This window comes from Carcharhinus amblyrhynchos, chromosome 1, assembly GCF_965287045.1.
Source record: "Carcharhinus amblyrhynchos chromosome 1, sCarAmb.v2.hapA, whole genome shotgun sequence".
NCBI classification, from domain to species: domain Eukaryota; kingdom Metazoa; phylum Chordata; class Chondrichthyes; order Carcharhiniformes; family Carcharhinidae; genus Carcharhinus; species Carcharhinus amblyrhynchos.
In genome coordinates this window covers 32,182,813-32,254,901 of record NC_137324.1, presented here as the reverse complement: position 1 = coordinate 32,254,901, position 72,089 = coordinate 32,182,813, and positions in this window count along the sequence as shown.

The window sequence follows — 72,089 nt, the reverse complement described above, 5'->3', positions numbered from 1 at the left end:
TGCTCTTGCCCTCCCTCACCATAGTCTTTATAATCCCATTGATTCTTGACGCTTGGAATTCAACATTTTGAAGCGAGAGTGTAGAAGAAATTTACTGGTACCAACGACTTTCCATTTCCTGATGGTAACTTGACAGGAATTTTCAAGATATTAAAGGGAATAGATGGGGTAGTTAGAGAGAAATTATTTCCCCTGGATTGGGGAGCCTAGGACTAGGGGAGGGATTAGTCTAAAAATTGAAGCCAGAGCTTTCAGAAATAAAATTAGAAAGTAATTCTACACAGGAAGGAGAAATTTTTAGTAAATTTCATTTACACTCCCTCTGAAACTGTAACCCCGATCTTCCAGAATGGCAAGGGCCACATGATTCAATTTAGGTCGCTGTTGCACCTTGGAAACCTGCGGAAGTCCTGACAAGTGCAACTGCACTGAAAGTTTAAACTTCCAATTGCCAGTTTTACCCTGCCCAGTTTGCTGCACCATTTCCTATGACACTGGCATCAGATGGTAGGGTTGCCAACTGGACATTTCATCATATGACTTGCTCCAACGTTCCATCCATTAGTTGGCCAACACATCCATCCTAGTTTTGCGCTGCCTTCCTATGTCAACTGGAAAGCAAAAAGGCTCATTACCCAACAAGAAAATAGTTGAGGCAGGGACGTTGACGACATTTGGACAGATACATAGATCAGAAAGGGTTATAGGGGTATGGGCCAAATGCAGCCAAACAGGGTTAGCTTAGACGGGCTATTTGGTCAGCATGGACCAGTTTGGGCCAAAGGGCCTGTCTCCATGCCTTAGATTCCATGATTCTATGCTCTATGAACTAGACGATACTTGACTGAGAACCAAAGAGAATTTATTTCCCATTTTCAATATCTTTCTGGTAAAGAAAAATACTGTAGCTGGTCAGAACTATTAGTTCCTTCTAGATCAGCTCTACCAACTCAATCTAATCATTTTAATTGACTTGAGTCTTACAATTAATGTTTTATTGAACCCAGATCCTTACACAACTGTGTGGATATTTGAACTGAGTGGGTTACCCTTGCAGACTGCAAAACACAATGGACTGAATGAGATCCTTCTGTGTTGTAGCCATTCTATGACTGTATGATGTTATGATCAATATTCCTCAAATGCTGCCCCATTGAAACATTTTCTGCTTAGAACAAAGAAAGGTAGAAAAGTACAGCTTAGGAACAGGCCCCTCGGCCCTCTAAGCCTACCCCACTTTATTCTGCAGCACTAGGCTTATTGGGTTGGAAACACATTGATCAAGAAAATTCTCATGTACACATTTCAGGAATTCTTCCCTTGCATTTTTCCTTTATGTTTTACTACTACCCCAGTAAATATCAGGATAATTGAAAACCCCCATTTCCACTGCTTGATAGTTTTTTTTTCTCTTTACTGTAATTTGCTCCTCTGTGGTTTGGTGGTCTGTAATATGCACCTGATAACATAATAGCTCCACTATTGTTCCTTAATTCTAACTAAATAGAATCCGTCTTTAGCCCCCTCAGCTACTTATCTCTCACCAGTGCTATAACAGTTTTGTTGGGCTATGTTGTCAAACGCTCCACCCCAAACCCCCATCTAGTTGGGTGGATTAGTAAATTTGCTGATGACACCAAAGTCGGAGGTGTGGTAGATTGTGAGGAAGGGTGTCATAGTCTGCAGGGAGACTTAGATAGGTTGCAGAGCTGGGCCGAGAGGTGGCGGATGGAATTTAATGCGGAGAAGTGTGAGGTAATTCACTTTGGTAGGAGCAACAGATGTGTCGAGTATAGGGCTAACGGGAGGACTTTGAATAGTGTGGATGAACAGAGGGATCTAGGTGTATGTGTACATAGATCCCTGAAAGTTGGGAATCTAGTAGATAAGGTTGTTAAGAAGGCATACGGTGTCTTGGCGTTTATTGGTAGGGGGATTGAATTTAGGAGTCGCAGCGTCATGTTGCAACTGTACACTACTCTGGTGCGGCCGCACTTGGAGTACTGTGTGCAGTTCTGGTCCCCACATTACAAGAAGGATGTGGAGGCTTTGGAGAGGGTGCAGAGGAGGTTTACTAGGATGTTGCCTGGTATGGTGGGGAGGTCCTATGAGGAGAGACTGAGGGATTTAGGGTTGTTTTCGTTGGAAAGAAGGCGGCTAAGAGGGGATCTTATTGAAACATATAAGATGATTAGAGGTTTAGATAGGGTGGATAGTGATAGCCTTTTTCCTCGGATGGAGAAAGCTAGCACGAGGGGGCATGGCTTTAAATTAAGGGGGGGGTAGCTACAGGACGGATGTCAGGGGTAGGTTCTTTACCCAGCGGGTGGTGAGGGATTGGAATGCCCTGCCTGCTGCAGTTGTAAATGCGCCTAGTTTGGGGGCGTTTAAGAGATCTGTGGATAGGTTTATGGACGAAAAGGGATTGGTATAGGCTAATGGGTCATTGTTTTTGTAACTGGTCGGCGCAACATCGTGGGCCGAAGGGCCTGTTCTGCGCTGTAATGTTCTATGTTCTATGTTCTATTTAAGACAGAGATAGATAGCTTTTTGACTGGTAAATGGATCAAAGGTTTCGGCAAAAAGTCAGGAGAGTGGGTTTGAGAAACTTAACAGCCATAAGTACACTCTGTATGCTGTTTTCAAACTTATAAATAAAAGGATTTTGGTGAAGGGACTTCTGCCCACGAGACTTATTATATCTTCTGTACCATAGCTAATGAATATTGAGTCAGCATACGAACAGCAACAGTATGATCTCACACTTGCTTACATTCATGAAGGGCAGGTCATGTTTGACTAATTTGCTGGAATTCTTTGAGAACATTACATGTGCAGTGGACCATGGGAAACCTGTGGATGTGTTGTATCTGGATTTCCAGAAGGCATGTGGCAAGGTGGTACACGGTGTTACAGCTAATGTATTAGCATGGATAGAGGATTAGTTAACTAACAGAAAGCAAAGAGTGGGGGTAAATGGGTGTTTTTTTGGTTGGTGATCAATGCTAGTGCTATGCCTCGGGGTTCAGTGCTGGACTGCAATTGTTTATGATGTACATGGATGATTTGGAATTGGGGATCAAGAGTAGTGTGTCAAAATTTGCAGAAGACACCAAGATGAGTGGCAAAGCAAAGTGTGCAGAAGATGCTGAAAGTCTGCAAAAGGATATAAATAATCTAAATGAGTGGCCAAAGGTCTACAGATGGAGTACAATGATGGTAAATGTGAGGTCATCCATTTTGGTAGGAATAACAGCAAAATGGACTATTATTTAAATGGTAAAAAAATGCAACATGCTGCAGTGCAGAGGGACCTGGGTGTCCTTGTTCAAGAACCTCAAGGAGTTGCTTGCAGGTACAGCAGGTAATTAAGAAGGCAAATGGAATTTTGTCCTTCATTGCTAGAGGGATGGAGTTTAAAAACGGGGAGGTTATGTTGTAGCTATATAAGGTGCTGGTGAGGTCCCACCTGGAGTACTGTGTACAGTTTTGGTCTCCTTACTTGAGAAGGGATACATTGGCACAGAGGGGGTGCAGAGGAGATTCGCGAGATTGATTCTGGAGTTGAGAGGGTTGGCTTATGAGTAGACTGGGGCTATACTCATTGGAATTCAGAGGAATGAGGCGAGATCTTATCAAAACATGTAAGATTATGAAAGGAATAGATGAGATAGAAGCAGGGGAGTTGTTTCCACTGGCGAGTGAAAATAGAACTAGGGGGCATGGCCTCAAAATAAGGGGGAGCAGATTTAGGACTGAGTTGAGGAGGAACTTCTTCATACAAAGGGATGTTAATCTGTGGAATTCCCTGTCCAGTAAAGCAGTTGAGGCTACCTCATTAAATGTTTTTAAGGCAAGGATAGATAAATTTTTGAGCAGTAAAGGAATTAAGGGTTAATGTGCGCGGGCGGGTAAGTGGTGCTGAGTCCACGAAAAGATCAGCCATGATCTTATTGAATGGCAGAGCAGGCTCGAGGGGCCAGATGGATTACTCCTGTTCTTATGTTCTTATTTAAACTCTATTTGCCAAATTTTTGCCCAGCCATCTAATCTAACCTTTGACACCTTCGTTAGTCACGAATCAATCTACCTCCACCTTAAAAATATTCATTGAACCTACCTCCACTGTTTTCTGGGGAAAAAAGTTCCAAAGTTTCACAATCCACTGAGAGAAAGAAATCCTTCTCATCACAAGCTTAAATGGGAGGCCCCTTATTTTTAAACTGGATCCCTATTGTTAAACCAACCCTCAGTTCCGCTGTCTGCTGCTAGGTCTCAGGACCCTCATTTAGTCGCAGTAATGGCATCCACAGCATGCCAGTAAAATTCCTTGACTGCTGGGTTTTCTCCTGCAGGCTAGTAGTCCCAAATAACTTTGAGCAGTTTCCGATGAAGTCAAGGGTAAATTTTCTGTCTGGAAAAACTGATGTCTGAAATAGTCTGGTGGTTTTTATGGTTCTGAAGAAATTGTGACATGTTTGCACCCATGAGATGTCGTGGGTATCTGTGTGTGTGTGCTGGGCATACTTTCTGGCACAATGCTGCAATTACTGAAAACTATTTCCCACATAGTAGAAATATTTTGACTCGTTCTTTGACAGGAGAACTAAACTGATGGATAGAATTGAAGTAAAAGAAAGGTATTTAAGATAGAAAAGTGGAGGGGAATAAGGCTACTAATAAGGTGGATCATGATGGGTTAAATGGCCTCATTCTGTGAGTTAGATCTTAATTAAAGCCAGAATTTGTGAAGTTTGTGAGAAGCTGGCTGCAAGGCTTGTAGAGGATACAGTCCCTGGTTCAATTGGAGAAGTTGGAAAAGATATCACTCATTTATATAAATGTTAACTAGAAAAGAGAGTGGTGCAGAGGACTGGTGGGCAACTAACATGATTCTTATATTTTAAAATGAAATTAGAACAAGCCCAAGGAACTAATGACTATTTGGCTATATGCCTGTGTTAGTAATAATAGATTGTTGAATATTCAAATCCTTCCTCAAAAGGTATAACAGAAAAAAGAATCTAGAAATTGAAATCACGATAAAGTGTAATCAGCACAGATGGTGATTATTTAATTCATTGAAGAAAAACAGGAAGAATCGAACAGGTGGCCTTGCATATGTGGACTTTCAAAAAACCTTAGATCATTGCAGACTCATGACTTAAGGTCAGGACAAGTGAGGTTGGGGGAATGAATAACTAAATAGTTTGCCAAGCTGGCTACAAAGCAGAAAAAGGGAGCGCAGATTATCGGTAGTTGCTCAGACTAGCAAAAGGTGGGACCAATGCTGTTCACTATTTACCTAACAAATTTGGAGATGGAAATCAGAAGTACAATGTCAAACTTTATACATCAAGCTAATCAAGTTAATACAGAAGAAGACAATTACGACAAAATTCAGGGATAAATTAATAAATGTGACGAATGGATGTGCAATTAGCAAATGAATGTCAATGTAGATAAGAGTGAGGTGGTGCATTTTTGTTTGGAAAAATAAAGAGACCATTAATTAATTTTTCGTTAAGGGGATGTGAATGTTTATAGCCCATCCCTAATTTCTCTAGGTCATAAGAATAGAACATAGAACATAGAACATAGAACATTACAGCGCAGAATTCCTTCCATAAAGTACATGAGTAAACTAGTTGGGGGTTTTACAACAATTGACAATGTATTTTTTTTTGTCAAGAGACCTTTAATTCCAGATTTTATTGAGTTCAAATTTCACCATCTGCTATGCTGGGATTCAAACCCTCGGACCCATAGAGTTGCCCTGAGTCTCTGGATTACTAGCTCAGTGACAATACTACTGCCCCCCTGCCTCCCCCATGTACTTTGTGAAAAACATATAATTAAGTAGAATAGAGGAGCAGAGTGTTCTGTGACTACAGATATACAAATCACTAAAAGTAGCCTTGCATATTAATACTTAACTTTTTCAAAAAGCAAGTAGAGCACTAGAATTCATGTCCAAAGGGACAGAATTGAAAAGCAATTTAATTGTGTAGAGCCTATACAGACAACACTTGGGGTACCAAAAGGACTTTAGATCTTAATGGGGCAGCAGGGTGGCACAGTGGTTAGCACTGCTGTCTCACAGCACCAGGGACTGGGTTCAATTCCCAGTTTGGGTCACTGTCTGTATGGAGTTTGCACATTCTCCCCATGACTGTGTGGGTTTCCCCCGGGTGCTCTGGTTTCCCCCCATACTCCAAAGGTGTGTGGGTTAGGTCATTCTAAATTGTCCTGTAGTGTCAGGGGATTAGTAGGATAAATAAATAGGGTTATGGGGATAGGGCTTGGATGGGATTGTGATTGGCGAGAGATATTTCCCAATTAATAGCATTCTTAAATAAAGAAATTGTCAACAAGGCCTGCTATCTCACAGCATTGCCTATAGGGGATGCTGTTGTCATTTCCTTCAGTTCCAAGTGTCTAGCTTTCCTACCAACGCTGGCTGTCACCCTGGCGAATTATTAAACGTAATTCTCCCCTCCTCTCCTGAAGGCAGGGCTATAGTTCCACCACAGCTTGTGGAGCTTGCAACTGCTGTCGAGCAGGGTGGTCAGGCTGAGGCTGGGGGGTGGGGGTGGGGGTGGGGGGGGGATCTTTCAGGTAAGGCTGAGGCTGGGTTACAGACAAGGTGGATGACAATGGCTGATATAGGAGCAGGAATAGGCCATTCAATGAAGTTATGGTTGATCTGTTGTCTAACTCCATATCCTTGCATTTGGCCCATATACCTTAGCTCAATAAAAGGTTACCTATCTCAGATTTAAAGTTAGCAACTGACCTAGCATTTGATCTAGCCATTTGTGGAAGAGAGTTCCAAACACCTACCGTCCTGCATAGAAGTGCTTCCTACCATCTCTCCTAATGGTCTGGCCCTAATATTTAGACTCTGCCCTCTACTTCTAGCATCTCCAACCAATAGAAATAATTTATCTTTATCTACCCTGTCTTTTCCAGTCAGTATCTTGAAGACTTGATTCAGATCACCCCATAACCTTCCAAATTCTACAGAATTTGTAGTCTCTCCTTATAACTTAACCCCTGAAGTCCAGGTATCATTCTTGCAAACATTGTACTCCCTGCAAGGCTAATATATTCTTCATAAGGTGTGGTACCCAGATCTGCTGCTCACAGTGACTCTAAGTGGGGTCTAACCAGTGTTTTGTACAGCTGCAGCATAACGCATGGTGACACAGTGGTTAGCACGACTGCCTCACAGCACCAGAGACCCAGGTTTGGACCTCTGTCGCTGTGGAGTTTGCACCTTCTCCCTGTGTCTGCGTAGGTTTCCTCCGAGTGCTCCAGTTTCCTCCTACAGTCTGAAAGACGTGTTGGAAAGGTGCATTGACCCGAATGTGGTGACTAGGGGAATTTTACAGTCACTTCATTGCAGTGTTAATGTAAGCCTCATTGGTGACTAATAAGTAAATAAATTTTCTGCATCTTTTCACCCCAATCCGGTAGATATAAAGGCCAGCATTCATTAGCCTTCTGGATAATTTTCTGCACATGTATGTTGCATTTTAAAGATCTATGCACCTGAAGCCCCAAGTCTCTTTGGACATCCACTGTATTCAACCTCATACCATCTAAAAAGTACTCTGATCTATCCTTTCTCAGCCCAAAATGGATAACATCACAATTGCTCATGTTGAAATCCATCCGCCACAGCTTTGCCCATTCACCTGTTCTATCATATGCTATCATCCAGACTGTCTGCAACGTCGCTTAATTTGTGTCATCAGAAAATTTGGATATATGATATATTTGTATATATATATCATTTTTATGCCATTATCCAAGTTGTTAACAAATACCGTGAGTAATTGAATCCCTAACACAGATCCTTGTGGGAAGTGGCCGTACAGCCATGTTCTACATTGATTGTCATTGTGTACGCACTTCTGACAGGTTCACTTGCTATTTGGTGACCTGTTTGCTGAGCCACCCCTCCGCCCCAGTGAATCGGAAATGCTTTGATGCCCGGTAGCAATCCCGATTTAGCCTCAAGTCCCTATTCAGCGGGACATCAGGAGGCATCTTGAAGGGAATTGCTTGATAGAGCAGACGCAGCAAGGTTTCATTAAAGGGAAGTCGTGTCTGACAAATTTACTGGAGTTCTATGAGGATGTGTCTAGGGCGGTGGATAGAGGAGAGCCGGTGGATGTGGTCTTTCTTGATTTTCAGAAGGTGTTTGACAAGGTGCCTCACAAGAGGTTATTGCAGAAGGTCAGGGGACATGGAGTTGGGGGTAGGGTGTTAGCGTGGATAGAGGATTGGTTGTCAAATAGGAGGCAGAGTGGGGGTCAACGGGTGCTATTCGGATTGGCGGATGGTGACTAGTGGAGTGCCCCAGGGGTCGGTGCTGGGGCCTCAGCTTTTTACCATTTATATAGATGATCTGGAGGAGGGAACCGAGTGTATGGTGTCGAAATTTGCTGATGACACCAAGATTGGGGGAACGGCAAATTGTGCGGAGGGTGTGGAGAGTCTGCAGAAGGATCTAGATAGGCTGGGTGAATGGGCCAGGAAATGGCAAATGGAATTTAATGTTGGCAAGTGTGAGGTGGTCCACTTTGGTAGGAAGAATGGTAGGAAGGACTATTACTTACGGGGTGAAAAACTGCAGCAGGCGACGGTGCAGAGGGACCTTGGGGTCCTTGTGCATGAGTCGCAAAAACCCAGCTTGCAGGTGCAGCAGGTGGTCAGGAAGGCGAATGGGATGCTGGCCTTCATAGCGAGGGGGATTGAATATAAAAGTAGGGAGGTCTTGCTGCAGCTGTATAGGGCATTGGTGAGGCCGCAGCTAGAGTACTGTGTGCAGTTTTGGGCGCCGCACCTGCGCAAAGATATTTTGGCCTTGGAGGGAGTGCAGAGGAGGTTTACTAGGCTGATACCGGAGCTGAGGGGGTTGAGCTATGAGGAGAGGTTGAATAAACTGGGCTTGTACTCGTTAGAGTTTAGAAGAATGAGGGGAGATCTCATTGAGACGTATAAGATAATGAATGGGATGGATAGGATAGAGGTGGAAAGACTCTTCCCGCTCAAAAAAGACAGTAGGACTAGGGGGCACAGCCTCAAGATAAAAGGGGGGCGGTTTAGAACGGAGTTGAGGAGGAACTTCTTCACTCAAAGGGTGGTGAATCTCTGGAATTCTCTGCCCGTTGAAGTGGTGGAGGCTACCTCGCTAAATATTTTTAAGAAGCGGGTTGATAGGTTCTTGATAAGAGAGGGGATTAAGGGTTATGGGGAGAGGGCGGGAAAGTGGAACTGAGCCACGACAGATCAGCCATGATCTTATTGAATGGCGGGGCAGGCTCGAAGGGCTAGATGGCCTACTCCTGCTCCTATTTCTTATGTTCTTATGTTCTTATGTTATGATTCCCGCTAGTGACATGCCCCAAGACCGGAAATTTCCACCGAGGTCAGCAGTGCGTCAAATTTTCTGTCCCTGTCCCGCAGCGGACAGGGTTGGAAAATTTACACCGAGTGTAGTGCTGATTGAACATTTAACTGCACACGTAGATGCTAGAAGTTGGTGTTGCTTTTACACAAAAATTACAGCTTCATCGTCATCACCACTGCAAATTCCTTGTTCTTCTGCTTGCTCTTTTTAATTGTTTTCTTTCGTTTCTTTTCCGATCATTTGTTCTCCATCTCTGAATGTACTCTGCGGATGGGATTCTCTGATCGTGGTGAGACCTAATTTTAGTTTTTACAGTGCAGAAGGCAGCCATTTGGCCCATCAAGTCTGCACCAACCACAATCCCACCAAAGCTCTATCATCATAACCTCATGCATTTACCCTAGCTAGTCCTCCTGACACTAAGGGACAATTCAGCATGGCCAATCCATCTAACCCACACATCTTTGCACTGTGGGAGGAAACCACGGCACCCGGAGGAAGCCCACACCGACACAGGAAGAACTGTGCTGACTCTGCACAGACAGTGAGCCAAGCCGGGAATCGAACCTGGGATCCTGGCTCTGTGAGGCAGCAATGCTAACCACTGTGCCACCGTGCTAACCTGACACGAATGAAAATGAAAATTTGGCCAAATTCCAGCCAAAGCTCCGTTCACTTTCAGTAGCACCAGACAATCCCAGCTGTAAGCAAGGACGGAAGATTTTGGCCTGGATCTTTCCGTCTCCCTTATTCTACTTTCTCTCTCTTTTTCAGTTGACTTTAATTGACTGTCTATTTCCCTGACCTTCATTGGCGCTGCTTTTGCATGCTTTTCTTTCATTAGTAGGGGAGATGAAACATTGTGTACAACATACATAAAGCCCAAGATGCATAATTGACATTGGTTATCCAATCGAGGTTCCAGCAAACTGCAGTGCAAATATAATGTAATTTCAAAGCTTAAAAGATCAATTAACATCATTCACCAACAACCCTATCATTGCAGCAACCTCTACCTCAATTATATAGTTTTTGCTGCCTCATGAAAATGTTGCTGGATAATTGAGGAGGTTTATAATTGGAGTGCAGAAAATGCTGAAATAATGATATGTTTAGCATGTGTGAATTAAGTGGTCTGTATGTGTGCTTGTTTATTATATTCACATTCATAATTGTACTTGTAGAAGGTAGCAGTGTATTTGTAATGCCTGAGAGAGTTAAGCAGGGATTATTAAATGGTTCATTTAAAAAGACATGTTCAAATGACCACTGCCGAATTTCTCAATAAACCTAACAGTAAAATATTAGTTTCTCACCAAAATCCTAACCCAGGAGAAATATTATTCTTGTCAGTCCCCATGTGTACATTGGCTGACTTTCACCAGCTCTCAGCAGTGTTCTTGAAAAGACAGAATCCCGTAAATGCAGCTAGACCAGAGGAGTAATTATTCTCTCTTGTAAAACTGCAGCCCACTGGATAATACTTCCTAATGAGTACTGGAGGTTTGTGAGGAATGCTTCCCTTTGTGGTTTTGAATACTTTTACTCAGTCTGCTCTCTGTAATGAAGAAAGCCTCTAATCTCTTTATGATTATTCCTAATTCCTGATGTTCTTTTCCATGTTCATTTATCTCCTTTTTCCATTTTCCCACCACTAGACCCGTGGTCTAACCAAGGCTCAGTACAAGCTTAACACAACCTGTCTGCTTTTTCCCTACCCCTCTACAACCCCAGTGTTCTGTTTGCACCTTATATAGCTATGTTAACCCGTGGTGCTACTTTTAACACAAAGGCTGATGAAAGGTCATTGGCCTGAAAGATTATCTGTGTTTTCTCACTCCACATACGCTGCCTGATCTTCTGAGTACTTCCAAAATTCCTGTTTTTATTATTGCTACTTCAAAAAATTTGTGAGTTTGTACACCTGGATACCTTGGTGCCTCTGCCCCATTTAGAATCTTATTTCCCAAGAGGTAGGTTTTCTTATTCCCCCTTCCAAAAGGACTAGACTATTTGAGCAGTTGAGCCTGTTCCACCATTCAGTCAGATCGCACTTTATCTGATTGCGACCTCAGGTCCACTTTCCTGCCTGTCCTCTCATAACCCTTGACTATCCTGTCAATCAAAAATCTGTCTAACACAGCCTTGACTATATTTAATGACCCAGCCCCCACTGCCCTATAGGGTAAATTCTATAGGTTAACAAGAGAGAAGAACTCATTCCTCATTTTCACCTCAATGGGAGACTTATTCTGAAACTGTGCCCCAATTTTAGATTCCCACATGAGGGGGAACAGCCTCGCAGCATCTACCCTGGGTAGACAGTGGTGCGGAGGTAATATCACTGCAGTGGTAATTCAGAGGTCCACACTAATGCACTGGAGATACTTGGTGGAAGTTGAATTAAGTTAATAAATTTGAAATTAAAAGTTAGTCTCAATAATGGTAACTATAAAATCATTGTCAATTGTCATAAAACACCTTATCTGGTCATTTAGGGAAGGAAATCTGCCATTCTTATCTGGTCTGGCCTACATGTTAATCCACAGCAATGTGGTTGACTCTTAAGTGTCCTCTGAAATGGCCTAGCAAGCCTCTCAGTTGTATTGAACTACAACAACGTTTAAAAGGAGTGAAACCAGTTGGCATTATCTAGGCACTAGAAAGGACAATGGCAAACCCAGCCTGTTAACCCAGCAATGTCCTCTTTACTAGCATCTGAGGGCTTGTGCCAAAATTGGGAGAGCTGTCTCACAGACTAGTTAAATTACAACCTGACACAGGGATACTCAACACATCATACTTTAGACACTGTCCCAAACACCATTATCACTGGGTATGTCTTGCCTCACTGGTAGGAAAGACCCAGGAGAAGTGGCAACACAGTGATATATTGGCAGGAGGGAGTTGCCCTGGGAATCCTCAATATTGACTTCGGGCCCTGTGAAGTTTCACGACATTGAGTCAAATATGTACAAGACATCTCTTGCTGATTACTGATAAATCAGTACTCCTCCACATTGAACACCACTTAGAGGAAACATTGAAGGTGGCAAGGGCACAGAATGTAGTCTGGGTGGGCATCAAAAATGGTTTGGTAGCATCCCTACCCACTAAGCCCTAAAGGCTATATTTGCTAGACTGGGTCTGCGGCAGGTGACGAGGGAACCGACAAGAGGAAAAAAACTTACTTGGCTTCATCCTCACCATTCTACTTGCCACAGCTCTATCTGTCCATAAAATATTGGTAGGAGAGTGCAGGAGGGCATGCCAGGAACAGCACCAGACTAAAAATGAGGTGTCAATCTGGTGAGACCACAACAGCAAAAGCAGTTTGTGATAGACAGAGCTAAGTGATTCCACAATCATTGGATCAGATCTAACTCTATAGTTCTGTCACATCTAGTCGTGAATGGTAGTGGACAATTAAACAACTCCTTGGAGGAGGCAGCTCCACAAATATTCCCATTCTCAATAATGAGAAGCCCAGTACATTGGAAGTATCTGTAGCCACATTCAGCCAGGGCCACTCAGATTCTGACTTCATTACAGTCTTGGTTCTTCATGGCAATATCCTAGGCCCAACCATCTTCAGCTGCTTCATGAATAACCTTCCTTCTGTCATAATGTCGTAAGCAGGAATATCCACTGAAGACTTCACAATATTCAGCACGTTCATAACTCCTCAGATGCTGAAATAGTGCATGTCATTACGCCTCTAGACCAGGATAGCATTCAGACTTAGGCTAATAAGTGGCAAGAAAAATTTGTATCAGATATGCGTCAAGCAATGACGATCTGCAACAGTCCACTTCCCCTTACTATTCAGTGGCATTACTATCACTGAATTCCCCACCATCAACAATTGGGTGGTTACCATTGACCAGAAACTGAACTGGACTAGCCATATAAATACAATGACTACAACAGCAGATCAGCAGCTGGGAATTGAACACTCACCTCCTCTCTCCCCGAAGCCTGTCCACCTTCTACAAGGTACAAATCATGAGTGTGATGGAATACTCTCCACTTGCCTGGATAAGTGCAGTTCTTAAGAGGCTTGACATCTTCCAGGATAAAGCAGACCATTTGATTGGCATTCCATCCACCACCTTCAACATTCTCCCTCTCCACCCAGGCACACAGTAACTGCAATGTATACAATATACAACTAATCAAGGTTCCTTCGACAGCACTTTCCAAGCCCACAGCCCCTACTATCTAGAAGAACAAAGGCAGCAGATACATGGGAACAGCACCACCCAGAGGTTCCCCTACAAGCCACTCACCATCCTGACTTGGAAATATATCATCATTCCTTCAATATCGCTGGGTCAAAATTCTGGAATCCCTTCTGAACAGCATTGTGGTGTTTGCACACGACTTGGACTGCAGCAACTGAAGCAGGAAGGTTGCCACCATCACCTTCTCAAGGGCAACAAGGGATTGGCAGTAAATGCGGGCCTAACCAGCGATGCACACAACCCATGAATGAATAAATGAAAAATAAATGCCAAAGTAACATCTAATGCTTTGTTCTGTTTAGATGTTACCCAAGCTGTTGCTGTAAGCCTTTCTTGCCTGCAGGAAATCTTTACTTCTGGAGATATGGGATGCCATAATGTAGAGAGCAGTCTTCAAAATATCAATCTTATTTGAAAGTGTCAAGGTTTTTGTGATTAGGTGAACATACGTGAAAAGCAGCACAACTCGAGTAGAATACCAAAATTGTGACCTTGTGAGGATAGTTTACATATTCTTGAAACAAAACAACTTCTGAACTCAGTATTTTATTTAGATTATGTGTCTCAGTCTGAAAGAGCGAGCAGTACCATGGGGGCGGTGTGGTGGCAGAGTGGTTAGCACTGCTGCTTCACAGCATCAGAGACCTGGCTTCAATTCCCGGCTTGGGTCACTGTCTACGCATGTTCTCCCCATGTCTGCATGGGTTTCCTCTGGGTGCTTTGGTTTCCTCCCACAGTCTGAAAGATGTGCTGTTAGGTGCATTGGCCATGCTAAATTCTTTCTCAGTGTGGTGACTAGAAGATTTTCACAGTAACTTCATTGCAATGTTAATGAAAGCCTACTTGTGACACTAATAATTTTTTTAAAAAATGTGCTTGTATGGTTAGGAGTTGGGGTTTTACACAGAAAGTTCCCTGATTTGAATTCTGTCAGCCACAGAAAGATTTGTTTCTAGTAATCCACTAAGTTTAGCTGCAGATCAATGTCTTGGTTCTCCAGAAATATTTCATTCTTTTCAAAATATTGCACCACAATTAAAACACCAATGTGTTACAGTAAAAATTATTTAAAATAAGTGAAGCAGAACTAACTTCACTCGTGAATTAGATCATCTGCTAAATTTTCCACCTTTATAGTAATGAAGGCATTTTCTTGCGGTCAAAAAGCTTGTGTTAATACTACACCTCCGTGATTCTCACATCCCCAAAACATTAACCACACACAGTTGTTAGTATTGGACAGTGAAATATTTTTCTAATGTGCTTGGGGTATGCAACGTCATTATTGAAATGAGAAACCGAGTGTATGGTGTCGAAATTTGCTGATGACACCAAGATTGGTGGAACGGCAAATTTTGCGGAGGGTGTGGAGAGTCTGCAGAAGGATCTAGATAGGCTGGGCGAATGGGACAGGAACTAGCAAATGGAATTTAATGTTGGCAAATGTGAGGTTGTCCACTTTGGTAGGAATAATGGTAGGAAGGACTATTACTTACATGGCGAAAAACTGCAGCATGCGACGGTGCAGAGGGACCTGGGGGTCCTTGTGCATGAGTCGCAAAAACCCAGCCTGCAGGTGCAGCAGGTAGTCAGGAAGGCAAATGGGATGCTGGCCTTCATAGCGAGGGGGATTGAATATAAAAGTAGGGAGGTCTTGCTGCAGTTGTATAGGGCACTGGTGAGGCCGCAGCTGGAGTACTGTGTGCAGTTTTGGTCGCCGCACTTACGCAAGGATATTTTGGCCTTGGAGGGAGTGCAGAGGAGGTTTACTAGGCTGATACCGGAGTTGAGGGGGTTGAGCTATGAGGAGAGCCTGGATAAACTAGGCTTGTACTCGTTAAGAGTTTAGAAGAATGAGGGGAGATTTCATTGAGACATATAAGATGATGAATGGGATGGATAGGACAGAGGTGGAGAGGCTCTTCCCGCTCAGAAAGGACAGTAGGACTCGAGGGCACAGCCTCTAGATAAAGGGGGGGCGGTTTAGAATGGAGTTGAGGAGGAACTTCTTCACTCAAAGGGTGGTGAATCTCTGGAATTCTCTGCCCGCTGAAGTGGTGGAAGCTGCCTCGCTAAATATATTTAAGACGCGGGTTGATGGGTTTTTGATAGGCGAGGGGATTAAGGGTTATGGGGAGAGGGCGGGAATGTGGAACTGAGACACGACAGATCAGCCATGATCTTATTGAATGGCGGGGCAGGCTCGAGGGGCTAGATGGCCTATTCCTGCTCCTAGTCCTTATGTTCTTATGTTCTTATTTTTACGTCGCACAGTTTGTCAGTGGAGAATTTGGGGCACAAAATGGAATACATGTTTTTAGGCCTTTTTTTAAGGCCTCTCCTAAAACAAGTTAAGCACCTTAAATAGGTAAATTAGGAGCCAAATGCCCAGAATCATAGGATCCCTACAGCGCAGAAGGAGGTCATTCGGCCTGTTGAGCCTACTGACAACATTCTCACCCAGGCCCTATCCCCATGACCCCATGTATTTACCCTGCTAGTCCCCCTGACACAAAGGGGCAATTTGACATGGCCAATCAACCTAACCTGCGCATCTTTGGACTGTGGAAGGAAACCAGTGCACCCAGAGGAAACCTACCCAGATACTGGGAGAACATGTAAACTGCACACAGAGAGTGACCCAAAGCAGGAATTGAACCCGGGTCCCTGGAGCTGTAAGGCAGCAGTGCTGACCACTGTGCCACTGTGCCACCCAGCTGTTGCAATTAAATTCAGTCAGTGGGAATGAAGCACTTCTCTACCTTTGTGGAAATTCTTAAACCAGAAGGATAGAAACATACGGAAACTATTTGGAGCAGTGGTAACTGAGTATAACATCCAAGTGCGTTCTGAGAACTCGACAGTCTCCATAATTACCTTCAACAATTTGCTGTGGTTATTTTTGTTTTAAAGATAACGTAATCCCTCGTCATTTATAATCAATATCATTCAGTTTTAATCTGTCAGTGAATTTATGAAATTGTTAAGTGGAGTATCACGGATAACATAACAAACTGCTAGAGTCCAAACCTAACAATGTTAAGTTCCATGTGGAAAAATAACTTGAGCTATGAAAAAGGAAGAGAGAATTTAAAATTGATGTTTTCCAAATGTCACCAATCATCAGGCAAACTTCCAGAACATCTATCATTTCTTAACACTTTTGTTTGCTTTCCCTTTATTTAGCCAGGTTATTTTTAGAGTAAATAGAACAGCTGCCAATGTTCTAATTAGTTTAATTATCTTGTGTATGTACATTTTAATTATGTTTTGTCTCTCTTCTCATGTGATACGTCCAAGTTTCAGCCAACAGTCAGGATCTGCGAGTCATGCTTTGGCTCCTTCTTATACCTGCTGTGTTATTTCGCAATCATCCATCAACGCCTACTTTACAAATACTTCCATTGGTGTTTAGCATCATGTGTGTGGATCTTTAGCAGGTGTAAAATATTTTTTTCTGTTTGCTTAAATGTTTCTTCCGCATGATTGCAGTCAGATTAAACAAACTGAAATACTGGCTCTTTCTCTGCACTCTCTACCACCTGTTTTATTCTGCCTATAAAAAGCAAAGGAAATGACAGCACAGGAACAGGCCCTTCAGCCCTCCAAGCCTGCACTGACCATGCTACCCAACTGAACTAAAACCCCCTACCCTTCCAGGGACCATATCCCAAAGAACAAAGAAAATTAGTTATTTCCAGAAACCCAGTTATATCTTTCCCAAAACTGGCAATGGCAGGAATTCACACCCTATTTCAGGAGTGGGCTCATTTTTCAACTCAACCAGTGAGCTGAGGGTGCCAAGTGGGCGTTCCAATGCAGCTAGCCAATTTTGAAAGGTCTACAACTGATTGCCTTCTAAACAGAGCTGGCCTGTTTAGTGCGACTGCAATCGCATGGCAGCAAAAACGGATGAAGAAGCCTTTAAGAAAACACAGGAATAAAATATTTCATACCTGCTAAGATTTTGCTAAAGTCCCATACATATGGCAAGGGGGAAAATGGACCAGCAGTGTGTCATTGTCATCTATGGGGGCTTGGAGGACCATTCTGGATTTATCTGAACAAATTTTCCAGTCTTATTTGGAGAATCCTTCAGTGATACCTTTAAGGAGGGCTGGTTAAGTTGCTTAATGCTTGGATGAAACATATACATAAGGTACAGACAGACACTCAATCGATTCATACTTGAAAATGGCAACCCAGTTTCAATAATTGACATAGAACCACAATTTGAATGCTTAACCAGCTGGAAAAGAACAGCACAGAATGAAGGCTTATTGAGTCTGTGTGGACTTTATTGAATAGAAATTCACTGGTCTCCACCCTTCTGCAATTTATTTGTCCTTCAGCTATATATTTAATTCCCTTTTGAAGCTTACAATACAACTCATATCCACCACCCACTCAAATAATGCAATTCAAATACTAACCAACCTGTGTGTTTAAAAAAAAGCCTTTTCATGCATCTGGTTCTTTTCACAACCACCTTAAATCTCTGTCCTCTGGTTAGCAACCCCTCGGCCATTCCACACATTTTGGGCAGACCTACCAGGTGCCCTTTTTATGACCTTCCTGAGGTGAGCTTTGGTCATCAAAATGGTGTCCAATGTGTTCACCCAATTTTCTTCAGTTTCTCAGATGAGACAAAGTCAAACTGCAGTTAAAATGTGACCTTGTGAAACTTGCATTTGTTAATGTAATCAAGATTCAAGGTCCAATGTCAAAGCTCAAGGATAACTTGCTTAACTATTAGAGCACCCTATTATTATTTGCCACATTAACAAATGGTGAGAGTTTGATCTATTATTTTGCCTATCTTTATTATCGCTCCCAATCCTTTCCATTTTGATTGCAGTGTGGACTTTGGCTTCTCACTCAAGTTTCTCAGTTAGGAACAAGGGGGAGACAGAATCAATGGAATAAATCCAATGTATTCTCGTACAGCTTGTAAAAGCTTATGAGGAGCATCATGAGTAAAAGTCACAGCAGAACAGGTCACCTGTCAAATCATTGGAATGATGTGTGGGGGCACAGGGAGACTGAGTGAAAGGAACAAATAGCCAATTATTGCCAATTAGCTCAATTTTTCAAAGTCCTCCATGGTGGGCTATGTGGAGTTTGCACATTCTCCCCATGTCTGCATGGGTTTCCTCCAGGTGCTCTGGTTTCCTGCATGAATGTCGTCTACATTTGATAAGGTCCCTCATGGCAGCCTGGTGCAAAAGGTTAAATCTCACAAGATCAAGGCTGAACTAGCCAGGTGGATTCAGAACAGCCTTGGTCATAGAAGACAGAGGGTAGCAGTGGAGGGGTCTTTTTTTGATTGGAGGTCTGTGACTAGTGGTGTTCCACAGGGTTCTGTACTGGGACCTCTGCTGTTTGTGGTACATATAAATGATTTGGAAGAAGATGTAGCTGGTATGATGAGTAAGTTTGCAGATGACACAAAGATTGCTGGAGTTGCGGATAATGATGAACATTGTCAGAGAATACAGCAGGATATAGATGGGCTGGAAAATTGGGCGGAGAAATGGCAGCTGGAATTTAATCCAAAAAAATGCGAAGTGATACATTTTGGTAGATCTAATGCAGGGGGAATCTATTCAATAAATTGCAGAACCATCAGAAGTATAGACACACAGAGGGATCTGGGTGTGCAAGTCCACAGATCCTTAAAGGTGGCAACACAGGTGGAAAAGCTGGTGAAGAAGGCATCTGGCATGCTTGCCTTTATTGGATGGGGCACAGAGTATAAAAGTTGGTATATGATGTTGCAGTTATATAGAATGTTGGTTAGGCCACATTTGGAATACTGCATACAGTTCACACAACCAGAAGTACATGGCTTTGGAGAGAGTGCAGAAAAGGTTTACCAGGATGTTGCCTGGTATGGAGGGTCTTAGCTATGAGGTGAGATTGAGTAAACTGGGGTTGTTCTCCCTGGAAAGACAGAGGTCAAGGGGTAACTAATAGAAGTTTATATAATTATGAAGAGCATAGATAAGGTGAACAGTTGGAAGCTTTTTCCCAGATCAAAAATGACAAACACAAAGGGTCACAAATTCAAGGTAAGGGGGGGGGTGGGGGGCGAGGTTCAAGACAGATATGTGGGGGATGTATTTTACACAGAGGGTGGTGGGGGCCTGGAATGAACTACCAAGCAAGGTGGTTGAGGCAGACATACTAGGATCACTTAATATTTATCTAGATAGCCACATGAACAGACTGGGAATAAAGGGATACAAACGGATGTTCTAGTTAGGAACATATGATTGGTGCAGGCTTGCAGGGCCGAAGGGTTCCTCTGCTGTATTGTTCTTTGTCCTTTGTTTTATGTCTGCATGGGCTTCCACTGGGTGCTCCAGTTTCCTCCACAGTCCAAAGATGTGGGGGTTAGGTGCACTGGCCATGCTAAATTGTCCCTTAGTATCCCAGGACGTGTAGCTTAGAGGGATTAGCAGGATAAATGTGGTGTTATGGAGATAAGGCTTAGGTGGGATTGTTGTCCGTGTGGGCTCGATGGGCCAAATGGCCTCCTTCTGCACCCCAGGGATTCTATGATCCATTAAGCCTAAAATGTTATAAAGGGATTGAAAAACAAAATGAACGTATGTAAGCTTTGATTAACAACAGTGTCCCTCTCCCTTTGGTGGTGTGCAAAGTTTAAGGAAGATGTGAGGATAAGAGCATGCTTGAGTTTCCCTTTGGGGAGGCGGTAATGTGGAGATGATAATACCCCCGGGGAAGCTCATCAAGGGTTGTGGATGCCAAGGGGATTGTGTCCAAGCAAGGACCAGTTTCAGAACAGGAGAGTCCAAAGGAATGTAAGAAAGAGAAAAACATTTACTTCATAATTTCTTATTCCAAAACAACCCAGTGTTGAAATCATTGGCAACATTTCATTTCAGCTGCGCTCATGGAAAAGAAAGAGCTTCAAGTAAACAATCACTTAATAAAAAGGCCGGCATCTTGGATATTCATTGAGTGTTTCAAGGGTAGAAGCAGACACTGTTGTGGCAGTAAACATTTTGGGCTAAATGTTCTTTTTTTGTGGGTACAGCGGTTGCAATACATGGCCCTCACTCCCCATTATGTGGAGATACCGGCGTTGGACTGGAGTAAGCACAATAAAAAGTCTCACAACACTAGGTTAAAGTCCAACAGGTTTATTTGGTAGCAAAATCCACTAGCTTTCGGAGAGCTGCCTGTTCATCAGGGGAGTGGGAATTCTGTTCTCTTCACAACCACCTTAAATCTCTATCCTCGGGTTAGCAACCCCTCGGCCATTCCACACATTTTGGGCAGACCTACCAAGTGCCCTTTTTTTATGACTTTCCTGAGGTGAGCTTTGGTCATCAAAACGGTGTCCAATGTATTCACCCAATTTCCCTCAGTTTCTCAGGCGAGACAAAGTCAAACTGCAGTTGAAATTTGCCCTTGTGAAACTTGCATTTGTTAATGTAATCAAGATTCAAACTCAAGTCAAAGCTCAAGGATAACTTGCTTAACGATTAGAGCACCCTATTATTGTTTGCCACATTAGCAAATAGTGAGAGTTCAATCTATTATTTTGTCTATCTTTATTATCGCTCCCAATCCTTTCCATCTTGATTGCAATGTGGACTTTGGCTTCTCACTCAAGTTTCTCAGTTAGGAACAAGGGGCAGACAGAATCAATGGAATGAATCCAATCTATTCTCATACAGCTTGTAAAAGCTGATGAGGAGTATCATGAGCAAAAGTCACAGCAGAACAGGTCACCTGTCAATCACTGGATTGGTGTGTGGGGCACAGGGGGACTGAGTGAAAGGAACTAATAGCCAAAGAAAATGGATGGTACAATTTGTAAGTTGCAAGTGACATGTTCATTTAGCCATTTAAAGAAATTACCTCATTCTTTATTTACAGCTACAAGAACATAAGAACATAAGAAATAGGAGCAGGAGTAGGCCATCTAGCCCTTCGAGCCTGCCCCGCCATTCAATAAGATCATGGCTGATCTGAAGTGGATCAGTTCCACTTTCCCGCTCTCTCCCCATTACCCTTAATCCCCCTGTCCATCAAAAACCTATCTACCTTGACTTAAATATATTTAGCGAGGTAGCCTCCACCACTTCAATGGACAGAGAATTCCAGAGATTCACCACGCTTTGAGTGAAGAAGTTCCACCTCAACTCTGATCTAAACTGCACCCCCCCCCCCTTATCTTGAGGCTGTGCCCTCTAGTCCTGCTATCCTTTCTAAGTGGGAAGAATCTCTCTACCTCTACCCTATCCATCCCCTTCATTATCTTATATGTCTCTATAAAATCCCCCCTCATCCTTCTAAACTCCAACGAGTACAGACCCAGTCTATTTAGTCTCTCTTCATAGTCCAACCCCCTCATCTCCGGCACCAGCCTAGTGAACCTTCTCTGCACTCCCTCCAAGGCCAAAATATCCTTCCACAAGTGCGGCGACCAAAACTGCACACAGTACTCCAGCTGTGGCCGCACCAGTACCCTGTACAGTTGCAGTAAGACCTCCCTACTTTTATATTCGGATATTTCCATCTATTTGGATTTCAGCTTTTTTTAAAACTTCATCTGCAGGATTTGGGTGTCACAGGTTGAGCCAGCATTTATTGCACATCCCTAATTACCCTTGAATTGAGTGACTTGCTAGGCCATTTCAGACAGCCGTTAAGAATCAACTGCATTGTTGTGGGTCCAGAGTCACATGTAGGGCAGACCAAGTATGGACAACAGAAAGAACATTCCTTCCCTAAGGAACAATAGCAAACCAGATGGGTTCTTCCCCTGACATCATTAGACCATTAAGTTTTATTGAAGTCAAATTTCACTAGCTGCCACAGTAGGATTCAAACCCATACTCCCAGAACGTTAACCTGGGCTTCTGGATTACTAGGCCAGTGACAATGCCACCATGCCACTGCCTTTTCCTACATTTGTCACTATTGGAGGAAAGTGAAGATTTCCAACGATTGAAGACACGAGCACAGAACCAATGGAATTAGGCAGCTTCCATTTTGTAGAAAAGTCAAGTTAGCTCTACAATTTCACAAGGATTCCACCAGCTTCCTGCGCAAATTTCAAGGCAAATGGCAGCAACAGAAATTGCAAGGATTTTTCTAAAGCTTCCATTTGTTTTTCAAGGGGAGACAGGTGAACTCTATCACCAGCACATCTGAACTCCGAATTAAGTCCTTAATTTACTTAGGAATTCCCTCAGGGAAACTTTCTCACACCCTTTGGAATTTCCACTATGCAGTGTATAACTTCAGTGCACATCCAGCTGCATTTCAAATGTCCTCAAATAGTGGTGCACTCTGGTAGAGAGATTAACAAACAAAATAAAGGTAATTTGTGCACAAATTAGAAAATCGTTGGTATTTCTCCTTTATTTTAGAACCAGATATAGTGGCAGAGCTTTTGTGGCGAAGAGACACTTTTCAGGGGAGTAAATCTCATTCTAACTGTCGCACACATGCCACTTTTGGATAAAGTAGTTTAGACTTCTGAGCAGATCCTGCAACATTTGCCAAAACGTGGCTGAAGGTGCAGATAAAACCATATTTATGGGGGTAAGTGGAATTTCAGCCATGTTTTTGAAGTAGTTACGGTGATGAAGGAAGAGAAATTCTGAGGCAATTCATTGCCAACTAGCTCAATTTTTCAAAGTCCTCCATTGTGGTCTATAGGAAGTTTGCACATTCTCCCCATGTCTACATGAGTTTCCTACAGGTGTTCCAGTTTCCTCGCACAGTCCAAAGATATGGGGGTTAGATGCACTGGCCATGCTAAATTGCCCCTTAGTATTCGAGGACATGTAACTTAGAGGGATTAGTGGAATAAATATGTGGGGTCATGGGGATAAGGTCTAGGTGGGATTGTTGTCCATGCAGACTTTGATGGGCCAAATGGCATCCTTCTGCACTGCAGGGGTTCTATGATCCGTTGAGACTAAAATATTGTAATGGGATTGAAAAACAAAATGAATGTATGTAAGCTTTGATTAACAACAGAGTCCCTTTCCCTTTGGTGGTGTGCAAAGTTTAAGGATGATGTGAGGATAAGAGCATGCTTGAGTTTCCCTTTGGGGAGGTGGTGATGTGGAGATGATAATACCCCCTCGGGAAACTCATCAAGGCTTGTGGACTCCAAGGGGATCGTGTCCGAGCAAGGACCAGTTTCAGAACAGGAGAGTCCAAAGGAACGTGAGAAAGAGAAAAACAGGATGCAAATTTTTACCTCATAATTTATTTTCCCAAAACTACCCAGTGTTGAAATCATTGGCAACATTTCATTTCAGCTGCTCTCATGAAAAAGAAAGAGCTTCAAGTAAACAGTCACTTAATAAAAAGGCCGGCATCTTGGATATTCATTGAGTGTTTCAAGGGTAGAAGGAGACACTGTTGTGGCAATAAACATTTTGGTTTAAACATTGTTCTATTTTTTGGGTACAGTGGTTGCAATATGTGGCCTGCCCTCGCTCCCCATTATGAGGAGATGTTGGCGTTGGACTAGGATAAGCACAATAAAAAGTCTCACAACACCAGGTTAAAGTCCAATAGGTTTATTTGGTAGCAAAATCCACTAGCTTTCGGAGCACTGCTCCTTCATCAGGTGAGTGGGAGTTCTGTTCTGTTCACAAACAGGGCATGTAAAGACAAAAAGTTAATTTACAAAGTAATGGTTGGAATGTATCAAGTCTTAAAGGTACAGACAATGTGAGTGGACAGAGGGTTAAGCGCAGGTTAAGGAGATGTGTATTGTCTCCAGCCAGGACAGTTAGTGAGATTTTGCAAGCCCAGGCAAATCGTTGGGGTTACTGTTAGTGTGACATGAACCCAAGATCACGGTTGAAGCCGTGCTCATGTGTTGGCTATCAGTCTTGCTCACTGAGACTGGTGAGCAAGCAGCATGGAAACTTGGTGCTGCCCCTCATTTACCCGATTGTAATATTAGCTCAAGCTGGGCTCATGCTGCTGGCTGCATTCGTGTTCAGCAGCGTTCAGAGGCAGTTAGCTGTCTCCGATAAAAGGTACTTCCTCCTCTCAAAAGGAAGCCTCCTCAGATCACTGGAGTTTGCTGGTGACCTTTAGCACTGATTCCAAACAGAAATGCAACCCATCTCTCAGAGTTTGTCCTCTTTGTATCCTCAGCTCTACCAGACCAGGTAAGGACGGCAGATTTCCTTCCCTAAAGGACATTAGTGAACCAGATGAGTTTTTCCTGACAATCAACAATGGTTTCATGGTCATCAGTAGATTCTTAATTCCAGATATCTTTTATTGAATTCAAATTCCATCATCTGCCATGGCAGGATTCGAACCCAAATCCTCAGAACATCAGTTGTGTTTCTGGATAATACCACTAAGCCATTGCCTCCCCTGGAAAAGGCAGTAAGCTGAGGTACCATTAAGTGTCCTCCTGCAGTTTTCTTCAGCTCCTTCTTGGTTTCCTTCACCAATATTTTCTTCTCCTTTAACTTTTGACATTTCTCAGTCTTCTCTTCAGCTACCTCTCCTGTTACATCAGGCACTGTTGAATAAAATGCCCCCTTTAAATCAGCAGAAATAACATTAATGGGCTCCTAGCACAGTGCATTCTGGGACATTCCCTCTGATTTCCCTGTATTCATTACCACTTCTGAAGCCCAATGTTACTCCTCCAAGTCTACTGCTTGGTCCATCATCTGGGGGTTAGCCTGCCTCACTGCCTGTTTGACATCTCTAGAAAGTTTTCTCATGAAGTGATCCAAGATAACCCGTTCCACCAGCTGGTTTGAGTTCAAGTTCTTAGGCTGGAGCCACCCTGAACCAGATCAAATCAAATCACACATCTGGGAACCAGGTCAGAATGGTAGGGAATGGCATTGGGCTCTCAGCCACACAGACCCACAGTCATGTAATGATTTCTGTTTTGAACCAGATGTGATCTTCAGTAGGAGCCTCCTCTGATCATTGTGGGTGCTTTGTGCTCCCCCAGCGCCGCACCTGCGCAAGGATATTTTGGCCGTGGAGGGAGTGCAGAGGAGGTTTACTAGGCTGATACCGGAGTTGAGGGGATTGAGCTATGAGGAGAGGCTGAATAAACTAGGCTTGTACTCGTTAGAGTTTAGAAGAATGAGGGGAGATCTCATTGAGACGTATAAGATGATGAATGGGATGGATAGGATAGAGGTGGAGAGACTCTTCCCGCTCAAAAAAGACAGTAGGACCAGGGGGCACAGCCTCAAGATAAAGGGGAGGCGGTTTAGAACGGAGTTGAGGAGGAACTTCTTCACTCAAAGGGTGGTGAATCTCTGGAATTCTCTGCCCGTTGAAGTGGTGGAGGCTGCCTCGCTAAATATTTTTAAGAAGCGGGTTGATGGGTTCTTGATAAGAGAGGGGATTAAGGGTTATGGGGAGAGGGCGGGAAAGTGGAACTGAGCCACAACAGATCAGCCATGATCTTATTGAATGGCGGGGCAGGCTCGAAGGGCTAGATGGCCTACTCCTGCTCCTATTTCTTATGTTCTTATGTTCTTATAAGGACTAATGGTGCCAGCTTGCTGTTCTTTAGATCAGGCTTTACGGTTAGTAGTTTTCTCAAAAGATCCTCAAGCATGCCTCCACATCATCTGTCATTTTCTGTAGTCTGACATCCCTAGACATTCCAGACAGTGTTTGTGGAGATGGTTTGGAAAGCATGGCACTGAGTTTCTGAAGTCTTACCCAGAGCTGCTCTTGAACCCATCTTTGTTCTTCTAACAGCAATTGGTTGTGTGTGGCTTGTGTTTGAATCATTTCTAGTAGCACTCCAGTTGCCTCATGTCCAGTCAGCATTGCCTAGGGGAACTGCTGAATAAGGGAGTCCATATCTTTCGTCAGCCTCTGTTACCAACCCACGACCTATGCCCACGTTCCCCACCACTTGTGATGTCGCAAGGGGTCAGTAAATTATATAGGTGGTGTTCCAAGATACAATGGAGATACCCAGAAGTCCAAGTCCAAATAATTAGCCGCACAATGACGCCTAGCCAAGTTCATAGAAAATTGTTCTAGTTACCAAGGTGGTTGTCCTCCCATCCTTAGTTAAATTCCAAAATCAGGCTCATTGTGCACAAAGAACATGGTGAATTTACACACAGGAGCCCAACAACTTTCACCCAAAGGCTACCCCTTCGGCAGCACTCAGCACTCTGCTCATATAGTCTGATAAGGTTGCACAGTGGTTAGCACTGTTGCTTCACAGCTCCAGGGTCCTGGGTTCGATTCCTGGCTCGGGTCACTGTCTGTGTGGAGTTTGCACATTCTCCTCATGTCTGTGTGGGTTTCCTCCGGGTGCTCCGGTTTCCTCCCACAGTCCAAAGATGTGCAGATTAGGTTGATCGGCCATGCTAAGAAATTGCCCCTTAATGTCCAGGGATGTGTAGGTTAGAGGGATTAGTGGATATAATATGTAGGGATATGGGGTTAGGGCCTGGGTGGGATTGTGTTTGGTGCAGACTCGATGGGCCGAAGGGCCTCTTTCTGCACTGTAGGGTTCTATGTTCACAGCTGATCCTTGCTGGCACTGATTCCTCATCAGTCTCTCATGTGACTCCCTGTGATCATCTTGGCCAGTATGGCTGCACTGAGCAGCCATTTTGAATGCGGGGTGTTGGAAATACTGCCCCTCCAGCATCCAGCCCTGTGTAATGCCACAGTACATTGTTAATTATTGGGAATAAAGATTTCCTTCTAACTTATACAAGATTGTTTATAGTATGCAAGCAGCATCCTTCGAATGCAACAACAACTAAATCTGTCATAGCAGCAGAAGGATCCATCAGTTGGATGCCTGGTTCTTTAAATGACATTAGAGTTGAGCAATGTTATCTTTCATTTCTCTTTGCTATATGTGGTCTGTTTTTTTGCACTCCATGTGAGATTGCTGCACAGTCGCGCAGAATGGAGTGTTGGTCTTGCCCGAGATATTTGCTCCCAGTGCATAAATTCCAATTTCTGTGCGAATGGGCCTGTCTGGCAGCGAAACGCTTTTCTGTGGTGAGTGACAAGCATGTGAATAGTGAGTGACTTGGATGGTCTGAGTTTGCAAATAAAACATCAAAACAGCCCGTGATGCCATGATAACATGAGCTGGGTGTCCGCTGGTAAATTGAGGGGGCTCCAATGTGAATGTCCTTCCAGCACAGACAGGCTGCAAACCCCACCCCATAGGACTGTCGATGCTATGCATCCCACTTCACATTCTTTCATTCTTTACTGGGCCAAGGGATCGTAGCAGGAGTCTTGAAATTAAATTAAATTATTCTAATTCTTAAAATTGTAACCACTGCAATGCCTGCTTAATTCCACAATCGGTAAAGTGGCATAAAGGATTTAATTGAAGCCTGCTACTTGAGTATAATGATGAAACGTTCCAAATAAATATGGGTTTACAAAAGTCAAACTGTGCATAATAATTTTCATTTAATCCAAAGTTGGCAGAGTGACAAGGTGAGAAGTGCATATTAAGTCTAATCTCAGTTGCTAATGGACTCTGCTAGAATGGATTTTGGATGGTTTTATTTCAGTGAACCAAATTTGAAAATGGAAATCTTCGATTGACTCGTAGAATTGCCGACTTGCCACAAAAAGGTGCCACCCATCCCAATTGAGATTATATAGACAGGATTTACTCTGGCTTCCCGATCATCCCGACTTTGCGGTGATTTAATGATGGGTCGGGCAGAGCTTTGGATGGGAAGCCCCCCGCCCCCCGGCTCCCCCCCCCCAAGTGGATGCCCTTCTGTAGCCAATTAAAGAGCCTCCATATTTGCCTTAATTTAGCGTACTGACCTCCTGCAGTCTTGAGTCAGGTTGAGGATGGACTCCCAGCCCGGAAAGCCCTTCCTTGTTCCATGACCTCTCTAATGAAAGGGTTCATACATGGATCTCGTGGAGCCTTGGCCTCAACAAAAGATGCAGCAGAAACTCTCCATCTATCAATGGGGTTTCAATTAAGTAAAGTGGGAGGAGGCTAGTGTAAGGGCATAAATACTGATAAGAGCCTGTTGGGCAGGATAGTTCTACATCTACTATATATACCAGGTAATACAATTGAAGAGCCAGCCTAATTCTTGGGCTTTCCATTGACTCCTTACTCTACAATATGGAACAACACTGGATGGTTCCTCTCACCCTTTGTGTTTTTTATGTGTGGAGCAGAAGATCACATTTTCAGAAGGGTTTTTGTCTCTCTTTAGAGTAAACAACAGACAAAAGATGAAGCGAGCCTGAGGCAATTATAGGGCACTTCAAATTATCATTCCACAGTAATAACCACACTTCCACTCTCGATGTATTATGTTAATCTGAAAGAAACAGTGCACTGCTCTTTAAACTATTACTTAAATTAAAATTAAACCAAGACATTAAAGAAGCCCAAGAGTACTCCACTAAATGCTTTATTCATAAATGCATTCCAGTGGGGATTCAATGAGTAACTTGACTTCAAAAGTGTGGGCAATGCTGCCATAGTATAGTATATGAGCTCAGGAATAAGGGCTGAGAACTGGGGTCTGCAGCTGGCACCTGCTATATAGACTGGGAGGGCTGATTGGTGAAGATGGATGAGAAGCGTAAAGGAAGTGTAAAGCATACATCAATGGGGACGAAGTAGAAAGGATAGAAAGCTTCAAGTTTTTAGGTGTCCAGATCACCAACAACCCGTCCTGGTCCCTCCATACTGACACTAAAGTTAAGAAAGCCCAGCAATGCCTATACTTTCTCAGCATATTAAGGAAATTTAGCATGCCAGTACAACTCTCACCAATTTTTATAGATGTACCATAGAAAGCATTCTTTCTGGCTGAATCACAACTTGTTATGTCTTCTCCTCTGCCCAAGACTGCAAGAAACTACGAAAGGTCGTGAATGTAGCCCAGTCCATCACGCAAACCAGTCTCCCATCCATTGACTCAATCTACACTTCCCACTGACTCAGCAAAGCAGCCAACATAACTAAAAACCCATGCACACCCTGGACATTCTCTCTTCCACCTTCTTCCATCAGGAAAAAGATACAAAAGTCTGAGGTCACATACCAATCGACTCAAGAACAGCTTCTTCCCTGCTGCTGTCAGACTTTTGAATGGACTTACCTTGCATTAAGTTGATCTTTCTCTGCACCCTAGCTCTAACTGTAACACTGCATTCTGCACTCTCTCATTTCCTTCACTATGAACGATATGCTTTGCCTGTAAGCGTGCAAGAAACAATACTTTTCACTGTATGTTAATACACGTGACAATAATAACCAAATCAAATCAAATCTTGATCTGTATGGCACACAACACATTTCAGCACACACTCCAATTATTGTTTCAGCTGCCAATTGAACCCAGGTCCCTGGTGTTGTGGGGCAGCTGTATTAACCACTGTGCCACCATGCCGCCCAAATTGGTGAACTCGAACCAGGGACACAAATCTGGGCCAAGGTATGGGTTTAGACCAGAAAATGTAGGGAAAACTCAGCCGCTCTTGTGGCATTTGTGGAGAGAGAGAAACAGTGTTCATGTTTAAAAGAACATAAGAACATAATAATAATTAGAGTCTGATGTAACTCTTCTTTGATTTGATGTTGGCCGGAACTGAATGCCACTAAGCTCCTTTATGCTTTTGTTTTTGTTGGTGTCTGGGGCCATGTTAATTTTCAAGTGTTGAAATGGAAAATATTAGAAAATAATTTGAGAAGAAGTGTAGGCTGTAATAATGTAAAGACATGACCATTGTGACGCACTTGGAAGAAATTGTTACTGACAACACAAAGGCCGCCACCACACCTTGATTAGCAGGATCTAAAGTCTTTCGCAATAGAGATTGCGAAAACCTGTTTCACACAGTTCCACTTCATTCAAGAAAATCAACTTTAGGTTTAAAAACCGGAAACTCAGTGTGAACTTCAATATAAACAATGGAGCAATAGTATTGTCACAGGAGGGTTGCAACTGAGGTGAGAGGATTCATATAAAAGCCTTTTAACACCAAGTTCCAAATAAGTGAATGTCTCATTGTGGTTTTCATTAACAATAAATCAAAGGCTGATGGAAACACTGACGTTGATAATCATCCAAATGTTTGTTGTAAAGGTGTTCAGAGTTACACCTAAAATGTTTCCTCACCTTTGGCCGCCATGGCTTCAGCTGTTTATCCCTCTATATTCTGGAATTTTCTCCCATCTCTCTCCTGTCTGGGTCACTGTATGTGTGGAGTCTGCATGTTCTTCCCGTGTCTGCGGGCATTTCCTCCAGGTGATCCGGTTTCCTTCCACAGTCTGAAAGACATGTTGTTAGGTGTATTGGCCATGCTAAATTCTCCCTCAGTGTACTCAAACAGGTGCTGGAGTGTTGCGACTAGGGGATTTTTACAGTAGCTTCATTGTAAGCCTACTGATGACACTAATGGTGTCATACCGCGAATGGTATGCTGGCCTTTATAGCGAGGGGGATTGAATATAAAAGCAGGGAGGTCTTGCTGCAACTGTACAGGGCACTGGTGAGGCCGCAGCTGTGTGCAGTTTTGGTCACCGCACTTGCGCAAGGATATTTTGGCCTTGGAGGGAATGCAGAGGAGGTTCACTAGGCTGATACCGGAGATAAGGGGATTGGACTATGAAGGGAGACTAAATAGACTGGGTCTGTACTCGTTGGAGTTTAGAAGGATGAGGGGGGATCTTATAGAGACGTATAAGGTAATGAAAGGGATGGATAGGGTAGAGGTAGAGAGATTCTTCCCGCTTAGAAAGGATAGCAGGACTAGAGGACACAGCCTCAAGGTAAGGCGGGGTGGGGTGGGGCAGTTTAGATCAGAGTTGAGGAGGAACTTCTTCACTCAAAGGGTGGTGAATTTCTGGAATTCTCTGCCCATTGAAGTGGTGGAGGCTACCTCGCTAAATATATTTAAGTCACGGGTAGATAGGTTTCTGATAAACAGGGGAATTAAGGGTTATGGGGAGAAAGCGGGAAAGTGGAACTGATCCACTTCAATCAGCCATGATCTTAATGAATGGCGGGGCAGGCTCGAAGGGCTAGATGGCCTACTCCTGCTCCTATTTCTTATGTTCTTATTATGTTCTTATGTTCTAATAAATAAACTTTAAAGGATCTGGAGACTGCTTCAAGCAATGATCCTGCGTCATAGGGGAGTGCATCAATGGGGTTTCCACATTACTGCGAGCAATGTTACAGCGTTGGAGATGGAGCAGCTTCAAGGAAAGTCTTAGCCTCAAATTCATAAAGAAACAATTCCAAATTATGGACCCAACCTAATTAAATATCCCAAGAACAAAAGTGCAATGCAGTGAAAGCCAAAAGAACAAACTCAAATAAATGAGTGCAGAAGCTCACGGGTTTCAGATTACCCCTGGTGGCTATGCACCTGTACAATGTTCCAGGGGGAACAGGCTCACGGTGACAATGCCACACCAGAGACGCAAAGCACTGATTTACCCAGACATGTTTCTGCCAAACTCCTCAAGATACTTTCGCTAAACAGCTCCCCCAGCTCAGGCTGTGTGGAAAACACAAGTCAAGCGCCGGGGCCTCTGACTCATTTATGCCTGTGTGTGGCTATGCCACCACCCAGTCACCAAGAATAGAATAGAATTCAGCGCCCCGATGCCAACATCGTTTACCCTGTCTATCATGTTGCCAGATTCTAAAAGACATGAATTATAGGTAAATGAAAGTACCATAATAATCAAGGATGCAAATTTATATTTTCAGAGAGAATGAATCGATAAGAGAGCATCCCCAAAACACCATGTAATACAAATGTAATTTCGTACATTCAGTCACCAAGAGAGCAATTGTTCCTGATTTATCAGCTATGCACTCATGATGTTCAGAAGAATGAACTGGAATATCAATATTTAATGCTAAGACGCCAACAGCTCTGTATAACACTATCCAGACTCAGCTATTCCTTTGCAAAAGCCTGCAATGAATTTGGTATTTGGAGAAGGCGAAACCAGAAAGCTGATAAGTACAGTTGTTAGGTGAAGGTGGTGACCAAGCTAGAGTGGAGATGAAAGATTATCGGCTAGTTACTTTGTTCTTTGTACATTTAGTTTGTTAGTCAGGACAGAGTAGTGCAAACTGTAACCTGATACCAATTACAAATAAAGAAAAGCAAACTGAAGTCTGAAATGAAACCAGAATAAGAAGGAAAAGGCGCTGCATGGAGAGAAAAACAAGAATCATAGATTCCCCACAGTGCAGAAGGAGGCCACTCGGCCCATCGAGTCTGCACCAACAACAATCCCACCCAGACACCCCTGCCCCAACCGCAACCCCACATATGTACCCTGCTAATCCCTCTAACCTACACATCCCGGGACACGAAGGGGCATTTTAGCATGGCCAATGCACCCAATCCATCTTTGGACTGTGGGAGAAAACCAGAGGAAACTCATGCAGACACGAGGAGCACATGCAGACTTCACACAAGCCAAGAATTGGACCCAGGTCACTGGAGCTGTGAGGCAGCAGTGTTAACCATTGTGCCACCATGCCGTCTCATTGATATCTCAGTTCGATGATCTTCCATTGGAATGCAATCTCCTGTCATTCTGGTAAATGTCATCAAGCTGAAATTTGGGCCCCAGTATTTACAGGAAGGATGGGAGGCCACAAATGACAGAAGAACCTGGCAAGTCTGGGGAGGCAGAGATCTTGCCCACTTTATCGATGCTACCTATAGGTGCTACCTTGAGGCGGCACGGTGGCACAGTGGTTAGCACTGCTACCTCACCACACCAGAGACCCAGGTTCAATTCTGGCCCTTGGATCACTTGGAGTTTGCACAATCTCCCCGTGTCTGAGTGGGTTACCTCTGGGTGCTCAAGTTTCCTCCCACAGTCCAAAGATGTGCGGGTTAGGTTGATTGGCCATGCTAAATTGCCCCTTAGTGGCAGGGGAATTAGCAGTGTAAATACATGGGATTACAGAGATAGGGCCTGGGTGAGATCGTTGTCAATGCAGGCTTAATGGGCCGAATGATCTCCTTCTACACTATAGAGATTCGAAGGTAGCTTCTCATGTTCTTATTCCTCTTGCTGTCCAGCAGAGGCTAGGTTGACAGCCTGGCCAGATGCTGGGTGGGAAATCCAGTGGCAGGAGGTCACTCCAGGATTACCTGTTTCTGCTCAGAGTAGCTTGACTAGAATGGTTTTCACTTTTTAGTGTTTTAAGTGATGAGGACTAATAGATTGTGGGCAGGGTATTCTACTCTCCTTAATTTGGAACAGATCTTTGGTTAGAGTTGGAAGCATGGGGCAGGAGTTATGCTACCTTGGAGCTCTTGATCCTAACTGGCCTTCTGGCATCAGGATTGTTACTTTGGTGACAGGTTTTTTGACCTCTGAGCTGCCTGCAAGAATAAAGCAATTTAATAAATAATTCTTAGACCTCCTCTACGTCATTTTCCTGAATTTGGAACACTTGGACCTAACAGATAGCTCTTACATCAAACATTGAAAGATTCCAAAACATTTGAGAATGTATGCCCATGTTTTGAAGATAATCAGTTTGTCGATAAGCATTGTTATACTCAGAGATTGGGGAAGGTGGTGGGGCTGTTATTTTAATATTCATTCATGGGACATGGGTGTCATCGGCTGGGCAGCATTTATTGCCCACCCCTAGTTGCCCGAGGGCAATTGAGAGTTAACCACATTGCTGTGGCTCTGGAGTCACATGTAGGCCAGACCAGCAGATTTCCTTTCCTGAAAGGACAGTAGTGAACCAGTTGGGTTTTTCTGATAATCGATCATGGTTTCATGGTCATCAGCAGATTTTTAATTCCAGATTTTTTTTCATTGAATTCAAATTCTACCATCTGTCGTGGCGTGATTCGAACCCCGGTCTCCATTAGCTGAATTTCAGGTTTAATAGTCAAGCAATAATACCACAGGGCCATCACTTCCCCTCAGGAGATATGGTGAAGTCTGTGCCCAAACAATTGTCTGGCATCATCCACACCAGACTAACAACAATCTAATTGGCGCGTCAGAGCTGTTATAACTGAGTTCTCACAGCATGATTGTGCGTTACCAGCTGGTGTAGCTTTGATAAAAGCTCAAAGGCCTTCATACAGACTCTGGTTCCTGCTTAGTGAGACAGGTATTGATTTGGGAAGATCAGATGTTCCGTTGAAGGAGCCACTCACCCCTTGCCGTCTGCTCTCTGCCAACCAATGGAAGTGATGATCTCCAGCCCACCAGTGGTGGTTGTGACAGAATGGGAGAGGTACACATTGCCAGCTCTCAGGATAGAAATGTAAACTGGTTACAGCAAAAGGGAGGCCAATCAGCCCATCATGTCTGTGCTGTCCATCTGCAAGAGTAACTCAGCTAGTCTGATTCCCCCAGCTTTCCCCCATAGCCCTGAAAATTTTCCTCTTTGGTTCTTATCCAATTCCTTTTTGAAGGGCGTAATGAAATTTGCCTCCACCACACTCTCAGACAGTGCATTCCAGATCCTATAGACTCTCTGCTTGAAAGCGCTTTTCCACACATAAGTGCTGGTGTTTCCATGCATCTATTGCCCTTGTACCTCTATCAACAAATTTGTGGGATCACTACCACGTGCAAGTTCCCCTCCAGGTCATACACCATCCTGATATATCACCGTCCTTCACTATCACTGGGTCAAAATCCCAGAATTGCTTTCCTAACAGCGCTGTGGGAGTACCAATAACACATCGAATGCAGTGGTTCAAGAAGGCAGCTCACCACCACCTTCTTGAAGGACATTATGAATGGGGAACAAATGCCAGCCTTGCTAGCAAAACCTGTATCCCATGACGATTGAAGTTGTGACCCATTGATAGCTGTGGCTCCAGCATAGCACTGAAACAGGAGGCTTCATAGGCCCTCCTAGGCCTATCACTCAGCAAACTACCTCCACATACCTGCCAGGCTTGATCCTTAGTGGAGGACCATCTATGCCAGACTTACTCTACAGCAGGCCCTTTCAGCCCAGAAGTGGACATTTAATTATTTAGATTGTCTCTCCACCTCTACTGGTGTTGACCTGTACTAGGAAGATTGACTGGGGATGGGAAACTGACAGCTATTTCTCCAAACTTTCTAACAGGTCCACGTTGAAACATGCCCTTCCCAGGCTGGGAAGCTTCTGCCCACATTATCAACCCAACATCTGTCATATACATGTTTTCTTTGCTTCATCATACTCTCTACCCAAAAATAGTCACGATTGTTCAAAATTTCCAAAGCCCATAAGAAATTGGAACAGGAGTAGGCCATTCAGCTCTTCAAGTCTGTTCCACCATTTAATAAGATCATGGTTGATCTAATACTCATTAATTCCACTTTCCTGCCTTATCTCAGTAACCCTTACTTCCCCTACTGATTAAAAACCTTGAAAATGTTCAAGAACTCAACCTCCGCAGTGTCCTACACTTTCCCATGAGTGGAAACATTCTCTCAACATTTACCCTGTCTAACCCCCTAAGAATCTTACATGTTTCAATCATATCACCTCTCATTCTTCTGAACTCCAAGGAGTACAGACCCAACCTGTCCAGTCTTTCCTCATATGGCAGTCCCTCCATAGTAAAAGCTTCCTCTGCACTGCCTCAGTTGGCTCATTGAATCTGCATCGACTCTCCAAAAAAGCACCCCACCCAGGCTCTCCCCCTTGCCCTATCCACATCACCTCACAAGTTTATCATGGCCAATTCACCTAACCTGCACATCTTCGGACTGTGGGAGGAAAACAGAGAACTCAGAGCAAACTCATGAAGACACAGGGAGAATATGCAAACTTCACACAGTCACCTGAGGCTGGAATTGAACCCAGATCCCTGGAGCTGTGAGGCAGCACTGAGCCACTGTGCTGCTCCTATACATAGTTTATATAGATTTCAGTAAAGGCCTTGATAAGGTGTCACATGGGAGACTGATAAAGATGGTAAAAGCACATGGGATCTAGGATATCTTGTCATGTAAGGGTAGGACAGTAAGAAGTCTCACAACACCAGGTTAAAGTCCAACAGATTTATGTGGTAGCACAAGCCACTAGCTTTCAGAACGTTCCTCCTTCATCAGGTCAATGGGAGCTCTGTTCACAAAAACACACAAACTCAATTTACAAAATAATGGCTGGAATGCGAGTCTTTACAGGTAATCAAGTCTTAAAGGTACAGACAATGTGAGTGGACAGAGAGTTAAGCACAGGTTAAAGAGATGTGTATTGTCTCCAGCCAGGACAGTTAGTGAGATTTTGCAAGCCCAGACAAGTTGTGAGGGTTACAGATAGTGTGACATGAACCCAAGATCCTGGTTGAGGCCGTCCTCATGTGTGTGGAACTTAGCTATCAGTGTCTGCTCAGTGATTCTGCGTTGTAGTGTGTTGTTCTGGCACCTTGGAACACACTTACCCGAAGATCAGTGATCGCTGAAGTGTTCCCCAACAGGAAGAGAACACTCTTGCCTGGCGATTGTTGAACAATGGTCATTCATCCGTTGTCGTAGTGTCTGCATGGTCTGCCCAGTGTACCATGCCTCGGGACATCCTTTCCTGCATCATATCAGGTAGACAATGTTGGCTGAGTTACAAGTGTATGTACCATATACCTGGTGGATGGTGTTCTCACGTGACTGGGCTGGCAAAATCTCACATTGTTGTTAATGATATATATAACGGTATAGATGGGGTGAGGGGGGAATGACAAAAAGATTGGCGGATAGTTAATAGTGAGGAAGAAGGGCTTAGATTGCAGGAAGGTATAGATGGGTTGGTCAGATGGGCAGATAACTGGCAGGTGGAATTTAACCCTGAAAAATGTGAGGTGATGCATTTGGAAGGAGTGACAAGACAAGGGAGTATTTAATGAATGACAAGACACTAGGAAGCTTAGGGAACGTTGGAGTGCTTGTCCACAGATCCCTGAAGGCAGCAGGATAGGTTAATAGATTAGTTAAGAAGGCATAAGGGATATTTGCCTTTATCAATTATGGTTTTGATTATAAGGTGGTCATGATGTGGAGATGCCGGTGTTGGAGTGGGGTAAACACAGTAAGAAGTCTCACAACACCAGGTTAAAGTTCAACAGGTTTATTTGGTAGTAAACCAAATAAACGAAATAAACCTGTTGGACTTTAACCTGGTGTTGTGAGCCTTCTTACTTCGATTATAAGAGCAGGGAGGTTATGTTCAAGCTTTACAAAACTTTGGTTAGGCCACAGCAGGAGTACTGTGTGCAGTTCAAATCACCTTGCTATAGGAAGAATACGATTGCACTAGAAAGGGTGCAGAGGAGATTCACCAGGATGTCGCCTGGGATGGAGCATTTGAGCTACGAAGAGAGGCTGGATAGGCTCAGGTTGCTTTCTTAAGAGCAGAGGAGGCTGAGGAGGTCCTAATTGAGGTGTATAAGATTATGAAGGATATGGACAGCATTGATAGGAAGTAACCATCCCCCTTAGTTAAAAGGTCAAAATGAAGGGTATAATTTTAAGGTGAGGGGCAGAGGGGATTTGAGGATTTTGAGGGTGATGGGAATCTTGAATGCACTGCCTGGGAAGGTAGTAGAAGTGGAAACCTCACAACCTTTAAAGAGTATATCAATGAGCATTTGTCATGGCATTCAAGTCAAGTGCTTGGAAATGAGGTTAGTGCAGATCAGGTGTAGTTCTGTCAGTGCAGACTTTCCTTAGATAAGGGGAACAAAACTGTTAACAGTATTTGAAACGTGGCTTCACTAGTGCCTTGTACAGTTGCAGCAACACCTCTTCATTTTTACACTCAAACTACCTTGAAATAAAAGCCAACATTCTATTTGCCTTCCTGTTATCTTCTGCTCCTGGATGCTGTGTTTCATGAACAGAGAGCCCCAAGTCTCTTTGTGTTCCAGCTTTCTGCTGTCTCTTTCTATTTAAATAATAATTGTCCTTTTCATTCTTTCTTCCAAAATGAGCAATCTCACAATTTTCCACATTTTATTCCATTTGTCAAATTTCTGACCGCTCACTTAATCTGTCAATATTTCTCTATAAACTATTTATATCCTCCTTACAAACTGCCTTCCTTCCCACCTTGGTATTATCTGCAAATCTGACCACAGTACACACTGTTCCTTCCTCCAAATTATTAATATCTATGGTGAAGAGGGGTGGCACAATGGTTTACACTGCTGCCTCACAGCATCAGGGACCCAGGTTCAATTCCTGGCTTGGGTCACTGTCTGTATGGAGATTGCACATTCTCCCCGTGTCTGCATGGGTTTCCTCCAGGTCCAATTTCCTTCCACAGTCTGAAAGACGTGGTGGTTAGGTGCATTGGCCGTGCTAAATTCTCCCTCAGTGTGCCCGAACAGGCGCCGGAGTGTGGCAACAAGGGGATTTTCACAGAACCTTCATCGCAGTGACAATGTAAACCTACCTGTGGCTAATATATAAACTAGACTAGGGCTGCATTGTAGCACTGATCCCTGCATCACTCTACTGGTTACTGTTCTCCAACCGGAGAAAGACCCCCCTACTGCTACTCACTGTTTCTGGAAGATTTCAGCCAATATTTTTATTGAGTTCTAAAAATACAAATAGATAACTGTACACAAAACAAGGAAGGACTGTTTGGCAATCAAACCTGCTGTTATCAGGCACACCTCTATTCTCAGCCCTCACCCAGCAATGAGTGCATTTTGTTGAATAAACATTAAAATAACTTGATATTGATATTCTGCAGGGGCAAATTGGGGAATAAACATCTAAATATTAGAGGTTTTCCAGCATTAGAAATCTCAGTTAGGGGAAGGGATGAGTCAGTCTTCTATCTGCAACTCTAACCCACCCGGCATAATCGGTTCTCGTAGCATTTCAAGGTGCTTTCCCAGGTTATTCTATGAATTGTGTTGATAATGAAACCTGATGATCCCTGTGGGAACTACACCAGCTGAGGAAGCAAAGGTCTATGACTGGGCCTTCAAGAGGCCCCAGGTAACCAGTAGGAGCACTGGGCCATTGAGAGATTGCTTTGGGAATATTTTGTCCATGCTTTTCTAGTCCTTCTGAGTATTAGGATCCCCTTGTTTGAATGCAGGGTGCATGTGCACCTCTTTGGATTGGACATTTCTACCAGCGTGGGTTATCTATTAAAATAATTCTGTGGGATTTATGGTCCCTTCTATTGTTGGCAGGCTCCCTTTGATGATGGGAATCCCACGGCGAATCTTCTATGCGTGTGCAATGGATGATGAAAGAAATGAGCAACAGAAAAGGCTAGGGTCTAGATAATCTTTTCAGGAGCTTCCTAATGTGCCAGAGGAATGGAGGATTGTGTATTTCAACCCAGCAGACCAGAAAAGGGAGTGATAGATGAAGTATCCGAGCACAAAGGATAGCTAATCACTGTCACAATGGCTTATCCAAAGTAATGGTTCTCAATACGGAAAATAGAAGGGGAGGATTGATAGAATTCTCAAAGGCATGATTCTGAAATGTAAAACATTTTGTGTAATGACTTCATTGAGGTCCATGAGTTGGACTTGCTGGAACATGAGCTCCCTAATTGAGGCCTGTTAGGGCTGCCCAATCGGGGCAGCCAGCGTGGGTGTAAAATTAAAATCCCAGTTTTCTTCACCGTTAGTGAGCATGTCTTCAACCATTCAGCCCTAAACTCTGTTCCTTACAGCTGATCATAACTCTGTTTCAGTGAATGGGTTTTCAGCAAGTTAAAATCTTATCTGAAATCTTTCGGCCTCTGTGTCTCTTTTTTTTAAAGTGAAATTTATTTATTAGTCACAGGTAAGGCTTATATTAACATTGCAATGAAGATACTGTGAAATTCCCCCTTCTTCCCTTCAGGCTTTTCTTATTACGAGGGGGATAGAATATAAAAGCAGGGAGGTCTTACTGCAACTGTACAGGGTACTGGTGAGGTCGCAACTGGAGTACTGTGTGCAGTTTTGGTCGCCGCACTTGCGCAAGGATATATTGGCCTTGGAGGGAGTGCAGAGGAGGTTCACTAGGCTGATACTGGGGATGAGGGGGTTGGACAATGAAGAGAGGCTAAATAGACTGGGTCTGTACTCGTTGGAGTTTAGAAGGATGAGGGGGGATCTTATAGAGACATATAAGATAATGAAGGGGACGGATAGGGTAGAGGTAGAGAGATTCTTCCCGCTTAGAAAGGATAGCAGGACTAGAGGGCACAGCCTCAAGTTAAGGGGGGGGCGCAGTTTAGATCAGAGTTGAGGAGGAACTTCTTCACTCAAAGGGTGGTGAATCTCTGGAATTCTCTGTCCATTGAAGTGGTGGAGGCTACCTCGCCAAATACATTTAAGTCACAGGTAGATAGGTTTTTGATAGACAGGGGAATTAAGCGTTACGGGGAGAAAGCAGGAAAGTGGAACTGATCCACTTCAGATCAGCCATGATCTTATTGAATGGCGGGGCAGGCTCAAAGGGCTAGATGGCCTACTCCTGCTCCTATTTCTTATGTTCTTACTTCTTAGAAAAAGATGACCTGCCTTCCTTTGGCCCTGTGTCAGTTTTTGGGTCTGATAACGCTGGTATGAGGCAATTTAGAACACATCACTATTTTAAAGAGACTGTATTTGTTATTCTTTCATGAGATAAGGGCATCACTGGCTAGACCAACATTTATTGCATACCCCTAATTTCCCTTGAGAAGGTGGTGGTGAACTGCCTTTTTGAATTGCTGCAATCCATGTGATGTCGGGACACCCGTAGTACTTTTAGGGAGTGAGTTCTGGGTTTTTCTTATCCCAGTTACAATGAAGGAATGGCAATGAGGTCACAAGTCAGGATAGTGTGCCGGTTGGAGAGGAGCTTGCAGGTGGTGGTCTTCCCACAAGTCTACTGCCCTTGTCTTTCTAGGTGGGAGAGGTCACAGGTTTGGAAGGATCTGTCAAAGGAGCCTTGGAGAGTTGTTGCAATGCAGCTTGTACACGCTGCTGTCACTGTACATCAGTGATGGAGGAAGCGACTAATGAAATTGGTAGATGGGGTTCTAATCAAGTGAGTGAGGATGAGACATCAGTCGCTGGATTTAGTCAACTGTAAAGTTTATTTATTAGTCACAACTAAGGCTTACATTAACACTGCAATGAAGTTACTGTGAAATTCTCCTAGGGAATTGGATAACTTATAGCTGGGGGAGTTCAATTAACTGAAATGCAGTTGCAGAAATCCAGATCTAAACTTTGAATAGTTTGAAAATATGGTTAAATTGACCTTGATGCCTGTCTTCATTGCAATTTTATCCTTTGTTTGTTTCAGACCTGGAGTTCCATTTGGGTCGTGTTTATTTTGGAATAATACGTCAGCGCATTTTGACAGTATCTCCTCAAAAGTAATTCAATGTTAGGAGCTCAAGTGTGAAAAATAAACTCTGAATCAATGAGGGAACAGGTATTACGCTCATTCATTGTTCTGCAATACCTTCTCAATATATCCCAGTGACGGATAAAATAGAAATACGAAAGATGCAGAAATACGTAGTGACATAATCAGTAAACGCCAGGCTGGGTGGAGAAACAGCAAGGTTGGAAATGCACTTTTTAGAGGTGGCACAGAATAATCAGATCATTTGCAAGCGGAGGGAACCGGAAGGGAAAAAAACAATTTGAGGTTTCAGAGACCTGGTTTGTTAAGACATTCAATGAGGGGCAGCTGTGGTTTGATAGGCTATTATTAGATCAGGACATGCTGTAAAAGGGCATAAAGTTCTATGTTCAAGTTCACCCAACACTCTTGTCAGCCTTTGCTCAGTTGTTCCACGTGGAATATTTAGTTATTTATATTCTCTCCCTATAACCTTCAATTCCAAATCTGTACCTGGCTCTTCCTGGAAAAAGTTGATGAACATGGCACGAGGAGCTGGTGTTGAGAGTCTGACCCTCATATTTCCTACTGCGCAGAGTGACGGCACAGGGGACAATTTCTTTGAGCTTTAACACTGCTTGAAGTTTTCTCCCTTTGTGCTCATGTCCTCCTCTCGATTTGTTTGACCTGCCTTGCCATTTTGTGGAAATGTACCTCGGGCAGAATTTTCCAGCTGCGTGCATCCCAAAACCATAAATTCCTGCCCGAGGTCAATGGTCTGCTGAATTTTCTGTCCTACCCGCTACGATTCCTGCGGCGGGCAGAGTGGGAAAATTTCACCCCTTGTCTCTGCCCAAACCATCTCTATCTCAATAGTAGACAACTGTTCAGGTACCACTTTGCCTGCCACCCTTTAATTTCCATTGATGTAGGCTGGATTCATTCTCACTCCATTGAAATTAGCTTTCTTCTGGTTAATTACGGATCCAAATTTAATATCTTGATTCATCTCTACTTTCCACCACCTCTTTCTTATCCCCAAGCCCATTTTTAAGTGTGTTGTAATCTGTGAATATTCACTGGTCAATAAAATGATTGACCAGTTGCTTTGATTATGTGGAAACTACATTTAGAAATAGGAGCAACAATAGACGACGTCGACTGTCGAGCTTGCTCTGCCATTCAATATAATCATGGCTGATCTTTGGTTTCAATTTCACTTTCACATGGGGTTCTACTATGAAGACAGAAACAAAATATTTGTTCAATACCTCTGTCATTTCCTCATTCCCCAGGATCATTTCTTCATGATAATTTCATTAATCATAGCATCCCAGAAAGAGACCATTCGGCCCATCAAGTCGGCACCAACAACAATCCCACTCAGGCCCTATATCCGTAACTCCTCATATTTAGTCTGCTAATCTCTCTAACCTAGGCATCCCGGGACACTAAGAGGCAATTTACCACGGCCAATGCATCTAGCCCGCACATCTTTGGACAGTGGGAGGAAACCGGAGCACCTGGAGGAAACCCATGCAGGCGCGGGATGAATGTGCAAACTCCACACAGACAGTGACCCAAGCCAGGAATTTAACCCAGGACCCTGAAGCTGTGAGGCAGCAATGTTAACCACTGTGTCACCTTACTGCCCCAGTGCTAACCTTTTTTTTGATAAGGTATTGGGATAACATAAAATTGGGCAAGTACCCATCCTGCCACTTTCCTTATCACCCACCCCTAACCCATGATCATAATGAGGGTATATGGATGGGTGCCGAAATTGGCCATACTTAAATAGATAATCAAGCCTCCCCTGGGTCCAGGGAAACATGGCTTGCTTTCCTCCTTCCCCTCTTAGTAGACCCGATCAGTAAAGACAAAGGAACATAATGACTATTGCATTTCAAAGACTTTGAATGTAATTGCTTAGGTGGACTAGTGTATTCCAGATTTCCAGTTGGAATATATGAACAGAGGGTTTAAAGTTAGCTGAGAGTGCTGCCCATGGCCTACCTAGCTGCCCTATCAGTCTGTTAGTGTATGTGTGCCGTGAGGGAGCACAACTGGAAGCTTTCCACTCTGGAGTTGTGTGATTAAGCAGCGCCCCTGCAAAAAATAGACACCTTCTGCAGGAATATCTAAAAACACTCTCACTGACTGGAACTCAATCAGCCAGCGAAATGGATCACAGCTGGTAAAAAGAACTGAAATAAGTGACTTCCCACTGTTCTGCAGAAAATGTCACTTTCATTTCACTAGAAATGAAAAACGAGGGCAGTGCTATCCACCACCTGGATGTTCCCTTCCATGACACTCATCACCACCCTGACTCGGAAATACATCACCAGTCCTTCATTCTCACTGGGTCAAAATCCTGGAACTCCCTTTCTAACAGCGCTGTGGGTGCACCTACACCACAACGACTGCAGCGATTTAAGAAGGCACCGCCACCTTCTCAAGGACAATTAGGGATGGGCAATAAATGCTGGCCTAGCCAGCGATGCCCACATTTCGTTACTAAATTTTTAAAAATATTGAGGCACTGAAGGGGGTGCGAAAATATTTACAAGGATGAAAACCAGAACGGCAATCCTAGGCAGAATTCTGCGGCCACATGCACCCCAAGACCGAAATTCCCACCCGAGCTCAACCAACTTTGAAATGCTCTGCCACGTTTTCTGTCTCACTCGCTAAGATTCCCACAGCGGGCGAGACGGAAAATTCTCAGCCCCTGTCTGGGTGAACAAGCTCTATCCCTGAGAAAAGAGAAGGCTGACTGGTTACCTAACAGACGACTTTAACATGATGCAAACTTTCTACTTACAGGAATGAGTAAAGCAAAAGGACATCGATATAAGATATATGAAGAAATCTGATAAGTTATTCAAAAGAAACTTCTTTGCCCAAATAATGAAGAGAATGAGGAATTTGCTCCCATAGAGTGTTAAGGAGAATAGTATCAATGCATTAAGAGGAATGTAGGTTTGCATATGAGGGAGCGGGGAATTGAGTGCGATGCTGGAAGAGCTCAGAGAGTCATAGGGTCCAATTTTACCACCACCTTGCGTCCATTTTTGGGCACGAAAACTTGGTAAAATCAGGCGTGAGGCAAGTAGTGTGATCTGTACCCACCTCCACACTGGCTTCCCCTTTACTAAGGCCCGAAAATGGCTGCGATTGGGACCGCACCTGAAAACAGGCGTGATGGCCATTTAAGTGCATTTGCTTGCATTTAAGTTGACTTTATGAGCTGCATGTCCAACCTCACTGACATTTCCCCCTTTACCACTGCATTCACCCATCTGGAATCAGCGCAAAACAGACATGCTCCACAAAGTCCAATTCCTGAAGTTCTCTGCTTGAGATTGGTGGTGGTTGAGGGGGGTCCGCTGCCACTCTGCCTGAGATCAGTGAGGGGGGAGGGGGGGGGGGTCTGCTCCAACACTGCCACTCTGGCAGCTTGTTCCAGACACTCTCCACTCACTGTGTGAAAACAAATTGCCCCTCTGGACCCTTTTGTATGTCTCCCCTCTCACCTTAAACCTGATCAGGAAAGTTGTGGAAAAGCCAGCATAAATGCCAGCATGGACTGATTTGGCCAAATGGCCTGTTACTGAGCTGTTTATCCAGTGTAACTCTTATGTTGTTAAGAGTTCAGTCAAGACAAAAACAGACTTCCTGTGTTAAATGAGATAGTTGTATAAACCTCCTTAAATGATGTAGCTGAGTGATATTTTACAGGTAAATGGTGCCGTGCCTTTGAGAGCTAGGCTGACCAGCTCCTCCACAGACGTTGGTGAGGAATTTTGTCCCAATACACTTTGATAAAAGTGGAAGCCAAGTCAAAGAAGGAGAAGGGGATCTAACCAAAAACCTCATCCAAGAGATAGATTTTAAGAAAAATTTTAAAGGTGAAAAGGGCCTTGGAATAGAATTATGGAGGGAAATCCACAGTGAAGGGACTAGCCAGTTGAAGCCTGCCATTGATGGAGCAAAGAGAGTGAAATGCACAAGAGGCCAAAGGAAGTCAAAGATCATCGAGTTTAAGGGGTTAAAGGGAGGAGAAAGGCTATGGTGAGATTTAAACATGAGAATGAGATGTATACATTGTGGGTGTAGGTGGGCAGGGCACCAGTGTAAATCAGAACAGAAAGGAGTGATTGTTGGGCAGCAGTTGGTGCAGTTTAGGACACGGCAACAGAGCTTTGGATCTGCTGAAGTTAATGCAGGTGGAGGATGAGAGGTCAGTCAGGAGATTTGGAGTAATGGGATCTGTAGGTGGCATAGACATGGGTTAAGGTTTGAGTAGACATGTGGAGGCAGGATGGAAACAGGCCGTGTTATGGAGGTGCAAGTCGATGGTCTTTGTGATGGAAGTGATTTGGGGTCAGAAGCAAAGTTCTTGGTCAGTTAGGATGCTGAACTTATGGTTGATGTGTGGTTCAACTGTCTGGGTGGGGATGGAGATGGGATTTTTTTGGCAAGGCTATTGAGTTTGTGCGGGTGCATAAACAATACTTTCAGTTCCCTTTAACTGGAAAGGGATCCCAAGGCCCGATACAACTTGATGAGAAACCCTTACGGAGATGGAATCAGTGGCAAGAGAGTGTGATCGAAATCAAATCAAATCTTCACTCCAGTCTAACAATCTGCACTGTAGCCTTTAAATCCTCTCTATGCATCTTGCAAACTACTTTCTGATGTTTATAGACTTTATAGTAAACTGCTAACTTTCTCTGCTTATTGGATGAACCAACCAGATCACAGTGATCAGTTAAAAGAACAGCTTTCTCAATCTTTGTCAACATTACAATCCTGTATTGGTCTCAACAAGTGTAACTAATGGGGGAATCTCCCAAAAGTCATTCAGGTGTTATTTGACACTCCTCTTAAAGTTAAACACTTACAAAGAATTTGGTTTGACCTTAAGGAAGGCTTTTGATTTCCTTCTTGTTATTTGTCTAGTGCTTTGTTAAAATACGTTTTGCTGAATTGTGAATTCTTTGATGTAGTGACTTTACTTCACCTTAAAAGGAACTTGAACTAATGTACACACAGCTGAAATGAAGCACTGGGAGCTGATGTTTAGGTTCAGTGAGGTTAGTTCAACTCCATTCCACGGCTTGTGTCTATGAATCCTCGAAGGCAATGATCCTGAACACTTCAGTAAAAACCAGCTGGAAGGAAAATCAAATGTTTCAGGATAACTGGAATTCGTTTCTGACAAATTACACAAGGAAGAATAGAAACGGACAGCTCTGTTAGCTATAACGTATCCAACTATGACGCTGAGCTACCTGGTTAAGCACCTGAGGGAACATTCTGGAGAGTTCTGCCCACTGAATTCCAATGGCAATCAAGTTCAAAAACTGTGGGCGGAATTTTATCGGCACATCTACCTGAGTTTTGTACGATCCCGCCCAAGGCCAACAGAGAATGCCATTCTCCAAGCGTCACCCACCCCCAGAACTGGGGTGGGCGTACCGGTAAAATTCTGGCCTGTGTATCCAACATTAGACTCAACCTCACTTACTTTATCCAGGTGACACCTGCAAAAAAATCCATCAGTTCTTGATCATCATCGTCTACATTTAGACTTCAATCCCGAATTGCCCTTGAGAAAGTGGTGCTGAGCCATCTTCTTGACCCACTGCAGTCCCTGTCATGTAGGCTTACCCACAATGCTGTTAGGGAGGGAGTTCCAGGATTCTGATTCAGTGACAGTGAAGGAACAATATTGTTGGTGTGCCACACAGGAACTCAGCCAATCTTACATCTCTGAGATTACACAGATGAGGAGAAATTTCTTCACCCAGAGAGTGGTCAGCCTGTGGAATTCTCTACCTCAGAAAGCAGTTGAGGACAAAACATTATATGTTTTCAAGAAGCAGTTAGATATAGCTCTTGGGACAAAGGGAGTCAAAGTGTGTTGGGGGAAGGCAGGGTCAGGCTATTGAGTTGGATAATCACCCATGATCATAATGAATGGTTGGGCAAGCTCAAAGGGCTGAATGGCCTCCTCCTGTTCCTATTTTCTATGTCTCTATGCTTACCATGTAAGCCCATGAAACAGGACATATGTTCCACTTGCAGGCTTCTATTTGATATCTCATCACAATGACACCTTAGAGAGGATCTTGACTAAAAATTCCCGCACTTCCACAGGCACTGGGATGCAAAATGGGCAATTCACTCATTATAGGCACCATAACCCCTTCATCATGACAAACACTGTCCCCCCCCACCCCGTTCCCCATCACAGGCACCGCCAATCTCTCCGCACCAGCTTCTCCTCATCACTGGCGCTATCCCTACCCCCACCTTCACAGGATCCGGCCCAAGCCACCCCCCAGGCATCGGAGTGAATTCCCCACATCCTCTACCCCAAGGTCAGGGCGCTTCCCGTCCCACAGGCACTGGGCTGTCCTACCCCCACACACCTAAGGGAAACCCTCCAAAGTGCTCCCCAGAGGGCTCACCCTTGGCACTACCACCCTGGCATTGTCAGATTTAGCAGCCATTACATGGCCTGTGCCCACGGTTAGCACTGCCGCTAAATCGTGTCTGAATATCTATCTATTTCCTTCTCAGATATATTCAGTATTTTGGCCTCCACAGCTTTCTGTACGAGAGAATTCCACAGGTTCACTACCCTCTGAGTGAAGAGGTTCCTCCTCATCTCAATCCTACATAGTCTACTCTGTACACTGAGACTGTCACCCCTTGTAGTAGACCCACCCCCCACCCCCAGCCAATGGATATAATATCACAGCATCCAGTCTGTGCGGCCCTGTCAGAATTTTATATGTTTCAATGTGACCCCCTCTCTAAATTCCAGTGAATACCGGCTCAGTCAACACAATCTCTCCTCATACAACATCCCTGCCATTGCAGGAATCAGTCTGGTGAACCTTTGCTGAGCTTTCTCTATGACAAGTATATCCTGTCTTTGACAAAGAGACCAAAACCAATACTGCAGGTGTGGTCTCACCAAGGCTGTGTACAGCTGCAGTAAGACATTGAATATAAGTGAGCTCAAAGCAGGAGCAGACAATAGTATTTCCAATTTCTAATGAATTTAAAAGTTTATTTATCAGTGTCACAAGGAGGCTTACATTAACACTGCAATGAAGTTCATAGAATCCCTACAGTGCAGAAAAAGGCCACTGGGCCCATCGAGTCTGCACAATCCCACCCAGGCCCTATCCCCATATCCCTATATATTTACCTGCTAATCCCTCCAACCTATGCATCTCAGGACACTAAGGGGCAATTTAGAATGGCCAATTGACCTAACCTGCACATCTTTGGAGTGTGGGAGGAAACCGGAGCACCTTGAGGAAACCCACACAGACACAGAGAGAATGTTCAAACCCCACACAGACAGTGATCCAAACCAGGAATCGAACTCAGGTTCTTGGAGCTGTGAAGCAGCAGTGCCAACTATTGTGCTACTGTGCCACCCTGTGAAAATCCCACGAGGTGCCAAATGTTAACGTAAAACCAACATTTTTCAAAATATTTATCCCTTTTGCAACTACTGCTGCAGGTTGATTTCCCATTAAGGAATTTGCTGTCTTTTGTTTAAATTTAACAAGTTTTTAATGGATAAAATTCCAGTGCAGACACAATGGGCTGAATGGCCTATATCTGCTGGGTAACTTTTCTATGGTTCTAAAATGTGACTGTTCCTGTTTCTGGTTGTTACCAATTTTCACTTGCTGTAAACAGATTGGTTATGGTTAGGATAAGATTTGGTCGTCATGCCCTCCAGCGTGCAAGAAGATACCAACATTCATTGGCTGGCCCCATGCATGAAGAGTAGCCACTCATGTGTTACTAAAGGCTTTACTGGACCATGCACTGGTCAGAGCCAGGAGGGTAAATTGAAGCTTGCCAGGAGATGCAGGAAATAAAACTGGTGCATCACGAAGATCTGAAAAGTTGTTAACATTTCTTTGCAATCAAACTAATTTAAGCCTGGCAATAAATTAGTCTCGACCATGTTGTTGAATAAATAATGTCTGCTCGTGTTTACGTGGTTTCCACGAAAACATCTAATAGCAGGTTCCAACAGACATTTGCCTCCAGGTCTTCTCAATCTGTAATGTTGTATTTATCTAGAAGGATTTCGTGTCCTTTGGGAATTCCAAACAGTTCATAACCAAACAAATTACTTTTATGAGATTGCAACAATAACAACTTAAAGTTATATCCTGCCTTTGATGTTGTAAAATGTCCCAAAGCCCTTCACAATAGCATCACCAACTTTCACAGATGCACCATAGAAAGCATTCTTTCTGGTTGTATCACAGCTTGGTATGGTCCCTGCTCTGCCCAAGACTGCAAAAAACTACAGGGGATCATGAACGAAGCCCAGTTCATTACGCAGATCAGCCTCCCACCCATTGATTTTGTCTACATTTCCCACTGCCTCGGCAAAGCAGCCAGCATAATTAAGGACCGCATGCACCTTGAACATTCTCTCTTCCATCTTCTTCAATTGCGAAAAAATCTGAGGTCACGTACCACCTAACTCAAGTACAACTTCTTCCCTGCTGTCATCAGACTTGAATGGACCTATCTCGTATTAAGTTGACTTTTCTCTACATCCTAGTTATGACTGTAACACTACATTCTGCACTCTCTCCTTTCTCTCTCTATGAACATAGAACATAGAACATAGAACATAGAACATAGAACATTACAGCGCAGAACAGTATGTTTTGTCTATATAATGCACAAGAAACAATACTTTTCACTGTATGCTAATACATGTGACAATAATAAATCAAATCAAATCAAATTGTGGCACCGAGCCATAGAAGGAACTATTAGTACAGATGCCTAAACTGGCCGCAGAGATTCTTTTATTCATTCATGGGACATGGGCATCGTTGGCCAGCATTTATTGCCCATCCCTAGTTGCCCAAGACAGCTGAGAGTCAACCACATTGCTGTGGCGCTGGAGTCATATGTAGGCCAATCCAGACAAGGTAAGTAGATTTTCTTCCCTAAAGGACATGAGTGAACCAGATGGGTTTTTCCGAAAATCGACAATGGTTTCATGGTCATTAGTAGATTCTTACTACCAGATTTTTTTTTAATTCAATACAAATTCCACCATCTGCCCTGATGGGATTCAAACTTCGGTCTCCAGAACATAGACACTGACAGGAACGAAGTACAACTAAAGCTGAAACTAACTCATTTTATTACCTTGGATGCCTTTCACTGAAGGGTTAAGGCTGTTGATTGATACTCGTACATGCTAAACTGTCAATTCTCTCTCACTGCTAATTTATATTTTATTATTTTTAGCGTTGAAACGTTGTGATCGAAGTGTTGCTGTATAATTTCTATTGCTGTGGTGTTAGCCTCTTGGCCAGGTCAGTATTGTAAATGAGAATTGGTTCTCCATTCAAACACCTGGCTAAATAATGTTTAAATAAAAAATCCCAATGAAGCGTATAAGATTCTGAGAGAGCTTGACAGGATAGAAGCTGAAAGGACGTTTCCCCTGGCTCTCGAGATTAGAATTAGGGTGCACAATCTCAGGTTGAGAGGTTGGTCATTGAAGAGTGAAATGAGGAGAAATTTCTTCAGCCTCTGCTCTAAGGCCATGAATGTTGAGTTTTATCAATATTGTTGGCCTTGGCCTCCAACAGCCTTCAGTGGAGGAAAGTGACTGGCTACGTCACAAGGCTTCAACTGTTGCAATCGGTCTATTTTAGGTGGCACAGTGGTTAGTCCTACTGCCACACAGTACCAGGAACTGGGGTTTGATTCCTGGCTTGGGTCACTGTCTGTGCGGAGCCTGCACATTCTCCCTGTGTCTGCGTGGTTTCCTCCGGGTGCTCCGGTTTCCTAAAAGATGTGCTGGTTAGGTGGCTTGGCCAGGCTAAATTCTCCCCCAGTGCACCCGGACAGCTGCTGGAGAGTGGCGACTGGGGGATTCTCACTGTAACTTTATTGCAGTGTTAATATAAACCTCCTTGTGACAATAATAAATAAAACTCTAAAATCATTTCAAACAAAAAAAAACCTTTAGATGTAGAAAACCAGCTCCTTTAAATGCACACTACCCTCAAAATAACTGTTTCGAACATGTTGGTTTTGATTTACTGTACTGTGAGAGATGTTCACCAGAAAGACCCTGGGCTTACTCAGTGATATCAAAAGTGAAAAGAATGAACTTTCTATTCTCCTGTGTTTTATATTGCGAGTGGGAAATTGGAAAGAAGTTTTTAAATGAGTCAGCGTTCTCCTTTTGTAACATCAGAACATGCAGATGTTGTTCCAAGATATGAATTCAACTTCAGTCTCAACAACAGCAGCCACTTGCATTTATATAGTGCCTGTAACCTGGGAGAACATCTCAAGGTGCTTCACAGGGGCATAACCAAGTTGCTTAAATACTGAGCCATACCAGGAGCTAGCAGGATAGCTGATCAAAAGAGATGCTTTTTAAGGAGAACTCACAAGGACGGAGGTAGCGAGAGAGGTTGAGAGGTTTGGTGAGGAGCACCCGCATCTTGGCAGTAGGCCGCTGAAGGTACAGCCACGATGGCAGAGCAATAGAAATCGGTGATATCCAAGAGACCAGATTTGGAACACAATGTCCATCCTGTGTTTTGTAACTGCTCAGATGTGATGTCTTTCAAATATATTCACTTCTGTTTAGTTTAGTCACAGCGGTGCCGAACTTCCATTGAGTCACCGACTTTTTACAGCACAGCAAGTGCCCACTCAGCCCATTGTGTCTGCCCCAGGCTCCAAGCACCTAATCTATTCTAATCCCATCTTCCAGCATTTGATCCGTAGCATTTTATGTGCGGTGTTTCAAGTACTCATCTAAATACTTCTCAAATGTTGTGAGGGTTCCAGCCTCTACCACCCTTTCAGTCAGAGAGTTCCAGATTCCCACTGGGTGAAAATTCCTCAAATTCCATCTAAACTTCCAGCCCTTATCTTAAATCTGTGTCCCCTGGTTATTGGCCCCTCTACTAAGGGGAAAAGTTTCTTCCTACCTACCTTACCTATGCCCCTCGTAATCTCGTACACCTCAATCAGGTCCACCCTCAGCCTTCTCTGCTCCAAGGAAAACAAGCCCAGTCTAACCAGTCTCTCTTGATAGCTAAAACTCTCCAGCCCAGGCAACATTCTGGTCAATCTCTTCTGCAGCTTCTGAGTGTAATTACTTCCTTCCTACAGTGTGGTGATCAAATCAGCACACGGTTTTCTAACCGTGGTCTAAAGAGCGATAGATATACAGCTCCATAATAACCTCCCTGCTCTTATATTGTATCTCTTGGCTAATAAAGGCAAGTATCCCATACACCTTTTAACCACCTTATCTACCTGCCCCACTGCCTTCAGCGATCTATGGACATGCACACAAGGTCCCCCGATCCTCTTACTTCCTAGCATCCCACTACTCATTAAGTATTCTCTTGTCTTGTTTGTCCTCCCAAAATGCAGCACCTCACAACTGTCAAGATTAAAACCCATTTGTCACTGTTCTGGCCCATCTATAGTGTCCTGTAACTTAAAGCTTTCCTCCTTGCCATTTACCACATCAGCAATTTTCGCATCATTGGCGTCTGATCATGAGAACTTGCCAGCATGAGAGTCCTGGGAAATGTGTCACATCAGGGCGAGTGTAACAATGCACTTTCACTGACTTCATTAGTCAACACAGAAGATATTTATTAGTAAAAATTGTACAGCAGCCTCATGGGATATAGCTTGCTCATGCGGGATTGCAAATTCTGAGTCCTGATTGGTCCCACAGGTGACCCTTACTCTACTGTCTTTCCCTTAAAGGGACAATCATCATATCCTTCGCCTTCTAACTCCTTTAAACAATCTGCAACAACAAATTCACTCAGTCCTAAATACTAACTGAACATCGTATACATGAGTTGGACAATTTGAATTTGAGCCTGTGAGGTGGTTTTCTATTTCTTGTAGAGTGGTGTAATTCTGTAGTCGGAGATGCTTCCGCCGGATTGATGTTAACAGGAACTACAGTAACGGGTACCTCTTCTGGCACAGGCAGTTCATCATTATTTGCTAACACAGAAACATCAGTTATGCCTATAACAGGTCGAGCAGGTACTTTGGTGCTTACAGGTTCAAAACCATTTCTTGATGGCAATACTGACTGCTGGATCATCTCTCTACTCCTCAAGCAGTCCACATTTCTTTTTATTCATTTGTGGGACAAGGGCATCGTTGGCTGGGCCAGCGTTTATTGCCCATCAGTAGTTGTCCTTGAACTGAGTGGCTATGTCATTTCAGTGGGCAGTTGAGAGTCAACTACATTGCTGTGGCTCTAGAATCACATGTAGGCCAGACCAGGCAAGGACAGCAGATCCCCTTCCCTAAAGGACATCAGTGAACCAGATGGGTTTTTCTAGCAATCGACAAGAGTTTCATGGCCATCAGTAGATTCTTAATTCCAGATTTTTTTTATTGAATTTTAATGAATCTTTCCAATTTTCTGACTCTCTTTTCTCCTTTAAGACACTTCTTAGAATCTACAAGGTTCTGGTCATCTGCCCCAATATTCCTTCTTTGCCCTTACGTGGCTCAATGTCAGATTTTATTTGATGAAGTTCCAGTATGGTGCTGTGGACCATTATAAGGCTCTATATAAATGTAAGTTGTTGCTATTGTTTCAGGTTTCTCCAATTTACTCTACTGCTGTTGCTGTGAAGAAAAAGGTAGCACATTGAAGGGCTTAAAGTGGTCACCAGAGCCGACACAGTTACCCAAGAAACTGGGGAAAAGCATTTTAGATGTGTACAAATGGCAGAAACAACTTACATCAAAATCTCCTGACTAAAATAAAAATTCTGTGCATCATTGTGTGAACATTGAACGCAACAGAAACTTCACCCTCTTGGTTAATGACTGGACAACATGGTGACACAGTGATTAGCACTGCTGCCTCACAGCACCAGGAACCCGGGTTTGATTCCCTGCTTAGTTCACTGTCTGTGCAGAGTCTGCACATTCTCTTTATGTCAGCATGAGTTTCCTCCGGGTGCTTGGTTTCATCCCATACATGGGCAGCATGGTCAGTGCAGGCTCGGAGAGGCGAAGGGCCTGTTCCTGTCCTATGATTTTCTTTGTTCTTTGTCCTTTATTACGAGAGGGGCTGTCTACTTAACCCACAGCAATGCAGCCTGTCTTGGGTGCATAGCAAGAATGGAATGGAGTATGTGAATGGAAATTGAAATTGTGTCCTTCCATTAGAGCAGTGGCCCACAGAGACTTTCTGGGCTCCTTGTGAAAGTGTTAACCGAGCGGGGTTGACCTTACAGGTTGGCAAACTGTGGCCACTTCATAGTCAAGAGTAAGCGGATAAGTGGTGGCTGAAGGAGGGTTTGGTGAAACCCAAGAAGTGGGAAGGGAGTGCAGCAAACATCACATCAAGGATAGACTCTGCAATGAGAAGCTGGCACATCCATCTCACTGATACCTTTAAATATATACCTGTTTTCTTAAAAGCATTATTAAAGGACTCTTTCCATGCAGCACTTCCATATTAAGAGTATGATATATTTTTATAATGGATGGGGGGGTCGATAATTAATAATTCAATTCTCTAATGTTCGAGAACTACTGCCCTATAGTATGGGGATAGCCCACTGAACTGCTCTGTAACCCTTTAACCTGATTGACAGAAATACCCAACTTTAAATTAGGCACAGTGAACCTTACGGCATAATTAAGACCTAAAATTCAAATAGAAAAATCTCATAGATCTTTTCACTGTGAAATCAGAAAAGTCTGCCATTGAAAGGTCATCTTATAAATTCAGTGGGAAAATTTCCATCAAAATCCCTTCTGTTAAATAATGTGTGATGATTGAACTGTGGTTTTCAATTGGAAATGTTTACCTTCAACCTATCTTTTAATCCTAAAATTGCCTGCAGCTTTGTTGATGAAAAATTGTTTGTGGCACTTTGGTATTCAAATGTTATATCATGCCATTCTTCTATAAATATTAGCACAGTCTAGAATACTCTACAAATATTGGCGTTCTCCCATTTACCATTTGTAAATATTGACACATTTCCGGGGGATGGTTATAGACACTGATTCACACCTGGAGTGTCAACTTCAAACATTACCACTTTTCCAAAGATACTATAAGTTTTTAAAATTTACTTGTTAGGGTCACAAGTAGTCTTATGTTGACACCGCAATGAAATTAGTGTAAAAATCCTCTAGTTGCCTGTTCAGGCACACTGAGGGAGAATTTAGCATGGTCAAGGCACCTAACCACCATGTCTTTCAGACCATGAGAGGAAATCGGAGCACCCAGAGGAAACCCACACAGACACAGGGAGAACATGCACAGACAGCGACCCAAGCTGGGAATTGAACCCAGGTCCCTGGCGCTGTGACGCAGCAGTGCCAACCACTGTGCCACCATGCCGCCCAGTCATTAACCAAGAGAGTGAAGTTCCTTGCTGCGTTCAACGTACACACAGTGATGCACAGAATGTTTGCTTTAGTCAGGAAGCTTTGGTGCAAGTTGTTTCTGCCATTAGTACACATTTCGAATGCTTTCCCTGGTTTTCTGGATAACTGTGTCAGCTCTTTGTCTAAATCAGTTAGAAGCCAGGTCATGAGAGAAGGACCACGAATGGTCAGAGGCTTCTTTCTCATACGCAAAATGTGGCAAGGTTGCAGAGCTTGGATCTGATCTGTTGGCTGTGGAATTGCTTAGCTCCATTACTTGCTGCTGATGGTGTTTAGCACATATGTGGTCCTGTGTTGTACCTTCACCTGGTTGACAGCTCATTTTTAGGTATATGCCCTGGTCTTGATCTTGGCATGGCCTCCTGCACCCTCCATTGTATCAGGGTTGATCCTCTGGCTCAATAGTAATGGTGAATATGATGGGTCATGAGGTTACAGATCGTGGTTGAGGTCAATTCTGCTGATGCCCACAGCACCTCATGGTTGCCCTGTCTTGAGTTGCTAGATTTGTTCAAAATTTATCCCATTTAACACAGTGGTAGTGCCACACAACACAGCGGGGTTTCTCCTCAATGTGAAGATGGGACTTGGTCTCCACAAGGACTGTGCAATGATCACTCCTACCAACATTGTCATGGATAGAAATATCTGCAACAAGCAGGTTAGTGTAGATGAGGCCTAATATGTTTCCCTTTTGTTGGTTCCCTCATGACCTGCGGTAGACCCAGTCTAGCAGCCATGTGCTTCAGGGCTCACCCAGCCTAGTCAATAGTGTGGCTACCAAAATCACTCTGGGTGATGTACAATGAAGCCCACCACCCAGAGTACATTCTGTGCCCTTGCCACTCCAAGTGCTTCTTCCAACTGGTGTTAAAAATAGAGGAGTACTGATTCATGAACTGAGAGGGAAGGTGGCAAATAGCAGGAGGTTTCCTTACCAGTGTTTGGCCTAACGCTATGAGACTTCATGGCGTCCAGAGTCAATGTTGAGGACTCCTCAGCTAACTCTCTCCCAGACGTATAACACTGCGCTGCAACATCTGGGATATCACAAAGCATCTATGTTCCCGTGCATGAAAACAGCAATTGGCTAATCCATGAAGATGGTTCCACTTTGTTCACTGACAGGACCAAAATCTTTGACATGGGCTAACTATTATAAGAATCTATTAAATCCGATGTTTAGCCGGGAAATGTGGTCATAAATCAACGATATCAAAGTCTGGTTCTTGTGTCTTTTGCTAAAATGTTTGTATAAGGATGTGTATGGTATTAATGTTTTTCTCTTTTAATCCACAGGTGCTTCAGTCCGCCTTGTTGTCCAACAAGGGGCATACACGCGATGGGTCATACAAGGGCTGCTCTTGGATGTTTCGAGAGTAGCCTAGTACTTCTCATTGTACGCTTAAACTGGACCAGATGCTGGACAACACGACAGCTCAGTGACTATCACTGTTTGCTATGCAGATTTGGACTTGGATGCAGATTTGGACTGGATTTGGGCCAGTGACTGCAGGAGTTTGCACATTCTCCCCGTGCTTGCGTGGGTTTTCTCTGGGTGCTTCAGTTTCCTCCCACACCCCAAAGATGTGCTCTTAGGCTGATTGGTGTAACAAATTGTTCCTAAATTAGTCTTCCCTCAATATGGAGTGCCATAAGCATAGACAAGGGTCATGGGTGGGGAGGGGACTCATAATGTTAAAATGGTGGTGCGGGACTCGTTGGGCCGAAGGGCCTGTCTCCCGTGCTGTGTTGTTCTTTGTTCTTTGTTCTAAAGAATATTTCTTTATCTAACGGACGTGGTCAAGATGATTAAAGGATTTGACAGGTTCGGCATGGGAGAGACAATTTCTTCACTTGGGAGAGGCCAAGGTAAGGCAACATGAACTCAGTGATAATGATAGATGATTTAGGGGTGATGTTAGAAGGCACCTCATTGCGCAAAGATTAGTGGAAGTTTGGAACTCCTGTTGGAACCCCTCAGAAAGAACAATGAAAATTTGATAACGATGCAAGGTTTTAGTTACTGAAGTCTCAGATAGGAAAATATAGAGGCAGTGATGATAGAGGCACAATTAAAATGGGGGGGGTGGGGTCACAGGGGTCACATGAGGTAAGGATGGGAGCAGCTGCATTTTAATGAGCTCAGGAGCTACTCATCTTTTAATCCTTGTTTTAATCCTAATGCACTACTTGTAATTATTTGATCCTGATGTCTGTGCTATATTCCTGGAAGATCCTGGCTAAATTTGGTGACAGGGAGCTGGGGGTTAAGTCACAGTGGCGATTTTGATGGTGAGCGGGCCTACATTTCCCTGATGCCTTAGGCACCAGGATAATGGCTGCCTTTGCGCGTGAAGTTCTGGATGACGATCTCAGCTCTCCAGCACAGATTATTAGGGATCACACTGATGAGCGGCGAAATGCCCTAAAGAGAATGGATGAAGCAGAGAAGAGAATCCTGTCAATCGAGTAGGCAGTTTCCTCAGTTGGGGGTGGGGTGCTCATCTTCAATCCTTGGAATTCCTGCTGCATGGTATGTCAAACATCCTGAGTGATTCAGAGAGATGGATCCGGAGAAAGAGTATCCAGGCACCCAGTCTCCCGAGGGGAGCTGAGGATGAATTCCCGGCTGAATTTGAGAACTAGCTTTCACAATCCTGATTGGAAGACTGGGCGTTTCGAGTTTGACGGAGCACATTGTATTTCATCTTTGAGGCTTGGGGTCAGTTGAAAATTCTGATTACTGCTCTTATGTTGTCTTGCCCTCAGTATTCGCCAAGAAGGGTTGGAGGCAGTTGGACACAACAGGTTGATGCCACCTGCCAGGGCCTAGGTTTCTCTTTACCAGGGCTTCAGGATGATCATATGGCAGACGTGCAAAGGCTTCGCTGAAACTCTGGGTGGATCCTGAATGTTGCTTGATGATCCTGTCATGGCTTTGGCTTTTTCAAGCTCCATGGGTGGTTATATTATCCTGCAGTTCATCATTAAACCTGAACTTTATTCCCTTGTGACAAGGGTGTATGATATATGAGCACAGAGGTGTCTGTGACAAATGCCTGTTTGTCATCCTGTTGCACTGCAAAAATCAGGATTTGTTAACCCAGGACTGTACCCTCTGTAATTATATTCTTATGTTGATCCTGCACTGAGCTTTTTCATATTGAAGGGGGAGATCCTGTAACTGTCCTCACAGATGTTGAGGAAAACCTCCCTAGAATTTATGGGCTAGCATAGGTTTGTATTTTTTTTTGTGGTAATACAATCTCTAACTGAATCCTATTATGATTCAGACAGACTATGTATCCTGGGAAATAAGTTGCATTGTGTTATTGGCATCATTGGCGTCCCCAAGGTGCAGATGAAGGAAGCATCCTTTGGTGCATGCTCAAATGTGGTGCAAAAATTCTTGTTGGTTTAACCGCCGTTTTACCTGTATTCCCTATGGTTGAATAAAAAAATGGCAGCAGCTACTTTGAAGATATTCTTTCCATAGTTTCTATAGCCCTGTGGCTGTTATCCTGTGAGCCTGGTTGTGCACCACTGAGCCAATTGTGGCTGCATCCTGTTACCCTGATACCCTGATATCCCCCCCTCCCCAGCCCTTCAATATATCCTCTCATTTGTATGATGGGAGATGCTGTATTCAATGAATAATCTGAACCAACTGTTTTGGGTTCTTTTTCTGTCCCTTCCTCCATGTACTTGTTTGAAAATAATCTTTCTATACTGCACCAATCTTTTAGAGTTTGTTGTATTATTTGTAAATCATTTTATTGTTATTATTCAATGAAACTATTTTTATAAAAGATGTCTACGTTTCTGATACTAGATGACCCAAAAGGTTGAGCTGAAATATTGGATTACAGACATAGGGACAGGCCTGGGTTAAATGCTCTTTTGTAGAGTCAGTGTAGGCTCAATGGGTCGAATGGCCTCCTTCTGCAGTGTAGGCGTGCAATGGATTCTATAGTGATGACGTCAATAAAAACTGCCTAAAAAACTCAATCTAAAAACAAATAAAAGATTGTTGTTTTGGTTGCTAAGAATTTGAAAATACTGACCATTACATTCACAACTCATGTAAACATGTACAAGATAATCTTTCCTGTTTGGAAATCTGAAGTCCAGAAACACCAGCCAACCAAAAGTCATCTGAGCAGATCCTAGCAGCTCATGGACTTGCCACTCGACTGCTTGTGTGAGGCAATAAATCAAAAAGGGAAGACTCACCTGATCTTCAGGCTGATGGCGGATGACGGAAGGATCCACATTTTGGGGCAGCACGGTGGCACAGTGGTTAGCACTGCTGCCTCACAGTGCCGGGAACCCCAGTTCAATTCCGGCCTTGAGCGACTGTGTGGAGTTTGCACATTCTTCTTGTGTCTGGATGGGATTCCTCTGCATACTCCAGTTTCCTCCCACACTCCAAAGGTGTGTAGGTTAGGTGGATTGACCTTGCTAAATTACCCCTTAGTGTCCCACAATGTGTAAGTTAGGTGGACTAGGCAAGGTAAATGTGTGGGGTTACAGAATAGGGCGAGGGAGAAGGCCTGGGTAAAATACTCTGTGAGAGGGTCAGTGCAGACTCGATGGACCAAATGGCCTCTCCTGCACTGTAGGGATTCTATGATTCTATGATAACCTGATAACTGGGTAGCCAAGAAAATGCAGCATGTGGTTACAAAGCCATTCAGTTTGTTGCTCAGCCCTGTTTCTCACTCTTTCTCTCACAATCATTCTACTCCATCTCTCTTGGCTCCACCTCTTGGCCTTTCTTTCTCTCAATCTCATGGCTGATCTCTTTCTCTCTCTCACTCTCTATTTCTCCATTTTCTCTTTCTTTTGAAGCAGAAACATGGAGGATGCAGTGTTTGGATAAGTGAAAACATTTTTATTGCTGTGTTATAATGGTTTATCATCACTTTATGTTTCAGATACCTATTTATGTTTGTGCAGTTTTTCTGGATCATGCACTTGTGGTTTGGCATTCATATCACCCAGAAAATCCCAAGATGACACTAGGCCCAAACATTCCAGCTGGAGAGGTTATAGGAGATTAGAAAGGGAAGATCATACAGGCATTATATTTGCATTTGCAAATATCTCACCAGCTGTCTCTATGGAACTACATTGCGAAAGAAGCTTATATTGGAACTTGGAAGACACTCAAGGCAGTAATAAACTGGGTGATGTATCGGTGGCAAAACAATTGCCAAATGCCTTGAGGATGAGAAAGCTGAAAGAATTGATGCTGGCCTGAAGGTAATGCTTTTCCCATCTGCATTGTTCTCCCAATGAGGAACACGTGGATTGGTGATGCCCCTTACCCAAGAGTGGCCACGGCCAAATGTGAGCATGAAGCCCCCTTTCTAATGCTGGGAAGTGGATGTTGCTGGCTCGGCTAACATTTATTACCCATCCCTATTTGCCCTTGAGTAGGTGGCAGTGAGGTACATGCCTGAGGTGTAGGTATGTGCAGGGAAGGAATTCCAGTGCAGTAATTGAAAAGATTGACAACAACTGGTTAGTAGTAAATGAATGACAATGGTTTATTTACAAGCAGATAGACGTCAGAGTATTTTGACAATGTTAATACTTCCAGCTCTAGGATCCACTCTGGCTGCAAGACCCCACACTCTGCACCATGATCCCTGTGCTCATTCCCCATTGGACAATCAGGTCACATGACCCTCCCAGAACACAAACTTTAAAGGGGCCAGCTGCTATATCCCTCTCCCATTAAGTCCCTTATTGCACAATACATAAACAGTTTATACAATTTTCAAGACAATTAGTACAGAGAAACATTTTTAACATAGTTTATCAAAAACTCAGTCTGTCAGGGGACTTTTTCTCTGGGAGTGACATAGCTCAACAGGTCAAGGTTCATCTGTAGAGGTAGCTTTCATTGGGATTGCTTCACTTAGACCCTCTTCTAGAATCTGTGTCTCCCTTTCCTAAATTTATTGGGAGCAGCACTTTGGCCAGTCACTGCCTGATCAGCCATTTCATCCTTTGGTCAAACAATACTATTAGCTGGCACAATTGAATCATGCAGGAACCCTGCTTCTTGGGATGGCTCCCACTTCTGCAAATGATCTATGTGTTTCTTCACTAACATGTCCTGCACTTTCACCACATAAGACAGTGGCCTTGCCTTGACCACTACGACTCCTGAGACCCAATTCGGTCCACTTTCAAAATTCTTCACAAAGACTGGATCATTTATCTCAAATGCTGTTCCAAATTTTGACAAATCATAGTTCCTTTCCTGACAACTCTGCCTTGTTTCCACCCTTCCCACCAAATTTGGAAAAGCAGACTCAACCTGGTCCTTGAGAATTGACCTATTAGCAGCTCAACCAGAGCTATTCCAGTGGTAGTATTTGGGGTGGTTCTATAAGCTAGCACGAGATGTACCACTTTAGTTTCTAATGAAGCATGTGTTTGCTTCTTTATCCTGGCCTTGAACATTTCTACTGCATGTTCAGCCAGCCCATTCCATGGGGAGTAGATAAGGTGCCATATGGATATGTTTTACTCCATTGAAGGCCATCAACTCCTGGAATTTGGCACTTGTGAAGATCATCCCACTGTATGCGATAAGTGTTTCTGGTACACTGTGGTGGTGAAACATTGACATAGTTTCTGAAGTGCGCATATGAGTGATGGATTTTGAATGCCTTCATCTATTTCAAATGGGCATCCACCAGCAAAAGGAACATTAAGCCCATTAATGGTGCAACATAACCTACTTGAACTCTGATCCATGACCAATCTGGCCATTCCCAGGGGAGCAGTGACAGGTGACTTCTGCTGTAGCTGGAACTGACCACATTGTTTTACCATCCTTTCTATATCAGCATCAAAGCCAGGCCACCTTCAGTAACATTTTCATCTTTGATACACCCTGTGGACACAATACAATTCTTACAGCAATAAGTCTCTCCCTTGCTTGGGGATGACCACTCTAACTCCCCAAAGGATGACACCATCCTTGCAGCTTAGCTCATCTTTTCTGAGCTGAAAAGGCTTTATTTTTTCCAAAGCTTTCATATTGTACCAACCCAACAATATCATATACTTATGATTATGATAACTGATGTTATTGTATATTAGTATAGTCTCCCTATTAGTCTAGTATTTGATTTGCTGCACTGTGGCAGGTAAAGAGCTCAGAAAGTTCAAGGCCATTACAATCTCTTGTGGCAAAAGAGGGGGCGACATGCTTTCTGGTAATGGAAGGTAACTTAAAGCACCTGCATTGGCCTGTGTTCAAAGTTATATTTATAGGCCGACAAGAACAGTGCCCGTCATTGTATTTTAGCGGAGCAATTCGTGGAATTGTTTTGTCTTTCCTGAAAAGCCCTAAAAGTGGCTTGTGTTTGTGATGATAGTAAAATGGATGCCTTGATGAATCTTCTTGATGCTGCAGATAACAGCTGGCTTTCCTTCTCTATCTGAGACTACCCTCTTTCCACATAGAATCATAGAATCCCTACAGTGCAGGAGGCCCATTGAGTCTGCACAGATCACAATCCTACCCAGGCCCTATTCCTGTAACCCCACATATTTACCCTGCTAATCCCCCTGACACTATGGGGCAATTTAGCATGACCAATCAACCTTTGGACAGTGGGAGGAAACCAGAGTACCCAGAGGAAACCCACGCAGACACAGGGAGAATGTGCAAACTACACACAGACAGTGACCGAAGGGCGGAATTAAACTTAGGTCCCTGTGAGGCAGTAGTGCTAACCACTGTGCTACCATGCTGTCATCTGATGGGGTTCTAAATATGTACACAATTCTTTCAGACCAATCATCCATAATAGGATAACACCGCCCCAACTCCATACGTGATACATCACATGTAAGTACACAGAATCCCTACAGCACAGAAGGAGGCCATTCAGCCCATCAACATGTGCCAGCAACAATCCCACCCTTTCCCCATAGTCCCACATATTTATGCTACTAGTCCCCCTGAAACTAGAGCCAATTTAGTATGGCCAATCAACCTAGCCACACATCTTTGGACTGTGGGAGGAAATCGGAGCATCCGGAGGAAATCCATGCAGACACAGGGAGAACGTGCAAACTCCACACAGACAGTGACCCGAGCCGGGAATCAAACCCAGGACCCTGGCGCTGAGAGATAGCAGTTCTAACCACTGTGCCTCTGTGTTGTTTAGAGGGATCAAAATGCACCAATATACCTGTAGATTAAAGGTGCTCCTTAACTTGATTAAAAGCCTTTTTTTGCGGTATTTTCTAACACCATCTCTGGTTCTTCTTCTCCAGCACATGAAACAGTGCTAGACATGTTGGTAGATTTGGCTGGAATCGCCCAAAATAGTTGACCATTCCAAGGGAGGATTTGAGTTCTGAGATGTTCCCAGGGGCCAGTGTCTCCTTAATCACACTGAATTTATCCACTACTGGATATGACCCTTCAGCAGCCACCCTATACTCAAAACAAGAACATAAGAACTAGGAGCAGGAATAGGCCATCTGACCCCTTGAGCCTGCTCTGCCATTCAATAAGAGCATAGCAAATCTTTTCATGGACTCAGCTTCACTTACCCGCCTGCTCACCGTACCCTTAATTCCTTTACTGTTCAAAAATCCATCTATCAGTTAAGGTAACCTCAACTGTTTCACTGGGCAGAGAGTTCCACAAATTCACAACCCTTTGAGTGAAGAAGTTCCTCCTCAAATCAGTCTGGGACCTTTACAGTTCATAAAATATATAAATGATTTGGAGGAAAACGTAACTGGTTTGATTAGTAAGTTTGCAGACAACACAAAGATTGGTAGATTTGTGGATAGAGATGAGGACCATCAGAGGATACAGCAGGATATAGATAGGTTGGAGGTTTGGGCGGAGAAATGGCAAATGGAGTTTAATCCAGACAAATGTGAGGTAATGCTTTTGAGGGGTCTAATAAAAATAGGAAATATACAGTAAATGGCAGAACCCTTAAGAGTATTGATAAGCAGAGGGACCTGGGTGTACACAGGTCACTAAAAGTGACCACACAGGTGGAGAAAGTAGTCAAGAAGGCATACAGCATGCTTGCCTTCATTGGTCAGGGCATTGACTTTAAAAATTGACAAGTCATGTTGCAGATTTACGGAACCTTACTTAGGCTGCACTTGGAACATAGTGTTCAATTCTGGTCGCCACACTGCTAGAAGGATGTGGAGACTTTGGAGAGGGTACAGAAAAATTTACCACAATGTTGCCTAGTATAGAGGGCATTAACTATGAGGAGAGGTTGGAAAAACTTGGTTTGTTCACACTGGAACAATGGAGGTTGAGGGGCGACCTGATTAGAAGTCTACAAGATTATGAGGGGCATGGACAGAATGGATAGCCAGAAGTTTTTTCCCCAGGATGAAAGAGTCAATTACTGGGTGACATAGAACATAGAACATTACAGCGCAGTATAGGCCCTTCGGCCCTCGATGTTGCGCCGACCAGTGGAACCAATCTAATCACCCTCTAACCTAATCTATTCCAATGTTATCCATATGCCTATCCACTGACCATTTGAACACACTTAAAGTTGGCGAGTCCACAACTGCTGCAGGCAGGGCATTCCACGCCCTTACTACCCTCTGAGTAATAGATTTAAGATGTGAGGAGCAAGGTTTAAAGGAGACGTATGAGGCAAGTTTTTGTTACACAGAGAATGGTGGGTGCCTGGAACTCGCAGATGGGGGAGGTGGTGGAAGCAGATACTACAGTGAGGTTCAAAGGGCGTCTGGACAAATACATGGATAAGATGGGAATAGAGGGATATGGTCCCTGGAAGGGTAGGTGGTTTTAGTTCAGTCAGGTAGCATGGTCGGTGGGGGCTTGGAAGGCCTGTTCCTTGGCTGTAATTTGCTTTGCTCTTTGTTCTTTGTTCAGTCCTAAATCTGCTCCCCCTTATTTTGAGGCTATGCCCCTTTGTTCTGGTTTCAACCATCCTGCTTCTATCCTATCTATCCCTTTCATAATTTTATAAGTTTCTGTGAGATTCCCCCCACGTTCTTCTAAATTACAATGAGAACAGTCCCAGTCTACTCAGCCTCTCCTCATAAGCTAACTCTCTCAACTCCAGAATCAACCTAGTGAATCTCCTCTGCACCCCCTTCAGTGCCAGTATATCCTTTCTCAAGTAAGGAGATCAAAACTGTACACAGTATTCCAGGTGTGGCCTCATTGCCTGTACAATTGCAAGAAAATATTCCTATTCCTATACTTAAATTCTCTTGCTATGAAGGCCAAAATACCATTTGCCTTCTTGACTGTCTGCTGTATCTGCGCACATACTTTCAGCAACCAATGCACGAGGACATCAAGGTCTTATTGAATATCCGCCTCTCTCAACTTACACCCATTCAAAGAATAAGAACATTATGTGACATGTTGTCAAGGTCCCAAGTTCAAGTTCTACTCCAGAGTTCGAGCGCACAAATCAAAGTTGACTTTATTTGTTTCTGTAAGATTAGGGCCTGGGTGGGGTGCAGACTCGATGGGCAAGATGGCCTCTTTCTGCACTGAAGGGTTTCTATGATTCTATGATTAACACTCTAATGCAGTACTAAGTACTATTTTGAAGAAGAGCTGCTGAGTTATCCCGGTGCCCTGGTCAATATTCACCTCTCAATCAATATCACATAAGAATAATTCTCTGGTCATTATCACATTGCTGCTTGCGGGGGTTTGCTGAGTGTAAATTAGTTGCCCCTCTCCCTAGCTTGAAGAGTGGTTGCTTTTCAAAAAGTATTTAATTGGCTGTAAAGCATTTTGAGACATCCAGCAGTTGTGAAAATCGCTACACAAGTGCACATCTTTCTTTTCTTCCACTGCCGCCCCACCCCTCCCCAAGTTGTATACCATCCTGCCTTGGAACCATATCACTATTCCTTCATCATCCTGTGAGTCTCTCGCTAACAACACTGTGGGTATACCGACAGCACGTGGGCTGCTGTGGTTCGAGAAGACAACTCACCATGCACCACCTTCTCAAGGGCAATTCGGAAAGGAAATAATTGCAGGCCTTGCCATTGAAGCTCACATTCCCTGAATGAATGATAAAAAAATAAAGACAGCAGTGTTTATATCCAGACTTCAAAATATTGCAGTATAAAAAAATTCTTAATTTTGGGAAGACTGACATAACTGTTCCCATGACCTGCCTGACCTAATCCACAGGAGTTACTTGAAAATAAGAAAACAGGCGGCTTGAAGTGTGGTGAATTGTTTGTATTCTTGCTATACAAATGGTTCTATTGAGAGCAAAACGAACTGAACAAAGTGGTTCTGCTTTTGTGCTTGTGTGGTTGGTGGCAAAAACAATGTGTGATTGTGAAAATCTCTAGAAGCACAAGCTTTCTCTCAATTAAAATACTTTTGTGTAAGATGCTCATCTTAGAAAGATTGTTGTGTGTACTTCATCACAGTAGGAAAAATTTGTAAAGGAAAATGCAAAGCAACTACCAGTACTTGGGAGAATGTAAACATTCTAATATTCCTTATATTCCAAGAACCAAACTTATTTTCTATAAAGCTGCTTTGAATATTACGACAAACCAGGCCACAGAATAAGTGTGCACAGCTTACAATATCTTGGCACGGCTACTGCTCTGACCAAGATCTCAAGGAACTACAAAGGTTTGTGAATGAAGCCCACTCCATCACGCAAACCAGCCTCCCAACCATTGCCTCCATCTGCAATTTCTACTCCCTCGCAAAAGCAGCCAGCGTAATCAACGACCCCATAATCTACATTCTTCTGTTGGGGAAAAGATACAAAAGACTGAAATCATGTACCAACCAACTCAAGAACAGCTTCTTCCTTGCTGCCAATAAGACTTTTGAATGGACCTACCTTATATTAAGTTGATCTTTTCCTGCACCCTAACTATGACTGTAACACTATATTTTGCACACTCTCCTTTCCTTCTCCCCTATTTATTCTATGAGTGGTATGCTCAGCTGTATAGCGTGCAAGAAACAATACTCTTTACTGTATACCTATACATGTGACAATAATAAGTCAAATCAAATATCATTTGTACTATATGGGTTGGAAATGGAAGAACCATTGACCTGCAATATCTGGTACTGTTATCTGATATGAGAGTATAAATTAGGTGGATGGCTGAGGGAAGTAAAGCAATGTTACAATACAAGATCAGAGGGGAAACTCTGATCTCGGGTACATAGGAAGATGATTGTGGTTGTGGACGGTCAGTCATCTCAGCTCTAGGACATCTCTGCAGGAGTCCCTCAGTGTAGTGCCTTAGACCCAACCATCTTCAGTTGCTTCATTAATGACTTTCCCTCTGTCATAAGGTCAAGAAGTGGGGATGTTCGCTGATGATTGCACAATGTTCAGCACCATTCGTGACTCCTCAGTTACTGAGGCTCTCCATGTTCAAATGCAACAAGATCCAGACACGATGTAAACTTGGGTGACAAATACCAAGTAACATTCATGCCACACAAATGCCAGGCAATGACCATCACCAATAAGAGACAGTCTAACCATCGCCCCTTGACATTCAATGGCGTATCCATCACTGAAACCCCCACAGTCAACATCTTTGGAGTTACCATTGACCAGAAATTCAACTGGACTCACCACACAAACACATTGGCTGCATGAGGAGGTCAGAGTCTAGGAATACTGTGGCAAATAACTCACCTCCTGATTCCCCAGAGTCTACCCACCATCCATAAGGCACAGGTCAGGAGTGTGATGGAATACTCCCCATTTGCCTGGATGGGTGCAGCTCCAACAACACTCAAGGGATCTTATTGAATGGCGGGGCAGGCTCAAAGGGCTAGATGGCCTACTCCTGCTCCTATTTCTTATGTTCTTATGTACCATCCAGGACAAAGCAGCCCACTTGATTGGCACTGGATTTACAAACATCCACTTCCTCACAAACGACGCTCAGTATCAGCAGTGCGTACTATCTACAATGTGCACTGCAGCAAGTCACCAAAGATCCTTAGACATCACCTTCCAAACCCACGACCACTTCTGATTCCAAGGACAAGGGCAGCAGATACATGGGAACACCACCATCTGCAAGTTCCCCTCCAAGCCACTCACCATCCTGACTTGGAAATATATCGCCATTGCTTCACAGTTGCTGGGTAGAATTCTAGAATTATGCTGGAATTGAGGTTTGTCTGGGTGCCAAATTCTCTGACCTCGCTGCAGCAGGTGTGGCGTGAGCGCCTGGTAAGATCTTGCCCATAGAGTTTGTTCGCCACATTTCTGAATTTCTGTTGCTTCATACATCCTAAAACTGAGCAATCTTGAGATGTAGGCCCAAAGGGTAGGATGGGCAATGGGGTCAAGTAGCAGGGGTGGTGATGTTGGCCCAAGACTGCAGGGAGGGGAGGAGAGAGTCATTGGGAAGATTGGGGGCGTATTGCTGGCCTGTCAGGCGGGGATTGGGGAGTGAAGGGAACCACCAAGGAATACAGGGAGGGGTGGGGGCGAAGCACACCGAAACTCACTCTGAGCATCCTGCATCCCACACATTTTCTTCCCTGGATGGCAATTATTTTTATTTATTTATAGTGTCACAAATAGTTTACATTAACTTCGCAATGAACTTACTGTGAAAATCCCCTGTGAAAATTAATGAATGAACAGAATGAATTAAGTACCAATGGGGATCTGGTGGTGATCTTAAGCATATACAGTGGAAGGATTTTTTGATTAATTGAAATAACTCAATAAATTCAGATATTATTTAAGTAATTAATTTCCTTGTACTTTTCAGTGCAGTTGCTGCATATTTTTGATACCTTTGAGTCCCTTGATACCTTTAAGCACCATTTGCCTTTGATCACATCACTTTGGGCTTGCAGTGTGGTATGTTTGTGTGTATTGTAAGCTACATATGTTAATACACATTAATGCAGGCGTACAAAATATTGCAAATGTTTCAGCTAAACAATGTAAGTGTCAGCCATTTGTTGGTTCATTTCTCAGGATCCAATCAGAGTCAAACTGCTTTGGTTTAAATTTCAAACAATGTTTGGCAGTTAACTGTTATTCACAATAACTTGTGCATTCTCCATGGCAATGCATCTACCAATCAGTGTTGACTTGCCAACCAAACAACAACCTCTTCTCATATAATATAAATTTACATAGAAACGTAGCAACATAGAAGATAGGAGCAGGAGGAGGCCATTTGGTCCTTTGAGCCTGCTCTACTATTTATTACAATCATGGCTGATCATCCAACTCAATAGCCTAATCCTGCTTTTCCCCATAACCTTTGATCCCATTCACCCCAAGTGCTATAACCAGCTGCCTCTTGAATTTGGTGTATTCTTGCCTCACAAGTGCAAGCTGAGAAGCTTTGACAAAGTTTCTGTCTTCAGCAATACTTAAGTTCTTGTACTACCAAACTGGGGTGGCACAGTGGCACAATGGTTAGCACCGCTGCCTCTCAGTGCCAGGGACCTGTGTTCGATTCCCGGCTTGGGTCACTGTCTGTTGCTCATTCTCCCCATGTCTGCGTGGGTTTCCTACGGGCGCTCCGATTTCTTCCCACAATCTGAAATACATGCTGGTTAGATGCATTGACCAGAGCAGGTGCCGGAGTGTGGCGGAATTTCATAGTAACTTCATTGCAGTGTTAATGTAAGCCTTACTTGTGACTAATAAATAAGCTTTAGCTTTAAAAAAAGTCACTAGATATGGTTTAAGTAGTGAGATTAAGGGGAACATAGAAATTAGAAGCAGAAGTAGGCAAATTCAGCTCTTCGAGCCTGATCATATCATTCAATCAGATCACAACTGATCTCTCCCTGATCTCAAATCCACCTCTGCAGCATACAGGGAGCAGACAGAAATAGTGAAAAGATTGGCATTATTGGAAGTAAATAAACATCTAGGAGGCTACAGATATCACTCAGGACCTGAGATGGGTTTTCCTCATTGGCACCTGAGCATTAGCGAATCAGCTGGAGCAGCATACAGAGGAAATATCAACTGGAGAGGGTCTTGACTTAGTGGGGCTAATCTAACATTCCTCAAATAAATAATTAATACTCAATGTGAAAGGGAGAACGACACCCGCAATCAGTTCTGAAAATTGGTATAAATCCGAGAGCTTGACACTGAAGCGAAATACCGACACCATTAACCGCTCAGAAAATACCAACCGCTAATTAAAGGTTATTCAACAATCTTTGCGTAATAACTGTTGAATAACGTTACAACTGGGACTATTTCTCACATGCCTGAAGAGTTCATTTTTATGGGCCGGGGTCAAAGGGGCCACGGTGAGTTTGTCATTTGCAAGTTAGCAGCACTCAATCATTTGGACATACAAACTATTAACCTGTTACACAAAGGCAGAGGCAACCTATGTAGAAGTTCTTTCTGGCAAAAGGATTTTGTCATTCTGACAGGGTGCTTTATTTGTAAAGGAATGGTATTTAGCAAGGACTTAAGCTGCTTTTGATGTTTGTTCGCGAAGCTCATTATTCTGATGAAAGAGTCTGGCTTACCTTTTAAATATGGTTCAGAGCTGCAGAGTA